The sequence below is a fragment of the Cryptomeria japonica genome, chromosome 3, assembly GCF_030272615.1.
Source record: "Cryptomeria japonica chromosome 3, Sugi_1.0, whole genome shotgun sequence".
Classification (NCBI taxonomy): domain Eukaryota; kingdom Viridiplantae; phylum Streptophyta; class Pinopsida; order Cupressales; family Cupressaceae; genus Cryptomeria; species Cryptomeria japonica.
Genome location: NC_081407.1, coordinates 174,074,247 through 174,146,335, shown reverse-complemented (window position 1 = coordinate 174,146,335; position 72,089 = coordinate 174,074,247). Strand labels below are relative to the sequence as shown.

Genomic DNA, 72,089 nt, shown 5'->3' with positions numbered 1-72,089 from the left:
TCATGTGTCTCAGGATCCATCAATCTATATGCCTTAACACCCTCAAGATATCCAACAAATATGCAAGGCTGATTCTAAGGTTCCAATGCCTTGCGTTTCTGTGGAGATATGCGAGCCCATGCTGGACACCCAAAGACTCTGAAATGTCTCACAATCGGTTTCCTACCAACCCAAGCTTCAAAAGGAGTAATACCTTGCAAAGCTTTGTGAGGAACCTGATTCTGGATGTGTGTGGCACAACTGATAGCCTATGCCCAAAAGGCGGGATCAAGAGAACATGCATGTATCATACAGCTAGCCATTTCTTTGAGAGTTCTATTCTTGCATTCTGCAACCCCGTTCTGCTGTGGAGTGTATGCGACAGAATGTTGAAGATCAATCCCCTCAAATGTACAAAAATCCTCAAGTCTTTTGTTCACATATTCCCTTCCATTATCTGTACGAAGAATCTTGACCACTTTCCCTAATTGCTTCTCCACATGAGTCTTGAAGTCCTGAAATCTGTCAAATACTTCACTCTTATGAATAAGAAAGTAGACCCAAGTGAAGCGGGAGTAGTCATCAATGAATGTGAGGACATAGCGAGCCTTACTAAATGAAGGTGCTGGAAATGGACCTACTACATCGCTGTGAACAAGTTGAAGAACTTCCAAAGCTCTCCAAGCTTTCCCCTTATCAAACTTCTCTTCGGGATGCTTGCCCATGGAACAACCTGAACATACACCCTCTGAAAAACTGATTCGAGGTAGACCTGTGACCATGTCTTTAGTGGTGAGCTGTTGAAGATAGCGGTAGTTGAGGTGACCAAACCGCTCATGCCATAGCTTACTTTCTGAATTTGAATGAGTAAGAAAGGCCCTAGAAGGTGAACTTGGCACAAAGTGGGAGAATGAATAAAGCCTTGAGTTGTCATTTACTTGTCCCACTGCTACCAAGGCATCATCATCAAGTTCCTTTACCACAACTGAATCTGGTGTAAACTCAACCTTTTTCCCATTCCCATAGTGAGTGATTTGGTAGATGGAGAGAAGGTTAGTAGACAAGTTAGGAACATAGAGAACATTCTCAAATGTTCCATCATCCATGTCAACTGAACCTTTCCCTTCAACCTCTACTTGTGTATCATCACCTATGTAAATGTGAGGTACCTTAGATGGCTCCAATGAAGAAAACTGCTCCTTTGTAGAACCCATGTGATATGAGGCACCCGAGTCAAGTATCCATTGTTGTGAAGAACCTGTTGTAGCCACAAATGCTTGCCCTTTTCCTTTAGACTGTGAGGAAGAGGAAGGAGATGAATCCTTCTTTATGTAGGCAAATGGCAAGTTGTTGTTGTTTTTCTTAAGAAGATTAGTTAACTCATCAACTTGCTTTGCGTGGCATTGATGCTCATCATGACCATACTTCTTGCAATATGCAAAAGTTGGTTTATCCTTCTTAGGTGGTGTCCCCTTCTTGGAAGAGGATGAAAAACCGTCGTGTGATGGAGAGAATGATTGTCCTTTTTCCTAGTGTGGCTTAGACTTAGAGTGCTTCTTCTTCTTGTTGGAATCTTTGCTTTGACTTCCTTGATTCCCTTAATTTGCCACCAGACTTTGAAGACTTGAGAAGTCCCATGTTCAACAACTTAGATTGTTCCAATATTAACATTTCTGTGAAAGCATCAAATGAAGGCATAACATAGGAACTCCCCACTGTCAAACGATGAGTTTGGAAGCTAGACACAAATGCTGCATATTCTGGTGCAAACTTGACCATACAATTTCTGAAACATATCCCAAGCCTCTTTGATTGTTGTACACTTTTCAATATGAAAGATGAGGTCAACTGAGACATACTTGCGCAAAGTTCCAAGAGCCATGCAATTCTTTGTGAGCCATTCTAATTGAGCATTTGGATCAGCCTTAGGATCAGGTGGTGTTGTTATTGTTCCATCTATGTAATGTGTGAGACCCTTTTCTATTAATTTACTCCATACTTTAATTTTCCATAATGCATAATGGAAATTTATGAGGACTCATTGCAACAAAAATGGAAAGAGCACAAAGAGAGGCACAATCACACAAGACACCCCCCCAAATTCACTCAATCAAAGAACCCCCCCAAAAGTGATGATTTGGCACTTTATAATTAGTGCGTATACAATGGGCCACTTGCAAAAAATGGCAAAGTGGACTTCTGATTACAATTTTACAATTGCCTCAATAAGGCCAAAAGAGACTCAGACTGGCAATGCAAGAGATCTAAACTAAGATCCAAGCATTTTACAAGTACCTAATAGGCCAAATAAGACCAATATCTGAAAGTACAATTTTCACTCAAAATATTTGAAATATTATCATAGATTATGAAATTAGATGAAAAAACATGCACTTTCAAAAAAAACGGCACCTGAAAAGGAGGTCATATGAGCTCAAACGAGGCCTTTGAAGTTGCAGAATTGAAGATTGGACAGGTACAGTTAAGAGAATCCAAAAATTCTGAAAAACCTGTGCACCAAAATCATAAAATAACCACACCACTGCGAAGATCATGAAATTTTAGCCCATTTCAAAAAAAATTGCACCAAAAAAGGAGCAAAAATGAGCAAGATATGGCCTTTCAAAGTTGGACTGCAAAACTGAAAAGCTCAATGGAGAGGGGGTCAAAAATTTCAAAACTCTGCTGATGTGGTGCTGATGTCAACAATTTACTGGCTTAAATTTGACAGTCGTATGACCGTCGCAAAAACTTCACCTCCCTGCTGACTGGGTGTTCGTACCGTACGGACTGCTGACTGGGCGCAGTGACTGTGCAGCTGACTGGGTGTCGTACTATATGGACTGATGATGTGGCACAGTGACAGAGCATATGGTTGTTGACCGCGGGCTAGTGGCCACCTGCCACGTGGCGAGCACGGGTCCGCCTGTTTAGAGGACGCCGGAGAGGAGGGAAGCGCTACTGGAGGTTATCGACGGCCGGAGCCAACGGTAGGCCGGGAGCCGAGGTGGCCGGCGGGAGAGCGAGGCAGCGAGCGGGTGGTCTGGGCGGCGACAGGAGACTCTGGGGGAGTACGGGCCGGCAGGCGCTGCAGTGTACAGCCGGGCGACGGACCTGCAGCGATCGACAGAGTATGGGGGGGTCTGCAGACCCCCAAAACAACAAAAAATAATATTTATTTTTTTTATCGCTATTTTTTTTTCGATTTTTTTTTTTTTTGTTGAAAATAATAAAAAAAAATTTCAAAATCCGTACGATAATAGCCAAAATGGGGAAAAAAAAATTCTCACCAAAATAGGTCGACTTTATAGTCGAAATTCATGGAAACGGCCTCCCGGATTCAACGGTAATGTCCAAATCGTTGTATGACGCCCCCAAAAAATGAAGATCCCCAAATCCGAAAATTGAAGCCTCCAAAATGTCTCCAAAAAACTAATCAATGAAGCCCTTTCGGCTCTGATACCATGTAGGATTTTGCCAAGATCAAGGGCACAATGAAAAGCATAAAAGAGAGGCAATAGAATGACAAGAACAAACTGTATTCTCATCAATATGCAAATGATCAACTGGATTAACCAATACAATGAATATAGGCCTGCTTATATAGGCAAGGCCATATGGATGTATGAGCACACAATTATGACATGTGGCTCAATGAGAAACAAGGGTAGGTAAGAAATACTAGGGGTGGGTAGGAGAAATAATATAATATTCCACAAGAGGTGGATGACCCACCGAATGTGGAGTGTAATAGCAAAATAAGACCACAAAAGGTGGAATTTCTCCTACAAGCTCTATCCCTATGTGCACACTTCCCTAAGTGTCTCAAATCCAAACTATGAAGAGATGCATTATCCTAAGTTAACTTAAGTAAAGTGTAATAATATCCAAAATGAATATTTATTTACACCAACATTTATCACTGCATGTTGGTTTTGCTTTTGGTTGCAATTTTTAAAAGCACTGGACTGGGTGCGATGGGGAAGGAGGTGATCATTTCTTCTAGTTTTCCCCTAATCTCCTTGGAAAGGGTTGGGGACTACAAGCTTTTTTTGGGTGCTGAAGGCAGGGCTATGTCTGGTTTTAGGAAGGTGTGGCTATGTTGGTGGGTGCTCTTGGCTTTGGGAGTGAGAAAAATGCTTTGCAACTTTGGAGATGGAAGACCTAGTCTTTTGGGGTTGGGATTTTTTGTTTATGTGTCTTTTCTACTACGGGTTTTTCTCTGCTCAGGTTTTGTGGGGCTTCCACTCTTGTGGGTGGTTTGGTTGTTTTGGATGGCCTACTGCTTTTGTTCATTGGTTTTTTCTGTGTGAACCCTTTGTTCTCTCCTAGTTTATTCCTTGGTGAGGGTTTTTTATGCTCTTCTTGTCCATTCTCATGGATCTTTGTATGAGTCATTTTCCTCTCCTATGGAGGTGGAGTGGCGACATGGGTTCTAGGTTGAGTTTAGGCTATCAGGATAGTCGGGTTGCTCTCTTTCCTCTCCTATTGAGGTGGCCCTTTGTCCTTTTGATGTGGAGAATAGGTGTGGGAGAGTTTCTCAGTTGCAACTCTTTGCATTGCTAGTTGAGGGAGCTAGTCAAAACCCTCATGGTTTTGTTTGCAGAAGATTATGAGTTTGCAGTTTTACCCCTATTTTCCAAAAAGGTTTGTTGGTTGTGGGAGCTTGTAAAACTCTCTTGGCCAAATTACGCTTTCAGAACAAGATGTCATTTTTTGGGCCTCGGGAGGTTATGGGATTCTTGTCCACATTTTCTTGTCAACCTGTGTTCCTTCTTGTCCTATTGAGGTGGCCCTTTCTCCTATTAAGGCAAAGAGTAGGTGTTGAGGAGGATGTTGACTGTCACAGTTCATGCTGCTGGTTGAGGGAGCTGGTCATAACCCTCATAGTGTTCTTCATAGATGGTTATGGATTCACAATCTTATCAGTATGTCCCAGAATGGTTTGCTGGTTGTGGGAGCCTTTAAAAACCCTATTGGCTAGATTGTGCATATAAGTAGAGTTGTTGTTTTCTAGGTCTTAGAAAGTTATGGGAGCCTTGTAAAACCCACTTTCAAGGTTGAGGGAGCTTGGAAAAACCCTATGTTTTTATTTTCTTTCTGGGACTAGCTGGTTGCTAGCAGTTTTCAAGAGCCCTGTTTGGCCATTGTTTATTTTTTGTTAGGTTTTGGATATGTGGCCTTTTGTGGCCAGGAGCTTCTACTACAAGTTATGGGAGCCTGGGAAAACCCTTCTTGTTGGCTGAGGGTGTCTGTTAAAACCCTTGTTCCTTGAATTTTGTGGTCTAGTGTATGTTGATTTAGATTATATGTTCATGCTAGCCTGTGTTGTAATGTCTTATGTGTAAGGTTTGGCTGGTGTTCGGCTACATGTGGATGTACTACTGATTTTGGTTTGTGCAGTCTCTAGGTTTGGACTTTGGATGCCCGTAAGTCTAGAAGGTTTCAGGTCCTTTTAAAATCTATTGTTCACTACTGAGTAGTCTAGCTCATTTCTTGTTGGCAACTTTCTAATTGTTTGGGTTTCGAGGTCCCATCAAAACTTGTTTTATCCCAATCAAAAAACAAATATTTTTTATTAAAAAAAAACTTTGTAGTTTTTATAATTATATATTTTTAAAAATGATTCTATTTTTTATTAGTACTTTTTTAAATTCTTAATTTTCTTTTTAATCATTTTAATATATACAATATAATTTTATCATTTAATCATAAATTTAAGTATTTTTTATTTAGTCATTAAAAAATATTAGTTTTCACTTTATTGTTTACATTATATTATTTTTTAACTATTATTAGTTATTTTATTAAGATCAATTATAATTAACATTACATAAATATAGTTAAAATAATATAGAATCTTAAACTAATAATTAATAATTAAGTCTAAGATTAATTTTATTATTATAATTTCTTTTTTATATAGGTAAAAGGTTTTTGAATTAATTAAATCTGGGTTTTGAAACTGGCTTAAACCAGTTGGGGCTACAACTAGATAATTGCCTCCACAAACTAAAAACCACCATAATGTAATGACCTCTCAACAGTTTGCCTAGAACAAAGTTTCATGTGGAGAATGCCCTCCTTCAAAGCTCTCTTCTCCCCCTTTCCTCTTACTTCTTGTTAGCCTTCTTCCTGAATAGAATCCCTTTGTGGCTCCAAAGATGAAACTCCCGGTAGTGCCTTACTCTCCCCCACTCCATTATGTGGATCCACATGCTGATCGATTATGTCTACCATAGAACTAAAACCTGAGTGATGATAATCCTTACTACTTGACACTGACGTGACCATGGTTTTTGAGGTTGAAGGATCTATACTCTGCATCCAGACTCGGATTTTCGTTGACATTTTTTACATATTTCTTTCCCATGCTCTCCTTCTAAATGTCAACCATTTCCTTCTCAATCAAATAACGATGAGGGGATACCTCTCTCCACCAAGTGACCTTTCTATTTGAATTTTGACTATTACATTTAGCTGTCAAATTCTTAGTTTGATGACATCTTCTACACCTAAATACCCTTCTCAAAATTCAAAGATAAATCTATAGGTTAAGCCTTAGTCAAATCCATTTCCACTAATACGTGTGCATAGGTGGTATGCATATACTCCAGGGACCCTTCATCCACCCCCAAATATTTCCCCAAATTATTACCTACAACTTTAAAATGGGATTCAAACCAAAACTATAACGACAAATTTGGAAGTCTTACCTAAATTGGTATCCTATTAGATGATTCAATAGGTGGGTTAAAAGTTGGATACCATGGTTTGATCAAGATAGTGTGCTTCTCCTTCCAGCTCTAGAGAGACTTGCAACAGATTCTATTCCTATCCTCTAGATTGTCAAAAATCACCACAAAAAAGACACGAGCACCTAGATAAATCTGCACATCCCCCATCAAAATAGGGCTCTAGACCTCCGTGATCCACATGTAAAGATCTCTAAGACCCAACCAAAATCATTGAAGTCTCCCTATCAATCCCATCTTAGCAAAATATTGCTCACTCTAATAAACTTCCTTAGTTGTCTCAAAATCTAGACTCATTGTTGGTTTATATGTCATTGGCTCACCCTAAGAAGAGGACATTGAAGCACATTTGGAGCCCCCATTTCAACAGTCCTAAACCCTCAACTTAATCCACTGACTTCCTTGCTCCAGATTCATTTGTGAACCATAACAATTCATCCTCCAATCAGAGAAGTCGTTATTATAATGAGGGCCATAGTGGATCTTGCCCCTCTACAAAAACCCACCATTGTTTTCAAACCTTGTTGCAGTAGGCACACCCAAGCATTTCCTAAAACCTCAAGGATCTTGAGTCGTATATAAGGACACCAAAGAATATCATTATCACTATTGTCGTACAAATCCATAGTAACTCAAACCTAAAAAAATCATAGAATCCAAAGATCTCCTCAATGATGACATTTTTTCTTAAGGTTCCTACTCTTTAAAAATAATTTTATTATTATAATTATAATTATATAGATTTAATAATGAAATTAAGATTTATTCTTAAGAAAAATGTATATTTTCACTATAATGTTTATATTATAATTATGAAAATTATTTTGTTGAAGTGAGAGTTATATTTAATATTACAAAATATAATTAAAATAATATAATTTTAAAATAACAATAATTTAGAATTAGAACAAATATTTTTATTACAATACTATGAATGCAAGTACTCGCTACTATGTGACACTTGTTTCTAATATATTATTATGCTATAATTTTATTGTATTATATATTTAAAACAATGTAGAAATATTTTATTTTTATTTTTATATGTATTTATGAAGAATATTGACTTGCTAATCTCGTAATAAAAATAGTATAAATTAAAAAATAATAAAAAATATGTTTTTTATTTTTCATAATTGTATTAAATTAAATGCTTCTACTTTTTATTGACGAAAGTTTTTGCATCTATATGAAAGTATAACACACCTTCCATATAACATAGTATATTAATCCATTCAAACTGATTAAACTGATAAATGAAGGTAGGCAATTTACTGGACTTCGACTTTTGCTTAGTCTGCTGACGAAAACTTAGAACAGCTGAAGTTAATTACATTAAACACAGAGAAACCAAAGACTTGGAAGACAAAGTGTAGAAAAATGTTTAAAATCTTGGTGAATGTTCGCACAGGCTTTTGGGCATGTTCCGACTCAGCCAAAGAAATTTAAAAGCATTGGATTCTCAGTCTACCACGCGTTGGAAGGCATCAATTTGTGAGGATGTGGAGCAATTTCTAACCAAATAGTAATATGACTCGCATCAGTTATGTCCTATTTGCTCCAACTCATACAAGTCTCTCATGTTTTGAAAAAATGTTCTCGAGTTTTGAACGAGGGGTTAAGTGTGTGGTCTTTATATCGTAAAAGGTAAGGAATCATGTTTTAGTTAAATGTAGAATTAGGGAACGGTTTAAATCACACACATTAAGTTTACATTTCTAAGCTTAAAAGTGTTAAACACTCAAAGCTGATTGGCATTTTATAGACTTAATATGTTTTTTAATGTATGTGGTCACACTAAGATTACATTTCTAGATCTAAAAAGTGTTAAACACTCAAAATTGACTAACGTTCTCTAGACTTAATATATTGCTTAGTGTGTGTGGTTTAAGGCTGGCCCAGAATTAGTATATTTATATTTAGAGAAATGTGTGGAGAAGATGTCAAGAGATCATTTTAGAGCTATTTATTTGTTTAAAAAATTTGATAAATTTTAAGAGATGATATTATAATTTCAAAGGAGAATTTGAGTTTTTCAATTCAATAACTTATTAAAGGTAAATACAATCAAATATTACTCATCAACATATAGTAGAGATTGCAAAGAATCACATTGTGTAAACCTAGCCACCAACCTAATTATTTTATTTTATTTAAATCCCGTCACCAATTTCTAGAAAATGCAAGTTGCACACCCCTCCCCATAATCCTAGTTACCCCTTAATTTGCACATTCCTAAATCATGGGATTAAGAAGGAGTCACTTCTCAACCATTAAGGCTCTTACAAAGCCTTCAATGCCTTCTCCCTTTTACAAGCAAACCCACATGAATTTTGACCATCCTAAACCCCACTTTAACCCTTGCACATTCCCCCAACCCTTGGTTAAAGACTTACCCATTAACCCAACCATCCATTGATAACCCTCAAGTCCCCTCAAGCCTTTAAGGCTTTGTCCATTTCCTTTTCAATTCTTCCCTTGTTGACACTTGCCAACATGTGATTGCTTGGGGAAAAGCACTTGGATTGAGGATCATGAAATCCTCAAGAAATCCTAGCCCCTCTTAATCCAATCAATCTCAACCCTCCATGGCCTCATTTTCTCTATAAATAGAACCCTTTCTTTCATTGTTGAGTGGATTAGAATTATTCATATGCATTGTTATATTGTATAGAATTTGAATTCTTTTGTAGGAAGGATTGGTATCATGTCTTAGCTCTTTCACTAGGTGGAATCGCTATCTGACATCCAATACCTAATTCACATCTTCATTCAAGACTTCACTATCATTAACCATCTCCCAATATTCATTTGCCATCCTTGTGTTGGTGCTCAAGCTGAGAGAAAAATTCATAGCAGCGAGATCCTAGAGAGGAGGAGGACAAGGAAGAGAGAATATCATGGGAGCATCATGGGGAAGTATTATGTTCATTTAGTTGCTTATTTTCTTAATTAGCTTCTTTGTTAATCTTCTTTGATATGTTATTGAAATGGTTTCAGTTCATTTTGTTTATGGTTGGACTTGTTATTTAAATGAATTCATGATATGATTTTCCCCATCTCCATTTCCTTAGCATCACATATTAGTCTATAGACCATGTTATTACTGTTAAACGATGCATTCTTCTATTCATAGCCATTTGGCTCGAGAACAAGACTGGGGAGATAAGGCAGTAGATCTTACTCAAAGTAATGATTCTTTATCCCTTGTTTCCAAGATAAATAATTCTCTGAAGTTAGCTTGACAACAGAAAGATGGAAATAATTATCAAGAGACATAATTAACCCCCCATAAATGGAACTTTTATCACAATCCATGATTACAAAGATAACATTGAGAGATACTTCAGAAAGCAACACGACAGTGGGTGATCGTTTGGGTGGAAAATAAGGAAATTCTCGTGAGAAAAATGACGACGTTTTGAATGTGTCATGAGATAGTTACCTTGCATTGTTTGATCCCCAAAGTGCACTTGTTTGGTTGCCAAATGTGAGAAAGAAAACTTCTCATGTTGCAGTGTTGGGAGGCGACATTGTGTCTAAGATTATTATTTGGCAAAGCTTCGAACATCCCAGAGATGGCTGCTTGCCGAGGATGAAGTTGCATAGAGGCCAAAAGTTAAGTTGGTGCCATGGAAGATAATGTTTGATCATAATATGTGAAGAAGAAACTCACTTAATTCATTGGAAACCAGACATAAAAGGTCAAATTCCAAATACATATGAAGTGTGGGTGTAAATATAAATACATTACTGTTAGGTTTCAATAGATCATTTAAAAGGATATATATAATTAAATAGAAGTCATTATTATCATAGTAAATTGGAGCATGACTAACATACACATACATGAAAAAACAATAAAAAGGTCAATAAACAAATAAAGAGTGAAATAATTCCATAGCAAGAGACAAAGAGAATGCCCCTTATACATATACTTGTAGTCTGAACAAAACAATAAATAGATTTACATTTCTTAGATCAGTCATTACTAAAGGACTATAATGAAAAAAGGGGAAAGCCTAAAACGACATGAAAAATTCAAATTTATTTAGATAGTTAAGGTAAATTCTTCTTTCGGTGCTTAAATGAGTAATTATATTCAATCTAATTTCATGTAGAATGTGAGGCCTTTTTGAACATCTTTTTGAACATGTAACTCCCAAGCCTTTCATTGTTTATTATCACTTTCTCATTTGTAGTCACTCTATATTTCAAGTGATAATGTGTCACCCAAACTAGAAGCAATATGATAAGAAAAAACCATTTCAAAAAAAAAAAAATCATGGAAAATTTTACATTCTCATCCAAAATCTAAAGAAACTAGAGGAATGACTACTTGTTAGATGCGAGGTCATTCTTATTATTAGCATTATTATGAGGTAATGTGCATCAATTAGTTATGTATTGACATTCAAATTATCATCAAGTATAACATAACACTCTTTAAATGGTAATAAATACTTCTAAAATTTCTAATTAAATTATGATATAAATACTATATTAGATGCACCATACTACATCTAAGAAGCATTCAATGCCTTAAAACAATAGAAACAAAGTCAAACAAAGAAAAAATAATTATAACAAATCTTACTCAAGAGAAAACATAAAAAGGAAGCCATTGAGGAGGAGGAAAACAAGCATAAAAGAAATCGACACTTGATCTAAGGCATTAAGATAACTTGACCATACAAGATTATGATATGAGCTTGATAAGCATTTTATATTTGATTTTTAGTAAGCATACTTCATCAACAATAACTAAAATATAAGGGGCACAAGAAATGCACATTCTGGGTGTGAGATTTTTTAGTCCTTTTTATCATTTTTTATTTTGATAGCTTCATTGTAATTGTGTTGTTTTATAGCATTTGACTATTGTTTATCCCATCTTTTTGGTAGCTTTGTAAATGGGTTGGGGTCACTTCTGAAACCTCTTTTATCTAAGAAAAAATATCAACAACAAATAAGATAGAACAATGTGCATATAGAAGATTTTGAATTATAACTTAAAATTTACTTAATATCAAATATTGTAGATTTTTAAAATGCATAAAAAAATTGAACCATGATGAAAAACAAACTAAGTTTAGAATTATATTTTAGATGGAACTTCTTGACCAATTGATCAACTATAACAAACCTTGTATTTAGACAATCCATTGAATCTAGATATTTAAAACAAAAAATAAATGAACTTTCCAAAAAGACCCTTTGGTTTATATATTTCTTTAAAAATTAAATAAATTAACACATTTTTCTTCCATATATTCAATATTTTATCTTGAAAAAATTATATATAAATCTCAGCACAGGAAATGAAAGAATTGAAGTCTGCTTTTTTTTGGGCCCGATGAAGAAATTGTGCAGGCGGTGAGTTGGATAGGCATTTCTTCCTATCGCTGAGACAAACAGAAACCTTGGGGAGAGGGACCCACGGTAATGGCGCGTATTAAATATTTATAGTTTTGAACTATTATTAAAGTTAAATCATATTTTGTAGTCAATGTATGCCATTAATATTTAGATCTAAATTATTTATTAAATAATTTATGTCTTTTCAAGGTAGATGGTAAAGAGATATACATTGAAATCTAATTGCCAATATTAAATTAATATAAAAGCTAATGAAGTGAAATTTATTATATTTTTTCAATTAAATAAAAGTGAGGCTTACCATTAAATATTTTAATAAATAAATTATTATTAAAGATTAGTTTTTTGTCATTAGAAAATGATATATAAGGATCGCAATTTGAAGTCAAGAGATGCATTTAATATGTAGATTTAAAATATTTATTATATAGTAAATGCTTTATCAAGATAGGTGGCAAAGTGATTACATATAGATCTAATTGCCAATATTTTAAACTAACATAAAATAAATTATGTCAATTATGTCTATATACAATATTTGAATATAATGTCTATATATATATAAGAGTTATATATTTAAAATTCCAAATACATGCCAAAATAAAAAAAGACTTACATATTAATTGTTTCAAATACAAAACATGTAGTCATGAGGAGTTGCATTATTGTTGGCTTTAGAATACTCTTAGGAAATGCAATTTAAAACTTTTGCTTGATTAGCCGTTCTAAAAGAAAGAAAATGAATCCATAAATATAGAAATTTGATGTTAATTCAATTGCAATTTAGGACTTTTTTTCATATTAATTGAATTACAATTTATAACTTGTTTTCAATGGGCAACTTTGAAAAAAAGAAAATAAGTTTACAAGTATATTATATAAATTTGATGTTTAATGAATTAGATTCTTAAACTTAGTAAAATCTAATATTGTAGAATTAGTATATAATGTATTTGTAAAATTTGGTCTAGTGGAATTTAATGATTATATATTCTCAAACAAACATACATTTGTAATGTCTTTGTGAACTACAATAGTAAGACGAGAAATCTTCCTCTATCAAAGTCATAGCTCTATTTAGATGTCCTACCAATAGTTGACAATCTTTTTTCTTTTCTAGTATACACTATGATTGTAGAGAATTCCAAAATCTGGCCCCTTAAATTCATATAAGGATTGTCATTTTATATTTTAGGTTATAGAGTAAACTTATTTAAGATTAATTATCAATAAATTAAGTTTTCATATATACTAAATTAGGTTAGGTGCATATATTATAGAGGAAGAATAAAACAATTTTTCAAAAATAAGTGAAAAATATAGAATAATATTGAAATAATTTTAGGTATAAGATCATGCTAGAATAAGATCATGTTGGAATAAAAATGTGTTATATAATGAACATAAATTGTGTTAGAAGTGTTAAATTAGTAGATCTTCGTAGTTAAATATAAAGATACAATATAAAAATAGTAAGTGTTAATAAAAAAACATTAGGATAACTTTATTATTCAATAAGTTATGCTTAGAAGAGAAATATGGATATATTTTAATAACAAATGATATTTTAGTGTTCAAGTAGTGGGGATTTTTAGATTAAGTTTTGGTCAAATCTTTAAAAAATTTATTTTATGGCACTTCATAAAGGATGTGTTACTTTGACAAGTTACACAATGAGTTACACCTCGGGCCCATTGTACGTTTATAAAAAAACAAAGGTCTCATGATATTTCATGTAACATCTACAAGTTGACAAGGTTAGCCTGCACGAGTATTGGTCCTTCTCCCCTAGAGTCACGATGGATGAGTCATGCCAGAAAGTCCAAGGTTTCTTGTGACATTGATAGCTACATGCCACTCCTTTTCTCCCTACCACCTTTTGATCTAAAATTAATTTGACCTAAAATTGATGAAAAACACCTTCAAGGCATCTACCAAATGGACAGTTGGATTACTGCTAAGTCTAACGAAGCAATATAAATACCTTGTGCATGCCTCACCCATAGAATTAATTTGCAAATATACCAAAAGGGAGAATTTCATTAGACACCACACAAGACGATGGAAATTTCACTTTCAACAATTTTGATATTCAAAACTTGCAAAATATTGTTTCTACTCCTTCCTGCTCGTGGACTCTAATACCACATTAAAATTTTAATTAAATCTGCAAATCAAAATATGGATCTAGCTAAAAACAAAAGTACAGAACTTCCAAATGAAAGAAAAAAATTTAGAGTAAGAATAAGAATGATGAAATGTTTCATTAATTTACAAATGAATGAAATTACAAGATATAAAGCCTTGTCAAAGCAAAAAAGGAAAAAAAGAATAAAAGAAAAAATAAGAATTAAATTGAAAAAAAAGAAATATTCTTTAATTAGCTTAAAAATCAATGAAACAACAGTTTTTTCAAGTCACAAGAATTAAACAAAAAACCGCAACAATTATCCATAAAACATGGATGAAACAAATCCATAACGCGTGGCACAAAAACAGGTAACACAAACAAATCAGACCATACTTTCAAAGAACAGTACATTTGGATTGGGATTCTTTAGCCCATATGAAAATAATACCAACATGATAGAGTGGGTGATTGTTTGGGTGGCAAATAGGGAAATTCCCGTGAGAAAAACTGACGATGTTTTGAATGTGTCAAGAGATGGTTACCTTGCATTGTTTGACACCCAAAGTTCACTTGTTTGGTCGCCAAATGTGAGCAAGAAAGCGTCTCATGCTGCAATGTTGGATTCCGGTAATTTTGCAGTGTCTAAGATTATTATTTGACAGAGCTTCGACCATCTCAAAGATAGCTACTTGCCGGGGATGAAGTTGCACAGAGGCCAAAAGTTTTCATAATAAGCTTATTCGCATGCATGTCAAGTGTGGAAGTTCGCTTGATGCTCGTAAAGTGTTTAACCGTCCTGTGGAATATGATTATTGGGGATTACAGAAAAAATGGGTATCCCAATGAAGTAGTCACATTGTTTCACCAAATGCAACGAATAGCTCTCCAACTCAGTCAATTCACATTTCCTAGCACATTCCCATCCTGTGCCAAAATGGGAGATTCGGAACAGGGTATGGACATCCATCAAAGCATAGAAGATAGAGGAAAAAAGTCAAATGTTGTAGTTGCAACTGCCCTGGTATGCAAAATGTGACTGTATAGACAGGGCACGCGAACTGTTTGACAAAATGCCTCAAAGAAATTTGATCTCACGGACTGCGATGATCGCAGGATATGCGCAAACTGGATTTGTTAGAAAGGCTTTAGAAACTTTCAAGCGAATGCAATTGGAAAGTGTACAGCCAAATTCCACAACCTTTCCCATCATCCTCCCTGCCTCTGCCAAAATGGAAGCTTTGAAACAGGGTATGGAGATTCATCAAAGCATAAGATTTTCTTCTCCTTATGAAGTGAACGAGTGGAGTTTTATTTCACATCATAATATGTTTGGCGGTATTGGTCCAACTAGTGGTTAATGAATATATCAAATATGTTTGGTGGTACATGAGTTTTCTCACTAGACACTTGATCCATTTCCAATGATATCCATTCCTCTCTTAAATGTCGAAAGAAAAGTTATTAAATGCTAAAATACATTATAATCATAGGTGAGAAGATAGATAAATCGTAATGGTAAAAAAATCCACTACTATGCAAGGAAAATTAAAACAAATCAATTTATTTATTGAACAAAGTAATTAAATGTATGCAATCAAAAAATTATGTCCTCACAAATTAAAACGTTAATTACTACAATAGACTTGAGTATGATATGTTTTAAATATTTTTTGTTTACTTCACTTGACCAAGGATATCTCATATGTAACCCCTACCATACCTCAAGACAAAAAAATAATGCAATAGCAGGATTTCCTTCATATCAAAGTCCAAGGTCAAGTCACCCTCACACCATGCAATGAGCTCTCATTAATACCTATACCAATACAAACTATATCATGAGAAAACTGTAGACAAATACTACTATTGATCGCATGGAATGCTAGTAAATTCTATCATATTATTCATGTAAAGGAATGCGGATATTTAGATTCTTCAAAAGAATCTGATTGTTTCAATTAGAATGAGGAAATTTTACAAAATTTAAAAGATTGTTGAATAACATCTATATCTAATTATATGTTGCAATGATTATTTGTACAAATCAAAATTTAATGGCATCATTGACAACTAGCACAAATTTTGTAGTTGAGGTAAGTCACTTGCCATGATTTTGGTGAGTTTAATTTTGAAATTGTACTCAGTCAGATCATTTATTTGTTGTGTTTTATTCTCTTCCCAACATCTAGCTTGTCACAAACACAAGTAGGAAATATCATTAAATATTTTGGGTAATGTCATATTGTGTAGCTTCTACTCTTGTAAAGTCTTTTTTCTATCATGTTTTGTTGATTGAAGTCATCTTTCTTGCAATCAAGGTAGCTTCAAATCATTTTAATATATACTAAGAAAAGAGAAAACAAATAACAAGTATGTTTTGCTAATGCATAATGTCAAGCTTTCATCTATAACTATTATTAACAAGTAATATAAATAATTTATTACCAAAACATGTAAAAATTTGAATTATTATATGATTAATTATGTAACATTAAAATATATTTAAATTTTACTTTTAATTTCCTTATCGACATATCCCATGAACCTCTTATAGGTGCATGTGCTAGTTTAAGCTCTTTATACAATGTGGAGTGGACAGAATAGAGCATAAAAGAACAACACGGTGAAATCAGTATGCAGTCATCAGACAGCGCATTTGACTATTAATTCATAAAAAAACAACAGTTTTTTTATTGTTAATTAACAGATTCGGTCAAATGCCCAACATCCAGTCAAACACGTGCAGACAAATCATATTAAAAGTTTGAAAAAAAAGAGTGCGCTGAACTCCTCACACGACTATCTAGATTTCCCCCCTTCAACTAAGTCTTCTCGCTGGAATCTATAGCACTTAACATTTCTTCTCCTTAGTCTAATCGACTGAAGCTCTATGGAGCGAAGGAATATGGGAAGGGAAAGGAATGCTCTTACAGCATATACGCTCCTAGCTCTTATTATTGTTATTCTAAATGGTGTTGAGGGTGGAGATACTCTTCACCACGGAGATTCACTTACTGGAAATCAGACCATACTTTCAAAGAATGGCACGTTTGAATTGGGATTCTTCATCCCAGATGGAAATGAAGAAAATGGCGACTGTTATATTGGCATCTGGTATGCCAACATGACAGAGAGGGCAATCGTTTGGGTGGCAAACAGGGAAACTCATGTAAGCTGTGACATCATATCGGCAGACGTTGACAGCGTTTTGAATGTTTCGAGAGATGGTTACCTTGCGCTGTTTTACGGCCAGGGTGCGCCTGTTTGGTCGCCGAATGTGAACAAGAAGGCGTCCCGTGCTGTAATCTTGGATTCTGGTAATTTTGTATTGTTCGGAGACGACAACCTGTCTGAGATTATTTGGCAGAGCTTCGACCATCCCGGAGATAGCTGGTTGCCGGGGATGAAGTTGCGCAGAGGCCAGAAGTTGGTGCCATGGAAGAATCTTCTGGATCCAGCTCCCGGGCCTTTCTCCTTTCAAATGGATTCTTCTGGGGCCCAAAAATTCGTTCTACGCTGGAAAAATTCTGTGCAGTACTGGGAGAGTCGATTTTCTGATGTTGAGAATTTCGGCCTCCGCCTACAAGATTCTAGCTCTGAGTCATATGTCACTTATACGTCTTCAACACATCCGTTAACGCGGTTAGTCCTCAACATGAACGGAATGTTAAGAACTGACTACTACTATGCCAATTTCAGTTATGACTATCTTGGGCCGGGCGATCAATGTGAGGTGTACAACTTGTGCGGCCTCTATGGAGCGTGCAACATATATGCTAATCAATGGAGAGCTTGCAGCTGTCTGGAGGGCTTCAGTCCAAGAGACAGTCAGATCTGGGATTTGCGAGAATGGTGGTCGAGCGGGTGTGTTCGCTTAAACCCCTTAAACTGCGATTCCCAAAATGGTAGCACTGATGGATTTATTGAATCCAATGTGTTGTTGCCTGATAACCCCGCTTATTCATACCCTGCGCAGACGAGGGAAATTTGTGAGACAGAGTGTCTTCGCAATTGCTCGTGCACCGCGTTTCGCTACACGGAGCCTGCAGGGCCCTGTCAAATATGGCCTGGTGATTTACACAACCTGCGAAGCACATCGAAAGGTCCAGCTCTCTTTGTTCGCGTAGCTAATGTTTCAATATTTGAACCTGATCCATTGTTCTCCTCTCAACGCAAAACACCTCCTATTGTAGTCTCACTCTCAGTCTCAGTCTCACTGCTTGGAGTTTTTTTCATTGCTTTGCTTATTAGTTACGTACTGCGACGGAGGGGGCGTCGATCAACTTCTACTGAAGGCTGTGACGATTCCTCCACCACCTCACTTAGAATGTTCAGTTGCGCGGAGTTGAAGATAGCAACGAGGAATTTCAAGTATAAGCTTGGGAGGGGAGGATTCGGGTCAGTTTTCAAAGGCAATCTAACAGACACCACAATTGTGGCCGTCAAGAAGCTCGAGGGTTCAAGAATTGCCGAAAAACAATTCCGGGCAGAAATCAGCTCCGTGGGAAATATTCATCATGTGAATTTGATCAGGCTTAGAGGATTTTGTGCACAAGGATCGCACAGGTTACTGGTTTATGATTGCATGCCCAACGGTTCTCTCAATTCCTTCCTCTTCAACTGTAATTCCGAAATCCAAGGGAAGACACTGGACTGGAAAACCCGGTTTGGTATCGCCTTAGGCATCGCAAGAGCCTTACATTATCTCCATGAGGAATGCAGAGATCGTATTATTCACGGTGATGTTAAGCCCGAGAACATTCTTCTAGATGCCGATTATTCTCCCAAACTGGGGGATTTCGGATTGGCAAAGCTTTTGGGTAGAGATTTCAGTCATGTGCTGACGACAACAAGAGGAACGAGAGGGTATTTGGCTCCGGAGTGGATCTCTGGTCTTCCAATCACTCCCAAGGTTGATGTCTACAGTTTTGGAATGACTCTTCTGGAAATAATATCAGGACGAAGAAATCTGGACTTGAGCGTGCAAGAGTCAAGCAAGTATTACTTTCCCGCCTGGGCTGCAATGGAGATTCAGCAAGGGAGCATGATGAATATTGTGGACAAAAGGATTGTAAATAATGCATGTGTTGAGGAGGTGAGAAGGGCTACTCTGGTGAGCTTGTTATGTATTCAAAATGATGAGAATGCGAGGCCAAGCATGGGTCAAGTCGTGCACATGCTGGAAGGGATCACCGAGGCCCACGAAGTCGCACTGCAAATGCCAAGCCACATGGAGGATCACGAAATTGACGCAGGGAGCACTGATAGCGATTGAAGTCTTTATGGTGCCTGGTCAACCTTAAATAGGTAAAGCCAAGCAAGTCTTATCTTTGAGTAGTTTCACCTTATCATGGAAATATGTAATGTTAGGTAGCTGGAAAACCAATTTTAAATGTTATAGCTTTGATTTTATTGCCATGTGTATTTAAATCATGATAATAAATTGTTTAAGATATAATATCAAGTGATAATAGAAAGCACTGTTTTTGACAATTAAAGTATAATCTGATTTGAATGGTGGTATGAGCAGTGAAGATTAAGAAATCAGACAACATGAGATTTAAGTAACATGGTGATTTGAATGGTGGTATGAGCAGTGAAGATTAACTTGAGACAAAATAAAATTTGTGTATTGTCTTCAAAAATGTGTTTAACCGAGTGTCTTAAATTATTGTCTTAAAGATTTGTCTTTATAAAGACAATAAAAAATTCTAGTATTATTGTCTCTTGAGAGACAATTGTATTTTTGTCTTTATAGAAACTATAACTATAATAAAAAACATATTGTCTCTATAGAGACACATATTTCTTTAATCTCACTTATTGTCTTTCTTAAGACAATAAAAATATTCTTATTAGAAAGAATACCACTGTCGTCTCTCTAGAGATGATATAAAACAATGAATTTTAAAAAATAGCTCACTATTCAGATAAATCACTATTGTTAAATGTAAACTACAATCATTGATTAATTCATGTTAGGGCACGCCATCCTCCCACTTGTAAAGCAGGTACTCTTCCATTGAGCTAGCACCCTTTAAGAATAATTGTACCCTTTAGAATCTTGGGTCTCAAAACACCCTTTGGTTTAGTAGTAAGTTTTAAGTCTGAATAATAGTTGAGAACATGTGACCATTGCCAGCCATTTTGCATTTTTGTATTGAACATCTTTTTGTTGCCTTGAAAATAAAACAATTGCATGTTTATTAGACAAAACCTTACAATATCTATCTGGCTCTAGCAACACAAAGAGAATGTACATATATTTTGAATGATACATTTATGTTTGTGAATTGGCACCTACATGGTTTGATTCTTATCCTCAGTGTGACCCTGTTCAATGCAAAACAAGAATCATCAGTCCACAAATTCAAACTACCCTCTTGCTAACTAAATTTCATCAAACACCTAAAATGGATTCTAAAACCAACTCTTTACAATCTTGGAAGTAATTTATAGAATATTATTCAATAAAAAAAGCCTGAAAAACAATTCCAAATAAATCAAAATCATACAAGCCAATGTTTCAATTCACAACGGCTCCTAGTAGTCATTTCATCCATCATTTCAGCATCATCAATATACTCGTTGATGCCTTCAAATATATCTGGAACATAAAAAGAAAGAAATCAGCAATGTAATTGTCATTGACTAATATTACCTATTTTTCACCTATCCAAGTTATTAGTTTTAGCACTTTCAGATTAGATGATACTCAGAAAATCAGAATTTGTTTCCAACTAGGTTAATTAGATTTTCAGATTTAAGCATGATAAGAAATGAATGCAAAAGAGACAAGACAAAGTTACCCTAGGAAAACCTCCTAGGAGGAAAAACCCAACCAGAAAAGATCCTCAGATCTGATTATGGTTTTAGATTCAATTGTCAATTACACACTTATCTGGAGTATAGAAGTTGCAGTCACAAGGAAGATGGTATGGAAGACTACACAGCTAGTTTGTTGACAATGATCATGTTTTACAGTCCTTCTAACTTGTCTTGTTGTGTATGCACCTTTCAACTAGTTGCAGTCGTTTGCTTGAGCCTTCAATGGAGATTCGTAATCACCAATTAGATCTATTGTTCATTTAGTTCGCTGTGATCACTAATTGGATCTGCACATATATGGAATTCGCTGTAAGCACCACTTAGATCTGCACATATATGTAGTTTGATGTGACCTACTGCTTGTAAGGGAGTTCGTTGTACAAGCATAGACTAGATCCACCTTACATTGCCCGCAGAGGGTGGAGAGGATCTTTTCTACCATCTTACATTGCCCGCAGAGGATGGTTAACAATTACACTTCTCCCTGAGAAGATTACAATACCATCTTACATTGCCCGCAGAGGATGGTTACCAATTACACTTCTCCCTGAGAAGATTACAATACCATGCCCGCAGAGGATGGTTTAGCATTTACAATACCATCTTACATTGACCGCAGAGGATGGTTACTAATTACACTTCTCCCTGAGAAGTTTACAATACCACCTTACATTGCCCGCAGAGGGTGGTTGATACAACACAATGTATCACAGAGGTTGAGACTCCCTCTCAACCAAGGCGGTGTTCTCCATAGCTCCAAATCTATCTCAATCTTCAAGAGACTTGGTGAGAACATCTGCAACACAGGATTGTCCTGCCATAAAACACTGAATTGTCAGATATCACTATACAATTCTGATAATAAATCAAAACAGCATAACAAGAATTTTGAGAAACCATACTGCTTCTCTTGATGCAACACTTGCAACAATGTATTTAGCTACAGTAATACTTAATGCAACTGAAGACTGTCCCTGTAGGTCCAAGAGATAGCAGCGGGTGAATGCTTGAAGTGTTTTCCCTGTCTGTAACACTTCTTGACCAATCTGAACCTAAGCAGCTTCAGCCCATAATCAATTGTGTCTTGCAAACATCAAAATATGCTTGCTTGCAACAATATGCTTAGCTGAAGCACTTGCCAATCAACCTGCCTCTATTCAGATGAATCTGCAAGATCATAGTTGGTTGCAGACATACTCAACATAAGTTTATAATCCATAATTCTAACACAACAATAGAAAACTTGACTTAGAATAATTTCATTAGATCCTTGCCACACTTCTAACCTAGAAGTAATGCATTTTGGGTTTAGATCTTCTATCTCAATTCTGAGCTAATTCTTTCTTATATTAAATCATGAGACTATCTTTATGTCAAAGTTTGATCATCAGAATTAACATTTCAAATACTTTAAGGAACAAGTTAGAATCTTTACAAAAACCCTAAGCTTATCAAATACTCTTTCATACCAAGAGTTTTATTGAAAGTCATAGGGCTCCCTCTTAATCCTCAATATCAGACTGATAGCCAAGCATCATAGATCATAATTATTCATAAACAAGGATGAGAAATGCCAACTTCACCTTTTATGAATTGGACCCATGGTGCAATTATGATTAGGACATATCCTCGAACGTCTTCTGATTGAGTGAGAAGATCCTTATGCCTTACTTCAAAGCTTCCTCTGAAGTCACATCAATCCAAGCTTATGGATTTCTGATGTCAGTAAGGCCTTGCTCCTCGACATACATCACCTACTATATGAGGTTATATAAAAATGACCTTAGGTGAGGATCACAACATTCATGATAAGTTAGATGCGTTCTTTTAACAGTATAACCAATGATCCATAGAATGCTGAGACAATACTTATATGACACAAATTAAAAGAGCCAACCTGTAACCTTGAAAACTTGTACATCACCATACTTCACACTTCATGATAGTAAATACTCAACTGAAAAGTCAGTTTTATGTAACTATTATAGAATCATTCAATTGATAGTCAAAAACTCAATCAGATCATAGGTGAGGAAGTACTGATAGAATGTTTACAAGAAGTATACTTACCAATGAAGATACTAAAGAAGCAATGATAATGAGAGCCTATACTTCCATGAGACAATAGCAATTAGTAAGCTACAGTATATAATAAAATAATTCTGATAAAGGATTTCAGATCAACCTCTAGATATCCAACAGCAAATACAAGCATTTGAACAATAAATTCCTAATTCACTTATTTATGGCATTAATGAATACTTCATTTACTCAATTAGCAGCGATACTTATGTAACTGGCTTATTTTCCCTTACGCACATAGATAAAGGCACACACAAATTAAACGAAGTTCAAAACAAAGAGGAAATATTCAAGTTCGCAATGTCTTTACAAATATATGAAGTTCAACTTTTCTTCTTTGTTTTGATCTCACTCATTGGAACAATTAAGCACTAGATATTTAATGTGGGCATACTTCCATATTTAATTTTAGTATTTAATTGATCAGGTCACAGACAGGCACGTACACAAAATTTCCCCTACTAGGTTTAGGTCTGTTTTAACCATAATTTAATCTATTTCAAAATACTTATGACTTCAATTAATTTATCAATTATTGACAAGTAAATTGTTCATTTACCATACTAGAGAACTAATTATATCATACTAAGTAATTAATTTTATCATCCATAATTCTTAATGCAAGTGTCAACCTACGTTACTACTTCAGTTCTAAGGAAGAAGGGGATGGCTATGTTACCAAAGCGCTCAGAGACCAAGATTCAATAGGCTCCCTCAAGGTTTACAGTTCCAAGCCCTTACCCTATCTTGGGATCATGCCATTGATTGGATTTAGACTGCCCCTCTTTGGAAACAACTCCATTCTCAACTTTCTTAAATACTGACAATAGTAACAAGTATTAGGCTATAAGTATACTAACTTGTCATGTATTATAAATATATATGAAATTAAGTATAACTGTCATACATATTGCAGTCCATATTAATATTATTATTAAATTCTGCATAAGATCATTATTAGGTATCATATATTAAGCATGCACTAAGCACATACCCATGCATACCACCTAGAACAAAGATGTTACTACCTGTAACTTAAAAATAGTTATGATCCGATCCGATCCGAGGTGATATCACTGGATGCTTTGATTTCTTTCCTTTATGTCTCTCAATATGAGGGAGAGGTCACACCTCCTCATCATGCATGTTCTTTGGCAAGACACACACCCTTTCACAATCAGATCTGCAACTCTTATTTAAATCAGATCTTAACCACTACATAAAGTTGCAACAAAAAATAATAAGCCCTTAACAACAATCTTAATTAACCAAGCATCCTCTTATAATATTCGGTTTAACAAGGACTAAAATAGAAGACTCGTTCATTTAGCATTTAATGTTTTCATTGTTATCAAAGTCATCTTTGAAAGATCCTTATATTTACAAACATGTCACCAAAGAAGGAAAGGACAAGAGACTGAAATTACATGATTAAATCTGATCGCTGGTTAGTACGAACCTATCTCTGATATTTCCATCAAGCCTATCTTCAACTTCTAGCCTCATTAACCTGACCTGTGAATGAGACAACAATCTGGAAATAAAAGAGTACTAATTCTGAAAATTGAAAGTTGATCTAGCCTACAGCTCTGATACCATGTTAGTTTTAGCACTTTCAGATTAGATGATACTCAGAAAATCAGAATTTGTTTCCAACTAGGTTAATTAGATTTTCAGATTTAAGCATGATAAGAAATGAATGCAAAAGAGACAAGACAAAGTTACCCTAGGAAAACCTCCTAGGAGGAAAAACCCAACCAAAAAAGATCCTCAGATCTGATTATGGTTTTAGATTCAATTGACAATTACACACTTATCTGGAGTATAGAAGTTGCAGTCACAAGGAAGATGGTATGGAAGACTACACAACTAGTTTGTTGACAGTGATCATGTTTTACAGTCCTTCTAACTTGTCTTGTTGTGTATGCACCTTTCAACTAGTTGCAGTCGTTTGCTTGAGCCTTCAATGGAGATTCGTAATCACCAATTAGATCTGTTGTTCATTTAGTTCGCTGTGATCACTAATTGGATCTGTTGTTCATTCATGAAGTTCGTTGTGATCACTAATTGGATCTGCACATATATGGAATTCGCTGTGAGCACCACTTAGATCTGCACATATATGTAGTTTGCTGTGACCTACTGCTTGTAAGGGAGTTCGCTGTACAAGAAGAATACATTCGCTGTGACCTACTGCTTGTAAAGGAGTTCGCTGCACAAGGAGGATATATTTCGCATTTGCTTGCAGACTGCATGATGATATTGTGAGAGGTATATGACTTATTTATAGGAGAGCAACCACTCCTAATCAAGTCGGCTTATGATGGATTAATAACCTTTTAATTTATTTGTATCACTTTAACCGAAACCCTTTATTAGATAGGGTTGGCCCTATTAATGTAAGCATGTTATCTTGCACATAGCGTGGTATTAAGGAATGCGAGATGTATAGGGTCCAGCCCTAAGAGTGGCGTGTGGGATGAGAAGGGCCCAGCCCTAAGAGTGGCGTGTGAGAGAAGGGCCCAACCCTTGGCAGATTCCAATGTTGCCTTAAGGCAATTGGAATCTGCATTCTACCTAGTTACAATCAACATTTTTCACCTATCCAAGTTAAAAAAAATCTTATGTTAGGTCTTAGGCCTAAAATAGAGTTATCAAGGGGTCTTTAGTTTTTTTTAAAAAGAGAGGAGTCGTCATTTCAAAGAGTTTGAATGAGTTATATTTGTAAAAATGAATAAATCATTGCCAATGTTTTATTTCTATAAAAGAAAATTAAGGAAAAGAAATCAAACCCCTCCCACGTTGAGTCAGGGTTGAGTTCACCATGCAAATAAGAGGGAAATAAAAGTTGAAAAAAGCTTCCCTACACTGCTTTAGGGCTTGTTGAGTTCACAAAGAGTTTTACTTCACATCCCACCTTTCCATGTTGAGTTTTGAGGATAAGAGTTGCATGTATGGTTTTCAAAATTTTGTTTCATCACCTAGGATTCATTTGAAAGTAATGATCTGCATCATGCAAGGGTGGAAACAACAAGTTCAAAATAGAAGCAATAGAAAACAATGAGTTTTCAAAGAAGAGGGGGTAGGGCTTCAGACTTCAATGCCTTCATGCATCTATTTCATCTTTCTTTCATTTGTTTGAATCATTCTTTATGAAAGATTCATTGATCCTAAATATAAACATTATGATCTTTTCACCATTCATGATAGATGGATCAATGTTTTTTTATCTTTGCTTTCAAAGCCTTTGTCCAAGCAAGCTTGATGCACACAAAAACCCAAAAAATCATCAAAACAAGCCCTAAGATAACCCTGTGACAGTAGAAACAAACAAAGGATTGTCAAAGGAAACAAGGATTGCAATGATCATAGATGCAGTTTAGATCTGATTAGAAGGGCAGAAGATTATCACATGAATAATAGCATCAAAACAGTCCCCAAGAAACAGTGAGAATACAATCACTATCAAAGTTTGGTGACTGTCAAGAGCAGAGACAGTCCAGGGAGAGCAACAAATGAAGATCAAAAGTAGTTCATTACCCCTTCCCAAACCAACATAAGCTATATACAAGATATGAGGGTGTGAAACAAAAGATAGGCCTCCGTCAAAGTATAGTCCAAAGCCAATAATATCCTTCTATTATGAACTGTTGCAGGTCAAAGAGGTAGACAGTGATATCATTTGCAGAGATAGTAGAAAGAGGAACAGGTTATACAAGATGTTGTGTACTTCTTATGACAGAGATGAAGGTTTAAAGACAATAAATAGAACACAATACAAATTTAATCATAATGGACAACAAGGAAGAATGAAATCATAGGATAGTAAGCCCTACACCTAATAACAGCTTTACTAGTGATCCAAGAGCAAAGAGAAGTATTAGAAATGTTTATTCTTTGTCATTTGCAAAGCACAAAGGACAAAGACAGAGCAGCTACAAGCAATGAATACACAAGTCAATAGAAGGAAAATATTTGTTCGCAATAATGAAATGATACGGTCCCGAAGATCACAAAATGACTGTCACAAGTCCTAAGAAAGGTGGCAATGACCAAAACAAAGAGAAGGTTTAGTAGCATAAGAAGCCACAAATGATAGAGCAATGCCCAACATCATATAACAATCACAAGTGTGGCAATATTCATCAAAAGCATCCCTATCAAAGGGTATTGATGGTATGTAAGATGTCAAGGCAAGATTAAAGGACAAGGAACAATGAAGATCACTATCTATACATAGCAAAGATAGTACCAATCACTCCATGAAAAGACCTAGTGGTCGTCCTCACCAAACTTAGATAATACACTCAAAGAGTACACAGACAATAGTGGGGTTGTATGCATGGGATGATAGGATAAGAGAATAGTGATAATCACTGTAAAAATCAAGGACGATGCAATGACAGTTGTTTCAAGGACCAATCTCAATGTGTCAAACCTAAAAGACAGCGGTGTAGTAGTCAAAAGTGAGGACAGCTCAGTTGTGATAGAGCACTTAAGAATGTAGCAATCAATGCTCTCACAAACCAGTGCTGGAGCTTCAAGAATATTTAAAACAAAATCCTTATGAATCAGAGGTAAATGATATCCATAAAGATAAGGGATTGGAAGTACAGTCCATTATCTTTGTAGTCATAATACATTGAGAGCAACTTAAGGACAATTTGTTTTGAAAATCAATATCACAGAGATGTGCATAAAGAAAATATTTAGGAGGACTATCAAGGTGAAAAGACAGTGACAAAATAAGAACAGAGATGGAAGTTCTACAAGATGCAATGATAACAATCCAAAGCAAGATGAGAGTCCAATCATGAACACAATGTAGCACAATAGAAGGTGACAGTAGCAGATGCAATGTAAACAGTAAGGATAGCCTATAAGGAAACAATATCAAAAGATACTGATAGTATAGAAGCAGTCTCAAACCTGTCAAAGGTAGTATAGAAGGTATCAAGGGAGCAGTCCTTCAAAGAATAAATATTACTGAGAAATCGCAGTCAAAAGTTAAAATTCATAATGGAAGAATAGAGGCTACTGCAGATCAGACAACAATCCTTGGCTTTTCGACGGAGATATCAATGGAAAAGGACATCACAGGGCATAGGTTTTAGCAGCTTTCACCCAGAAATAAAGAGAAAAATTAACAGGTTTGAATAACATTATAGCAGACCAAAGAGCTGGCATACAAAGAGCTTGACATCGGTGACAATGAGAATATCAAACTTAGAGAATACAAGAAAAACCTTCATCAAGGCAACAAAAACAATTTGCGACATCAAGTAATCAGTGAAACAAGGTTAATATAGTCATAACCAATAAATGACAACCTCTGCAACAGTGAGACAATGAGAAGAAAAACAATGTTGAATGTCAGTCACATGGCAAAAGCTATCAAAGGCTAGAACAGTCTCCCAGAGTTTCAAACCTGCCCCAGTGATAGCAGCATAAAGAAGCACAAATATATCGACATCAAATCCAAAGATCAGGGACAAGCCTCTACACTTGAGGACAAAACAAATGAAAAGGATCAAGAAAGCTGAAGATCATAAGAGTAAATGCCAAAGATGTCTAGAACGGAGAAAGAGCTTCAGAACAATCATAAGGATAGGCTTAAGTTGTGAAAGAGAAAAACAAAGACAATCACGCCTTTAGAAAATAATAAAAGTATAGGGGGAATGCACAAGGGGTGCTGCCCCTTGACCCCAACTTGGGGGCGCTGCCCTCAAACCCCCGTTGAAAAATATAGGGGGAAACCGCGCCGATAGAAGTAGGGAAAATCTAACCTCTGAGTCTGATTAGGCTCACTATAACAACACAACTCAGAAATATTGGCATTTAGATTTAGTATTTCAAATTTCCTAGTCTCATTTGAAATGTAATTCTTATACTGTAATATTGTCATACATCTTTTCAAAACTAGTTTTTCAAGTACTATATGTATATGTATAACTATATCAGCACCACCACCTGTTGATGTGTATTTTGTACACGACCAAACATAGAATAAAATACCTAAAGGTACCTTATCCTCTCTTGAATAAAGTCTCCAAATGCTGAAGATGTCGCGAAAAGGATCAATCGGGATGACTTCAAGGTTCGGAGACTTTATTCAAGAGAGGATAAGGTACCTTTAGGTATTTTATTCTGTGTTTGGTCGTGTACAAAATACACATCAACAGAATTGGCGCTAGAAGGAGGGCTGAGCATTTGAACGTCCGATCCTGTCAAGTCACATCGCATTTGAAGAAATTATCCAAAGCTTTTTACCCCCCTCCACGCTCGACAGAATTGAAGAAGAAGAAAAGACAGCAAACGCGAACTCTTGAATCCAAGGAAGATCAGTGGAAAGCCTTTTTCAAACACTCAGTAGAGCCGGTACAGAAAAGGAAAGTGATCGCTGGATTGTCAGTTGGACTTGCGAAAGAAGGAAGCAAGCTGGAACCGATTGTGCTCTCAAGTTGAATCTGAGATATTCAAGATCTCTCTTATTCCAGAAAAATCCAAAAAAAGTGAAAAATAGAAAAAATCCAAAAAAAGCGAAAAATAGAAAATCCAAAAAAAGTGAAAAAGTGAAAATCCAAATAATACAACCAAAAAAAAAAAAAAAATCAAAAAATCAAAAAAGAAAAGATTTCTCAATGGACCGGCAACAGTTTCACGAGGAGCAACAAGTTGATTTTCCTGAACTTTGGTGGAGATTAGATACACAACTTTATCCACGCAGATTGTCCGAGTTTGCAAGGCCAAGACAGTGTCGAGTTCACGAGACAAATGAACATGATGAAATGCATTGCTTGAAGTACTTATCAAGGATGGAATCGGCAGCGCAGCGAAAGATCTTCTTTTGGGATGTCCCCAGGCCAGAAACAGAAGAAGGCAGCTTCAGTGTCCCAGAAAGCAAGGATCCTCTTCTAAGCTTCTTGTGGATGATCGAGAGTCAGCTCATTTTGAATGGTGAAATGCGTTTGGAGAACATATTGCTACCATTGTGGTGTAGAATTCACAACTCACCTCACTCTGAATTTACTTGCTCAGTATGTGAAATGGCTATCAATCAAGTCAGAAACCAGTTTGTGCCAACTTTGTCCGAGGAAGAGTGTATTATGAACAAATCTTGGGGTGCACATCTTGCAGTTGAATTCAGAAGAACCTATGAAAAGGACATTGCTCCAGCATATGATTGTGAGAAGGATCAGTTGTATGTTGACAATACAAATACACCTGATGATCAATGTATAGATAGCTTGCCAAGCCTTGCCCCTGAAAAGGAATACCATGAAACAAAAGGTGAAGAGTCTGTTGAGAATACTCAAGCAGTGATAAAGGAAGATCCAAGAGTTGAACAAGCAATTAAAGGAGAAGAGGACTCATTCCTTGAGGAATTCTCATTTATACTACAGAAGGAAATCCTTGAGAATGAAATACAAGAGGTTTCAAATGGCATTTTTAAAGAGGGCAATCAAGTTGACATATTGAATGAAATGAAGAACAATTCAAAGGGGCGCTTGAAGATTTCATCACCATTATGCTATTTGAGGAAGCATTGAAGGATCTTATAGAAGAAGTACAAATGGAATCACTGCCAAAAAAATTTCAAGATAAGCAAGTTACTGTAAGTGATATGATCCATCATCAGCTCCAACCTCCTGAGACTAAGCTTGAAGAAGAAAGGCCACCAAAGATTACATTTGATCAAGTAGAGGAGATGTTTGAAGCTCAATCCCTCAAGGGGACTCTCATTTTTGAGGATATGCTAACAAAATTTCATGAAGATGCCTGGTTTATGCAAGACGCCTCAATGAAAACAAAGAATGTTGAGCTATTCGAAGGGGCATTGACCTTGTTACAAGAGGAATTTCCTAATCAAGATCAACACACTGTGAATGCTTGTGGAATAGTTCATCATCAATGGCGACCTCCTGAAGCAACTAGTGACCTTGCTCCCGACAATACAGTTCCGTTTGAGCCAGAAATGTGTCAGGTTGTCTCTTTCCTTAATCCTAGCCTTGAAAGTTATTATGATTTTGATTATGGGGATTTTGGGAAAACAACTTGCATCTGGATTGATCATGGTCCTAACGAATTACCCCAGTTGATCATTTTGAGTGAAATTTTGCCTGAGTATGAGGGATGCATGGTGAGACTTTGCCTTTCTGTGTTTAAGGACGAATTTGCCCGACTGAGAACCATCACGTTTGCCATGCTCCTGTTGCACAACCTGAGAAATCATGTGAAGTCATCTCGATTGATCCTTTTCGCGACATCTTCAGCATTCAGAGACTTTATTCAAGAGAGGATAAGGTACCTTTAGGTATTTTATTCTGTGTTTGGTCGTGTACAAAATACACATCAACAGAATTGGCCCTAGAAGGAGGGCTTGAGCCTCCATCTTGTGAGAAAGGCGTTTGTGTTGTTGCTCACACACTGGCTACATCCTGGATCTTATGTTAGACTCATTTCTTAGATATCTATTCATGAAGTGCTCGGAATCCGAGGTTGTTCCTCTCCAGCTTTATCATCTGATCAGAACCTGTATTCGACTTGGAAGGGAATCATTTTCTGTATCTTGATGCCGACATTTGTTGATTACTATATCTTCACATATTAATAGACTCCGAGTCATTATGGTTTTCAGGCAAAGCTGTGATTGGTGAAAAATCTAAAGTCTGACTTCAGTGCCACCGCAATCCTCAAACCCTAGTAAGCTTCACTGCTTATGAGCCAAAGGAATTGACGGAGTGAAAAAGCAATATCAAAAGGAAAAAATGAGAAAATGAAAGAGAAAAATGAAGAAAAAAAATGAAATGAAATGAAATATCAAAATTGGCTAAGGGGAATATGCGAGTAACTCCATCGGGGCTATAGACGCCTGGCTGGCAATGGAGCAATGTTCGTGAGCTTGTGGTGATAACCTCGTCGAGACTATGGACGTCTGACTGGCAGCGAGGCTCTATCTAGGATGCTTTTGAGGTTCAAATAAACTACGTAGCTGATCACAAGGGAACTTGAAGGTCATAATTGTCTTGTCGAGAGGAATGAATACACTTGCACACACCTGGGTAATCAAAGACTAAGTGTCTAGATCTGGTTAAAGATTTTCCTTCCACTTTGAGTACATTTTCTAATCTCTTGATGAGCTAGGTTGAATTTTCCGGAGGTTCTAAGTGTCAATTGAGTCTTTATCTCTGAAATGTTCAGGAACATTTATTCAAGGTGGCGCTAGATGTTGTGACCATTTCACACATCGCCCCATTGCAAATGGGGACCCCTGCTTTTTGCTTTTTAGGGTTTGTTTTCTAGGTCTTTTAGGGTTTTGTCCGTTAGCCTTTGCATTTTGAGTGTCGCCAAGGGGATCACCTGGATAGCAGGTTCTGCTTGAGTTAGGTCAAGTTGGTGAGTGATGAAGTCTAGAATGTCCTGATCCTGAAATTTGGCTAAGTCTGGAATGTCCTGATCCTGAAATTTGACTAAGTCTGGAAAACTGAAGAATCCTCCAAAAACTAGATTTTGCAATATAGCTCCTGGAGGTCTGAAACCACTCTCAAACATCCTGAAAGTATATATGGAATATAACTTAAAGTATAAGAAAGAAGAATTCTTCTTTCTTATACTTAAATGTTATATTCCATAAAATTATCCTGACGGAGAGTTCAAAAAGTCAAATTTCGCTCCTGACCCTTCCAGAGGGTCCAAAGCGAATTTCGCTCCTGACCCTTCCAGAGGGTCTAGGGCGAAAATCAATCTAGGACTCATTTCTTGCCTTATTTGACCAAATTTTGACTTGCAAGGCATTTTGAAGGGAAAGTTGGAAATGTTTGAAAACCTTGAAAAAATGATGGATTTTGGCCAAGATTAGGAAATTTCGCTCCTGACCCTTGTTGAGGGTCCAGAGCGAAATTCATTATAAACTTCATTTGCCACCTTGTTTGAGCTTGAAACCTTGTTCCTGGCCTTGAAAATGATCTAACCTTGCCTTGTGAAATGATTTGAAACTAAAAAATTGAATAGTTTAGCCTGGAATGAAGATTTCGCTCCTGACCCTTACTGAGGGTCCAGGGCGAAAATTTTATATGAGCTTATTTTTCACTAATTTTGGCTAACTTGTTTTGTGCAGGGTCTCCCAGAAGAAAGATTGGACGTCACTTGATGCAATTGAGGGTTTGAAAGCATGAAAAATGGTGAATTTTGGGCAACTAAGGTAAATTCGCTCCTGACCCTTGCTGAAGGCCTAGGGCGAAATTTTGAATTTTCCCTTATTTTGTAGTGAAAAAAGTCAAGTCTTGGGCATGAATGAAACAAGGACAACTCCCTTTAGCCTCCAGAGAAGTTTTAACTTAAAAGAATAAAGGATTTTGCCTAAAACCAAAAAATCGCTCCTACCCTTGCTGAGGGTCCAGGGCAAAAATCTTAGTAGAAGACATTTCTTGCCTTGTTTGGTCAAATTGAGGTGATTTTGAGTTTGAAAAAGGAAGAACCAAGCCTAGAAAAGGAAATTCGCTCCTGACCCTTGCTGAAGGTCGAGGGCGAAAATCCTAAAACCTATCTTTTCCTCCAAAATTTGAGCAAGGCCAAGCTTAGACATGGGTGTGAAATGACATTTGAATTGCCTTAAAGTTGGGTTGGATGGCTAAAGATGCAAATTTTGATGCCCAAAGGGAAATTCGCTCCTAACCCTTGCTGACGGTCCAGGGCGAAATATTCAAATCCTCCTATTTTCCTTGCATTTCAAGATTGGATTTTGGTTTTTATGATTTGGATGGGAGAAAGACATGTGTGTTATGCCTTAGAAATAATTTGGAGCTAAAAGAATGAAAGAATTTGCTCAAAAAACTCAAATTCGCCCCTGACCCTTGTTGAGGGTCCAGGGCGAAAAACTTGGAAGGAGGCTTTTCTGGCTTGGTTTGATTGAAATGAAGTATCAAAGGCATATTGAAAAGAGAAATGAACATGGTCTTGCGTAGTGAAGGAGTTTCAAGTTTGAAAAATGAAGATTTTTAGTCAAAATTGCAAAAATCGCTCTTGACCCTTGCTGAGGGCCCAGGGCGAAAATTGCAAAATCAACCTATTTCCTTTTGAGTTTTGGCTAAGGCAAGGATGCACTAGGGTAAAAATGGCCTTCAAAAACATGATGAATAAGGATTTGCTCCCAAAACTTGATGATTCTAAGCCAGGGAAGAAAAATCGCTCCTGACCCTTGCTGAGGGTCCAGGGCAAAAATTTGAAAAACTCTTATTTCACCTTGCAAGAACGAACCAAGCTTGGATGGAGTGAAAGAAGAAGACCTTTGCCTAGCCTTGAAGGGTGGATTCAATAAAAGTTGATGAAGGAGTAAGCACAAATTTGAAAAATCGCTCCTGACCCTTGCTGAGGGTCCAGGGCGAAAAAATCCTAAATGCACTTTTCTTCCAAAATTCAAGTGAAATCAAACCCAAATTCCAGTAAAAGATGCCATTTGGAGTGCCTTGGTGATATTTTGGATTTGCAAAAATAGGATATTTAAGGCCTAATTTGGAAAATCGCTCCTGACCCTTGCTAAGGGTCCAGGGCGAAATTATTGTCAATCTTCATTGAGGCCTTGATCAATCATTGATGTTCCTCAAATCCCCCAAAATTGCTAACTTTGAAGCCTTTGGAAAGATTAAATCAAATTCGCATTAAATTAAAGGCATTTTAATTTAATAAATTAATTTTTGACCTTGAAATAATCAAAAGGAACATCTTGGAGGCATCTAAAATCAATTTTTTGAATTAAAATTTGTTAGTGAGCGCTCAAAGGCATTATTTTGCCTTTATAGGCAAGTCAGCCACCTTTTTAAAGAGTTTTTATTTATTTTTTTATCCCTTTTGCCAAGTCGGCCTTGGAGGAAAGAAGGTGAGCGCTCTATATAGTAGGGGGGCATTGTTTCAAGTTCAAATCATTCATTCATCCCTTCTAAAGTGTGAAATTGAGAAGCAATTTGAGGAGTGAAATCCAGAGGATTGAAGGCGAAATTTTGCTAAGTGTGGAGACTAAGGAGGGTGAAATTCATTTTGAAGGCTGGAGGCATAATTCATCCAAGGGAGGACTATAATCTAAGCCTTGTCCATCAAAATCCGGTCTTCTTTCATCATTTTTCAAGGTTTTGTAGTTAAGCATTCAAGGAGGAGGTATGAAGAATCATTTTGAAGTTCTTATTCAAGACTTATTGTGATTTCATAGCAATTTTGTAAGGTCTAAGTCTTGAAAATCCAATTTCCATTCATAATTAATTTGAAAATGTGTAATTCTTGATTTATCATGTCTTTTTCAAATTAATATCTTAAGTTATACCCTTGAAAGGTCTTGAATTCTATTCTTTAAGGTTTGATGCTCAAAGACTAATTTTAATCTTTTGTGTAGGCATCAAATGGCGGCCCCGAAGTCGGAAGATCAATTACTTGGCGGACCCTCATCCAAGAAGATCAAGCAAGGATAAGGCCGACCTCCTCCAGTCTAGCATCGACAAGGGCGGCCTTCTTCGGTCAAGCATCATCAGGAATAGCCTCTTCCAATCCAGCGTTCTAGGGCGAGGTACATCGTCATCCTACACATCAAAGACAAAAGAAGTTAGAGCAAGGGTTCGTTGAAGAAGCAGATAGTTTCAGAAGAGTTAATTGAAGCTAGCTTCTCAGCATCATCGAATTGGATATCTACCAAGTTGCAAGTGTTAGATGAGGTGGCATCCTAGTCATCGCTCCTCCAGTCGGATTGGTCCACCTCAGCGTGTCCAAATTCAATGTACCTAACTCATGGGAGGTGGCACAAACTTCGATGTACCTACCCCGGCTATCTATTGGTTGAATATTCCAGAGAAGACATGTGTCCAATTAATACAATTATTTCATTGGTCAACATTAAGTTTGTTGTAACAAACCCTAATTAGGGTTTTCGTTGTTGAATCTTGGCCATTGATCTCAAATTGATCTTAGCCATTGAATTGTATTAAGGGCGCTATATAAGCCCTAACTCCTCATTTTGTAATGGAAAATAGAGAGAAGGTGAATAGTTAGCTAATAGTGGATAGTCAGTTGATAGAATAGCAATTAGAGTAGTATAGAAAGAGAAGGCAAAGATTGTTGTCAAGATGTTGTTGTAAAAGACTTGTAAAACTTCATTGAAGAAATGGTGAAATTTATGGGTCGATTCAACAATTTGCATGGTCTCTATACTTCTCAGTTTTGATTTCATGTTATTAGATGAGTGGAAGAAATGTGTTTGATTGATGGTGAAATTCGTATATCCATACTACTAGCAGTTTGTTGATTGCAGACTTGCCTTGTGTAGTCAACTGGAATCATTCAGCTTAAGCTTAGCTTCAATTGTCGCTTCTTCATTGATATGCATCAGCCTAATGGTGTCTATCCCTGTAGTGATGATCTGAACATCATAAAGCTTTCCTTCGAAGATCGCACTAACCTTGTGGAGATGGTCCTGGGATGTCAAAACAAGACTTAGTTAGAATTTCATCAAAGATCATTCATTGCTCCTACATTCTTAGTGTTAGGATTAGATCATTTCCTCGCCCTTGTCTTTTTTCCCTTTTTTCAAATCTAAGCTAGTAAAATCTTGTGTTCCAGCAATATTCAAAGCAAATCAGACGTTTAGGTCAACAAGTGTAAGTCCCCTTGTGAATCCAGCAAATCACATCATACCACAAAGAGCTTATCCACACATAGAGATCCTACAGCAAAGAACCTTGAAATCATCCCGATTGATCCTTTTCGCGACATCTTCAGCATTCAGAGACTTTATTCAAGAGAGGATAAGGTACCTTTAGGTATTTTATTCTGTGTTTGGTCGTGTACAAAATACACATCAACACCACCCCACCACCCCCCGCTGCCATCCCCCCGCCATCCCCAAACTTAGGCCCTTGGTCCCCCCCGTCCCCAACGCCCGTGGAACACTGAAGAAAAGTAAACACTTCTAATAGAGGGATAAGACCTGAGAAAATAGAGATCACTGTCAAGGTAGTTTTGATTCTTCATCTACGCGTTAAACCTGCAAAGTTGTGATAATTATTTTGCAACTAAAACTAAGCATAAAACTGGTTGAAAGCAACTATAACAATCTGGTATTTTATCGGTAGTTCATTAACCTTCAATTTGGAGTGTGAATAAAAAAATTGAAGTGGTGTAAGGGATATTTCAATCACTCGGTGAGTTTGGGGTGATCAGACCTATTATGTCTAATTACAGTTATACGTTGGGGGTGCTTTGCACACTATCTTGAAAGAAGGAATGAGTATTCATATCGATTGGGAATCCAAAGTCTCAAAACACAATTCTAGTTTATGGTCTCCTGAACTTTCAAGAATTGTGAAACTGACTAGTACAGGGGAAGAGTTTCAAATTGAAAAGGATTCGGTGACCCTCTATCTTTCATTAGGGAAAGAATATTGAAAATCTCAACCCAAACTAGGACTTGACCAGAAAGAGAGCACTTGACCTAAGAAAGAATAGCCCCTAATAAATCTTCAAGTAATCTATCACAAAAATAAAAATTAAAAGTAAGCCATTCTGCTTTCTATAGGGAATTTCCTCACTCCAATCTATTCAAGTTAAGTGAACAGCAATCAACATTAGCACCAATTGTTGTAACTATTACAATGGTAATGGATTCAATTAAATTAAATCAATACAAGTAGAAAATGAAGGAAAGGGAATGTATTCAAACTTTAAACATCTTCTGAGAGGGATATAAATCCTTAGAATAAATTAATAAAAGACACTATAGAATGGCCTCCACTGTAAAACTAGAAAATGAACAACCTTGTAATGCTACATAGAAGAAAAAGTTATAGATTAAGAATGGCTAGCCTTAAAATCCCCTATTTTGACCAACATGCATACAGATACAACATAAACTTTGTCACTCACTTCAACATTCAAAAGAAAAAATGAATAAAGAAAACTAAATAGATGGAGTTTAGATGCTGGAGAAAGGCTTCAAGAAGAATTAAATTGTTTTATTTGTTGAACCGACCACCTAAATATACAATGTACATAGTTGATATGTAGTCCCAGAAATTCGTGAACAACAATGATTTTAAAGACTTTTAGCTTCTTCAAACCATAATATAAAGAGAACAATCTTTTGGAAAAATTTGTGATACAGATTTCTTTCCAAAATTCAACAATTAAATAAAAACTTGCCAAATGATACCCAATGAAGATGTACCTATATAAACATTTCCACACTACCATACAATTTTAACATTGAACTCAACACCATCAGAGAGAATAGTACACAAATTGACATTTTTATCTACCTCCTTTTTTATCTACCTCACTTATTATCAGCATTCTTTTATAATTAGTATGTGTCCTTCTGTTCAATGTTTTTCTGGATTTGATTGTGTTAGAGCTTTTTGCACCAAATCCAGAAAAACATTGACCAATAATATGGAAAGTGGAAACTTGATATCGTGAATGAAATGTCATCCTTCCAAAGTCCATGAAAATTAGTTAGAAAGCTTCTGGAATTAACTGTGTAAGTTCTTGTTTTGCATGCAAAGCATATTTCCTTTAGAACTGACTCTCATATAATGGAAAAAGGTTCAATAACATGCATACTTGCAGACAACCCACTATATGAAAACTTAAACCAAGGGAATCAAACAAAAGCTTGGAGAATGTATTCTAAAACTAAACACCCGTGAAAACAATTGTCTTTACAAGTAAATATATATGTGATACGGACCAATTAGGCCTAAGGGATGTTAAAAGACATCTCTTCAATCCTTTTTATTTGTCGTGTGGGTGTATATTGAAAATAGCCGCCCTATATTAAAGTATCCTTTGACAACAATTGTTCTTGGTAAGGAAAAGTTCTCGTGTAGAAGATATTTACATATTAAAATGATTTTCTTAATCTACAAATGACTGATTTATATATAAAACATCTTGACATTATTTCTTCCAAAGTCTCATGAAAAGAAACTTACATAGTGATCAAGTCTAACAACTATTTGATATTTTAAAGAGGAGCAGAGCTTACCATCAGACTTATGTTTCAACTCCAAATTTACAATAGGATTTCTATATGAGAAAGGTTTTCAGACTCTAGGTTTTATATTTACTAAGGACTAATGCCTTATTTACTCAGAAATAAGAGCTACATTTTTTCATGACGAATAGGTAAATGTATAGGAGATCGCTGATGCGTACAGGGATAAACTGAGTCAAGAGGGGGTTATTTTTTCACCAGATTTAATAGGTGACTGGTGACAGCGAATGAGTTGTCTAGTACAGAATTAATAGGAGGACGATCCAAAAATAATGTGTTGGAGTAACTATATCCAAATTAGGGAAAATCTGTGTTTGAAGAAGAGCAAAAAAATACCCACACAATCGCACCATTGGAAACTAACAAATCAAACAAAGATGAGATTCACATGACTGAAATTTCATATCCTGGAATGACATGAATACATATCCTCAAGTAAATGAAATGAGACTACCAAGAATAATTCATCAGACTGAAGGAACCCAGAAAATGTCACGAACAACATGAACAAGAGGTGAACTAATTTGATGTAGGCAGAAATTGGATGGCTAGATAATTTGAGGGATGAAAGTGATTTTGAGGCTAGAAAGAGATCTGAAGCAAAATCTCAAAGAAATTAATAAATCACCAAAACCAAACAATAGGATCTAAGGAGGAGCCCATAATCTAGTATTATGATAGAAACAAGGTAGAAAGTTGAACAAGAGGAAAATCAGGCCAATTTTAAAGGAATTAGTAACCAAATAGTTTGTCCCCTAAACAAATAGCTAATATAATGACCGGACCTCTCAAAAAAGTTCTCTTTTGGTTTTTGTCGTGGGTTAATTGAAAAAAAAAAGATGCAAATTACTTACCCAAATTCTTCCACCCTTGTCCAACCAGAAAGAGAAGAGATTTGATGAAGACAATTCGTCCATTCCTTGATTGTATTCTCATCCTGCTGATCTAAATCGCAAAAATGTTTTTTGAATGCCTCTGCAAATGGACCTCCCTCTCTTTGAGGGTAGTGAACATCACAGGGTTCCATATCATAAAACTGGGGAATGATGAAGCCACTAGATCTACACATCTGGGACACCTCCTTCAGACAACAAGTTGATTCTGCATAGTGCTATGAAAATATAACTTGTTTCAATGGCTGTTTGCAGGCAGGAATCTATGTCTTTGCCCTTCCCCAGTTAATCCCTGTCGAGGAAAACCCTAATCCCTACTCCAGAGAGAGATTCGTATAGGTAGTCGACAAAAGTTTTTCTCACATCTTTTTTGCAAAAACTGAAAAACACATTGAATTTGCTGTTGACACCGTAGAGAATTTTAGTGGCGGGAGGGTGATACTGACGAAACTTCTCATTGAGATCGCAGAGGATTTTGGTGGTGCTCTTTTCCAGTGCCGCATACACAAGCAAAGGAGCAAGATATTTAGATCTATCAATTCCAATGTTATTCACAACCTGCATAGGCATTGATAGATTTAAAAATCGAAGCCCTAAGATAAAGTTATAGGCTACATAAGAAGCAGTTGCTCCGTACCTCAACTATAGGCGGGTGACCATATGGATTATCAGAATCCCAAGACGTGTACCACTGTGAAATTTTTAGGGCTTCCTGAGGATTTTGTTCTAAATCGTTAACTCGATTCTCCAACCGTTCATATTCTTCCTGATTTCAATAAATAAATGCATAATTACCTCATTATAGAAACAACAATGAATCAACTCATATTACAAGGCTATAAAAGAAGGTATGAAACACTACCTTCAACTCATTCCTCTGTTCAGAAAGGGAAGAAGTCGTGTGAGAAGAAAAGAATTTAGCCGGGGAACAAGGTTCAAGAGAATGTGATTTGCACAAAGGAATCCACTTGTGAGAAAATGCGAAAACCTCCAACATCATATAGAAATAATTCTATTTGCAGTGATTAACGGAGGCTCCGTCTATAGTTATGAAAGTGGATTTATCGCCTTCAAACCCTCTTCAATCCCGTTAACAGCAAATTTGGCGGTCACGAAAACACGCCGTGAGACTCTTTTCAGTTGTAGACTGTTTACCTACTATTGGCTAATAATTTAAGTGTTTACGATGAAATATTAATTTCTCTTTAAAAAATGTCTTAAATTGCCCTCTTATATAGTAGTGTCGCAATGATCATTACAGTTTGCAATGGAATTCTGGTGTTTGAGGCAGTACGGAAGGAATTCAGGGTGAGTATTTACATGATTCTTCATTGGTTAGTCATCGTTTTTGGATCTACTGTCATATATTGGAGATGGATCACAGCAGTAGTATTTTTCCCGAGAAGTGTTGCAAAGCAATGGGCGAGCATTATAAAGTATTTTCAGATTGAAGATTTCTGGAAACGGTATTTGCTTGAGTTGAAAGATGGGCGTAAAAGCCACAGACAAATGGGCGACAGCTATCTTAAAAAATTGATGCTAAAGATGGGCCGTAGAGTGAGAGTTCATAAGCTGATTCCTCTGGTTCTATGGCTGCAGATACTATTGGTTATTTTAAGTAAAGTATGCTGGTTAGTATCTCAGCTATTGCTCTCTAACATGTATTTGCGTAAGCTTGTAATGGGTTCATCAGTAGAAGAATTTCCCGATTTGTATGAGGAAAAGGGCGGCGTGAAATTGAATTGGGAAAATTCTCATACTATGACAGATATTCAAAAGCATTCGTCACCATGACTGGTGAAAATACAGCTTGTCTATGGGTATCCAACAGAAAATGTATTGAAGGCATAAAGTCGCAGGTGAAAAGGGGCCTAGAAGAGGGCAATTCATGTGAGGAATTGGTAACTTTGCTCAAGAACAAATCTTCTAGCAGTTACAAAAGTCCGCATCCGCAAAAGAGTGTCCCTATCAGATTGGAAGTGGAAAACGAGTTTGACATCTGCCAATGCTCTTTTAAGATGAAAGCAATCTCAATAATTACTGTCATTGTTGAGCTTTGCCCATTTACTCAGGATGTGAAAAAGGCCATTGGAGCTGTTGAAGCTTGTTCTCAAGCATGGAGCATCATGGATCTGGTTGAAAACTCTGACACTGAAGCTTTCCTTGTAAGTAAAGCAGCTGACAAACTATTTCAAGGTTTGCAGAAAAGAGGTAAATTGTTACATAACCATCTTGGAATGTCCACTTCTGTTGACAATTCCTCGGAAGAGGCCAGAGTAGCTGTAGGTAATCTTGTTGAAAAGGCTAAAAAAAATAGCCGAATAGTACCGCTAAAGAACATGGAATGAGCTATTACCAGCACTGAGGTGCAAAAATACATCAATTGTTGGATGACAGAGGCAATAATCCTTGCATTTGAAGGTGACAAAGTTCAATCTGAAGCAGTTCGAGGGTTTCAGGTTGTTTGACAATAGTAGCATTCATTATTCAGTCATGCACAGATCCAGTCTATATCCATGGCAGCCCATGGCAAAGGAAAGTGCGGCTTGTAGGAGGGTCTAGATGCCAAAAAGATAAAATTCTCAAGTCTAAAATATGTCTGAGACAATCAACAATGTCAAAGACCATATTTTAATTAAGGGTATGTTCGATTTTTCTATTGGATGTATGCAAAACCGTTCTGTGTGAAAGAACTCACTAAGATCAGTAAAAAAAGGTAATAATATTGTTCATCTAGTATTAAATTTTGTTTGTTCAAGTGTTGTATTTATTACTGAGAGTCAAATTGTTAAAAGAAAAAAACAAAACAAATTGCAAAAGCTCCATTAAGCATAGAAAAATAATATTTCAAGTAAGGGGAGCATAGTCAAATTGTTCTTTGAAATGTAATAATTTATTCTGTTGCAAAGACAAACTTGAATGACAGTGCAGGTTAAAGGTAAAAGGCCATCTTAAGGACTGGATACTCAATTCTTAACAAACTTGAATGACAGTGTGGGTTCTCTGAAAGGTAAAAGGTCATCTTAAGGACTGGATACTCAATTCCGTCTTTAAGAATTTAATGAATGAATGAAAATTTTTAATAACATCCACGAAAAATGAAGTAATCTATAAGATTTAAGAATAGAACACTTTTAAAAATGCAGCAACAAAGCATAAACATTAACTTACAGTTAATCCAAATTTGCCAACTTCCTTAGCTCTGGTGGTAGTGTTCCAAAACAACAATTCGTAATAAAATTCCTGTACCACACACAAAACAACAATTATTTCCTGGAAATCAACATAAATATGCAGCTGAATTCATTCTTATGTGCACAGAGATGGATGAAAATATTACAGAGATATCAATTTAGCTAAATTTCCCATTTCCTTTGGAATTTCACCACTTAAACGATTTTTTCCAAAAGAGATGTCATAACATACAGATTACAACTTAAACCATTAACACCAAACATCTTGAACAAAATAATGCAGAATTTATATGGAAAAAAGCTCTCAGTGGCTTACAGATACTCAAAGTCTCAAAGATGCGATAATGAGCCTAACATAGCCGGAATTGATCTGCTAAAAAAATTGTATCCTAGGTCACTATTGAAAACATTATACAATTCATTTAATTAAGCTTATTTTCATCACTCCAATCAATTTGAATTGGCAGGAAGAATAGAAGCTTGAAACTATATAAGTTGTACTCACAGGCTTTGCAAGTGTGTAATATTAGCCAATTCAGGGTGCACAATCCCTTGCTGTTCTAGATATATCATTATTCTGCAATATAAAAAGGTAAATATATATCTCATTCCATAAATGATTAAGAAATGTGATTTTGAAGGTAAGAGTTACTCACAGCTTAACATGGCAAGTGGTATGTTTTGCTAAAAAGCACAGCTGCATATGACCCCACGTGACCCAGCTATGTCGTCAAGATGATGTCTGTTTGTATCATCATTATTGCAGGGATCCAAATTGAAATTCCAACTCAAACCTTCTGTTTGTTGGCAATTACTTTGAGCGCCTCAACTATAAACACCACAAATAGGCAAGCTAAAATGCATTATTTATTCTAAAATAGGGCATTTGAATTTCTTCCCAAAGATCCTTATTATAAACCTCCAAACGCAAATGAGATAATAATCTTTCGAGCCTTGGTCACAACCACCTGCTACCGCTATAGAACCCCTACGGGTCCTCATCCCACCAAACCCAATATGAAGGGAATGGGTGGGAGGTAAAGTAGTCGCTCCTTAAGGAAACTATAGGACCAACAAGCAGAAAAGCAAGATGAAAGCAGTGGAAACAGGATTAATCAATCTAGTAACAGAAATCCTGCAACTGACACCTGATAATAACTCATGATCATTGGTAAAGTATAGGTGGACTCGGCTGATATCCATAGATGGGAGCCCGCCCCCACCTGCCTTTTATCTTTGCTGCTAGTCCTAGTTCAGTCCGGGTGCTCCCACATTGGTCAGAAAACGTCCTGCACCATTTCGTTAGTCAGGGATACACCCATCGTTCCTTCTTTCTAGTCTCTAGTAGTTATGGGTCCCTACCATGGAACACAAAATATTATCCAGCTGATTCCACAGTCGATCTAGCATTGCAGTAGCGCCAATAGAAGCTTGAGTACCCGTTTACCCAATGCCCAATAAAGAAAAATAGGCAGAGTTTGTGGGAAAACTTTACAGAACCCTACCAGAACAGTTTTTTTTTTAAATGAAACGAACCAAAACTACTCTCTGAAAAGTGGATCTGTAAATATTGGATCTGAAAAATATTAGGTTTTTAGGGCTACCACAAATTTTGTCCTTCTACCAACAAGACCGATGAAAAAAAATGGGCAGAGTTTGCAGGAAATATTTAGAAACCCTAAATACCACAGCAGGGGATGAACCAAAACCAATCCCCATACAACTGTTGCTTCAATCGATTTACAGTAAATGAAAAGTGAATCTAAAATTAAACAAATAAAATATTTTTAACATAAGTTTAGTGATAAAAAAAAATGCACTGGACGCCCAGAATCTATCAGCTCCGGAGAATTTTTAACTTTATAAAGAGGAGTTTAAAAACCTCGACTGGCAGAAATTTTAAAAAACAGACTCAGCATAGTCACTTCCTGATATGCATGAGGCACTTTTGATGGGCGTAGCCCACCTAAAATAATTATATCGACTAATCACATACCTAGTGTTATAAATTTGCAGATTAAAGGAATGCAGGAACAAGAGACTTGGTTCGAATCAATGGCATCTGTGATGACTAAAAGGGCAACCTCTCCTCTCCAGAATGAACAATCAACAATCTCTCCCCCTATTCCCTCTCCTCTCAGGTTACTACTTATGCTCTTTCGATATGGTAGGCATTAAACCTCCCATAGGAACATGTAGTGCCCTTGCCTTTCACAGACGTGTGCCAATGGTTATGGCGTTGATTCCTTCACAAACCGGCCTCTCCCATTAATTCTCCATCAACTCTTGCAGATATCTGAAGGAGCCTTCCTGCTATTGAAAGTTGCATGCCAATCAATATGATGTCGCTTGGGAAAGTGGAAAAAAAAGTGGGGAAAATGAGTTGAGCGAGAGGGAAAAGAAAAGTTTTAATTTCGGAAAATTGTTTTTCCTTATCCTCTTAATTTGAGACAATAAAATACTTAAAAAAATATAAAATAAACATAAAACATGTGTTTAAGACGAAAGTAATGTTTTGTCTTAAACTAATGTCTTAAATGCCTCTATTATGTAGTAGTGATATATGCTAATCAATGGAGAGCTTGCAGCTGTCTGGAGGGCTTCAGTCCAAGAGACAGTCAGATCTGGGATTTGCAAGAATGGTGGTCGAGCGGGTGTGTTCACTTAAACCCCTTAAACTGCGATTCCCAAAATGGTAGCACTGATGGATTTATTGAATCCAATGTGTTGTTGCCTGATAACCCCGCTTATTCATACCCTGCGCAGACGAGGGAAATTTGTGAGACAGAGTGTCTTCGCAATTGCTCGTGCACCGCGTTTCGCTACACGGAGCCTGCAGGGCCCTGTCAAATATGGCCTGGTGATTTACACAACCTGCGAAGCACATCGAAAGGTCCAGCTCTCTTTGTTCGCGTAGCTAATGTTTCAATATTTGAACCTGATCCATTGTTCTCCTCTCAACGCAAAACACCTCCTATTGTAGTCTCACTCTCAGTCTCAGTCTCACTGCTTGGAGTTTTTTTCATTGCTTTGCTTATTAGTTACGTACTGCGACGGAGGGGGCATCGATCAACTTCTACTGAAGGCTGTGACGATTCCTCCACCACCTCACTTAGAATGTTCAGTTGCGCGGAGTTGAAGATAGCAACGAGGAATTTCAAGTATAAGCTTGGGAGGGGAGGATTCGGGTCAGTTTTCAAAGGCACTCTAACAGACACCACAATTGTGGCTGTCAAGAAGCTCGAGGATTCAAGAATTGCCGAAAAACAATTCCGGGCAGAAATCAGCTCCGTGGGAAATATTCATCATGTGAATTTGATCAGGCTTAGAGGATTTTGTGCACAAGGATCGCACAGGTTACTGGTTTATGATTGCATGCCCAACGGTTCTCTCAATTCCTTCCTCTTCAAATGTAATTCCGAAATCCAAGGGAAGACACTGGACTGGAAAACCCGGTTTGGTATCGCCTTAGGCATCGCAAGAGCCTTACATTATCTCCATGAGGAATGCAGAGATCGTATTATTCACGGTGATGTTAAGCCCGAGAACATTCTTCTAGATGCCGATTATTCTCCCAAACTGGGGGATTTCGGATTGGCAAAGCTTTTGGGTAGAGATTTCAGTCATGTGCTGACGACAACAAGAGGAATGAGAGGGTATTTGGCTCCCGAGTGGATCTCTGGTCTTCCAATCACTCCCAAGGTTGATGTCTACAGTTTTGGAATGACTCTTCTGGAAATAATATCAGGATGAAGAAATCTGGACTTGAGCGTGCAAGAGTCAAGCAAGTATTACTTTCCCGCCTGGGCTGCAACGGAGATTCAGCAAGGGAGCATGATGAATATTGTGGACAAAAGGATTGTAAATAATGCATGTGTTGAGGAGGTGAGAAGGGCTACTCTGGTGAGCTTGTTATGTATTCAAAATGATGAGAATGCGAGGCCAAGCATGGGTCAAGTCGTGCACATGCTGGAAGGGATCACCGAGGCCCACGAAGTCGCACTGCAAATGCCAAGCCACATGGAGGATCACGAAATTGACGCAGGGAGCACTGATAGCGATTGAAGTCTTTATGGTGCCTGGTCAACCTTAAATAGGTAAAGCCAAGCAAGTCTTATCTTTGAGTAGTTTCACCTTATCATGGAAATATGTAATGTTAGGTAGCTGGAAAACCAATTTTAAATGTTATAGCTTTGATTTTATTGCCATGTGTATTTAAATCATGATAATAGATTGTTTAAGATATAATATCAAGTGATAATAGAAAGCACTGTTTTTGACAATTAAAGTATAATCTGATTTGAATGGTGGTATGAGCAGTGAAGATTAAGAAATCAGACAACATGAGATTTAAGTACCATGCAGACAAGCCCTTTCATCATTATTGGTGCATCATTAACAAACCTATGATTTATGCTATGTGGAAGGCTTAAAAAAAAGAAATGATTCTACTAATAAGTAATAATATACTAAAAATAAATTGCAGTGAGTGGACAATTGCAGAACTATTCTAATAAACAATAGTTTTTTAATATTTCTTGAAATAAAACATAGACACAATGTAGCTGATCAAACCAATATAGCTTACTAGACATGTGGACCGGTATATAACAATTTCAATTATGTCTTTTACAACATTCATCAAGAATTTCTAAGAATTCAATATTTTGTTAGCTAAAAGATGATAGTCAACACTTAACAAGTAAGAACTGTGAAACTATGGGTTGTTCTGATGCTCTGTAGCCTCTCTGTTATATTTCCATGTACAACAATGAGTGCAGATTGAAAGAGTGAACCTACAAGATGATAGGAGAAATTAATATTGTGAATTATCAAGAAACAAGAGCTATAAGATGAATGAAATTTATTGTGAACAGTTTGCACAATAATGTTGAATAACCTACAAAGAGGGAGAAGAGAGTGTACAATTCTACCTGGGAAATTAGAAGTATATGGAATATATTTGTTTGATTTTGCAATGAGCTCAAAGAGAATATCATAAACTGGGCTGCAATGTGACATAAAAATAGTAAGTAGAGATGTGATGGTCGATAGAAAGCTATTTAGAAATGCATATTGTGTATAGACCAGATCTTTTTTACGTTCTGAATGTGAGGATGCAATGGTAAAGTTTGCAGCTGGTAAAACTTGATCTGGTTGTGTATTGTACACTTCCATGTAATTGTTGATATGCCCACAATGATGTCAACAATATCAATAGAAGGTAAATGATGGTAAAGAAGTGGGACGTAAGAAAAGAAAAATTTTGAAAATTTTATAAAAAAGAGTTAAATTTAGTTATAATGGATGAGTAATAGACCTGTCAAAAGCAACAGTGGGTAGAAGCGAACAATGAATCATTTTATCTATTAAAGAACAAATTTCAATGTGTTGAGAGAAAATTGATCATTAGCTGCAATAAAACATATTTGATGACCAAATATCAAAGTTATGGTAATCAAAATCTAAGTTAATAATAACTTCATGCAAATTGAAACAACTTACATGTCAAATTTGTTAGATGTACATTCTTGGCTATTTAAAAAGTCTAATACAGAGAGAGAAAGTGATCATAAAAATTATGTGGAAATAACTTACTTTATGTCAAGATAAAAATAGCATTCAAGTGCTTTCAAATCAAATGATGAGTTTTTTATTTGTTTGATTTTGCAATGAGCTCAAAGAGAATATCATATAACTGGGTTGCAATGTGACATAAAAATAGTAAGTAAAGATGTGATGGTACATACAGATGTATTTAGAAAAGAATATTGTGCATAAAACATACCTTTTTTATGTTGTGGATGTGAGGATGCAATGGTAAAATGTGCAGCTGGTAAAACTTGATTTGGCTGTGTATTGTACACTGTCATGTAATTGTTGTGATATCCACAACGATGTCAACAATATCAATAGAAATTAAGTGATGGTAAAGAAGTGCAATGTAAGAAGAGGAAAATTTGAAAAAAATTATAACGAAGATTTTAATTTAGTGATAATGGATGAGTAATAGACCTGTCAAAAGTAACAGTAGGCAGAAGCGAATAGTGGAACATTTTATCTATTAAAAAACAAATTTCAATTTTCTGAGAGCAAATTGATCATTACCTCCAATGAAACATATTTCATGAGTAAATGTCAAAGATATGCTAAATCAAATCTAAGTTAATAATAACTTCATGCAAATGGAGACAACTTTCACGTCAAATTTGTTAGATGTACATTAAAAAAGCATATTGTGCATAAAACATACCATTCTTATGTTGTGAATGTGAGGATGCAATGGTCAAATGTGCAGCTGGTAAAACTTGATTTGGTTGTGTATTGTACACTGCCATGTAATTGCTGTGATATCCACGATGATGTCAACAATATCAATAGAAAGTAAATGATGGTAAAGAAGTGTGATGTAAGAAGAGGAAAATTTTAAAAAAATTACAATGAAGATTTTTAATTTAGTGATAATGGATGGTAATAGGCCTGTCAAAAGTAACGGTAGGTAGAAGCGAATAGCGAAACATTTTATCTATTAAAAAACAAATTTCAATTTGTTGAGAGCAAATTGATCATTACCCGCAATGAAACATATTTCATGAGTAAATGTCAAAGTTATGCTAAATCAAATCTAAGTTAAAAATAACTTCATACAAATGGAAACAACTTTCATGTCAAATTTGTTAGATGTACATTCTTGCCTATTTAAAAAGTCTAATACACAAATAGAGTGATCATAGAAATTATGTGGAAATAAGTTACTGTATGTCAAGATAAAAATAGTGTTCAAGTGGTTTCAAATCAAACAAATAGACATTTATTTGTTTGATTTTGCAAAGACTAAAAGAGAATATCATATAACTGGGCTGCAATTTGACATAAAAATAGTAAGTAAAGATGTGATGGTACATACAAAGGTATTTAGAAATGCATATCGTGCATAGAACAGACCTTTTTTATGTTCTGGATGTGAGGATGGAGTGGTAAAATGTGCAGCTGGTAAAAATTGATTTTGTTGTGTATTGTACAGTGCTATGTAATTGTTGTGAAATTCACAATGATGTCAACAATATCAAAAGAAGATAAATGATGGTAAAGAAGTGGGAATGCAAGAAGAGGAACATTTAGAAAGTTTAATAAGAAAGAGTTTAATTTAGTGATAATGGATGAGTAATAGACACGTGAAAAGTAACGGTGGGTAGAAGCGAACAGTGAATCATTTTATCTATTAAAAAAATTCAATGTGCTGGGAGCAAATTGATCATTACCTGCAATAAAACATATTTCATGAGTTATGCTGAACAAAATCTAAGTTAATAATAACTTCATGCAAATGGAAATAATTTTCATGTCAAATTTGTTAGATGTACATTCTTGGCTATTTAAAAATCCTAATACACAGAGAGAAAATGATTATAGAAATTACTACGAAATTCATCTAGCATGAAAACTAACACATGTAAACTAAAATATAGAAGAGAAGCAACAGATATATCTAACATGAGTGAAATAATAGCTTTGAGCAAACAATAAAGACATGAATCAATTTTTTGGGCTACCTTTGTAGAGGTGCAAGATGAGGACTTCGAACAATCAAAATGTGTGGATGTAACTTGTGCACTTGTTTGCAGGTAGCTTTGTTTGCATGTCCTTTTTGAAAGCCATGTTTCACAGGGGGCGTAAAATAGTTGATAGTTCTTCAGATTGTAGGATCAAGTGTATAAACATGTAGAAAGTCAGTGAACATATAGCAACAAATGTTGTAGTAGAGCATGACATAATGCAATGTAACAACTTTCCTAAGGAAACAATTATGATAATAACGTAATCCATTTTGTTATAATGTACAGGGAGTAAGAATAACTTATTGTATGTCAAGATAAAAACAGCATTCAAGTGCTTTCTAATCAAATAATTAGATGTGATGGCCTAAAGAGATCAAGTTGGTTCAACTTTAGTCACTCTATGATTAGTCTGCTATCTGCAACGGTAATTCACAATCATCGATTATTTTCCCTAGAAAAATAGGAACTTCCTTGTAGAGAAAAAATAAGGAATGAAATAAAAATCTGGAATGCACCAAAACGAATTTGAAAAGGATATGAAGGACGACAATATTGGAACCTTTGTCGTAAGTGATGACTTGGCCTTCTAAATCTTGGCCTAGCATTGTTTTAATGGACAATCACCATCTGATCACGAATTCACCATTCCCATGCTCACGATATTTTTCTCGCACATGCTAGGGTTAAACAAAGTAAATTTGTTTGTTATTTTTTTTTGGTATAGATTGGGTTTTAAACCCAAAAGGAAAAAACTTAAGCTCCTAATTTTGCATCTTTGTAATGGCTACCCAAATTTGGCTCTGAATATGCCAAATTTTTGCAAAGTATGCTAAAGGGTAGCTTGTGTGGCAACTGTTTGCCAAAATTTCGTATGGAGGTTCTGCAAAAGAAGCTAAACAAAATTAAATATTTGAAAAGATAACTCTGAAGAAACACTTGAGCTATATATGCGGCATTAGCGCTTGGGCATATGGGTTGGACAGCCTAGAGAAGGAACGACTGAGCAGCTAACAGACAAGGAAAAACCCCAAATACAGAGTTGAGTTGGGTTCCTTCATATATATTTAAAATATATAACCTAATGCACTTTTTCAAAGGCATTACATAGTTAAACGGTTGCCTGAACCAAAAAATCTAAGCTCCACCAAAGATTTTTCTCCTATGATAACTGTAAATGAAAATTGTAGTCCCCTCAACTATAACTCTTCAAACTTGCAAAGGAACCAAAGAAAAACGAGGGGAAAAAATAGCTACGAAAATCAGATTCAAATAAAAAATTATTCTACCTGTCGTAGCTAAAGATTTTTCTGTCACCAATGCAAATACAGTTTCCGAAAGTTAAAAACGAATTGAAGTCCAAATTCAATGATATATGCAATATTTCATTTAATAATTTGTCCTGCGGTGCATTTGCCAGCCATCTTATAACAAGGACGCAAAGCGTCAAGTTCCTGTCATTAGTATAATTAGTTTAGAGTAAATAAAAATAGAAATAGAGGGAGAGAGGGAGAATGAGAGGGAGAGGGAGAGGGAGAGAAATACATAGAGAGATAGAGAAAGGTGGAGGAAAGATAAAAATAAAAAGAGAGAGAGATAGATAAGGAGATAGATAGATAGAGAGGAAGAGGTAGAGGAAGAGGTAGAGGGAGAGATAAAGGTAGAGAGAGAGAGAGATGAGTACATAAGGAGTGGAAGAGATAGATAGGTATAGAGGGAGAGGGAGAGGGGGAAATAGAGGTATATGTGGCAATATGATAAAAGGATAGAGAGAAAGGGATAGAAGCACATAGAGAGAGGGGGAGAGCTAAAGAGAGATAGGTATAGAGGGAGAAGAAAGGAGAGGAGAAGTTAGTGTTATCACATTTTAATTTAATATATTAAAAAAAAAATTTAATATTAGAAAATTCTCTTGTAGTTGAAAAGATTTAATTTTAATTGTTTAAAATGAGTGTTACTAGATTATATAAATATTGTTGTTAATGAATATTAGTTTAAGATTAGCAATTACAATAAATTTATTACAATTAATTTTGAATGTCTTAAATTTTTATCCATAATTCAACTAAAATTAATTCATTACAAAATTTATATAATACACAATTCAATGAAAATAAAAATGTTATTACATTCAATGAAACTTTAAAATTTATTACAAAATTTATATAATAATAATATACAGTTCAATGAAAATTGAAAAATTATTACAAAATATATATATTATGTGGATTGAGTCATGATGTCACTATATATATTAGATTATTCGTTAAGGAATATAAAAGTTAGAAGGTGGAAAACCTAAAACCATGAGATTTTTCTATTAACATTTTTATTAACGGTGATGTGTTTTAAATGAACAATCACTTTACAAACAAAATTATCACCATTACAATAAATCACCATTACTAATTTAAGAGAGGAGGTGAAATCAAATAAGTCAATGAATTACAAACTAGCTTTTTACTTTTGAATAGATTTCATTTTTTCATTTTTTTATTTTTTATTTTATTTTATTTGTATCTTTCAATATAATAGTTAAAATTACAAATTATAAATTATAATTTCATCAATAAGAAAAACACTTAAAATAAAATAAAATCATTTTAAATTTTAAAAAAATATTAAATGTATAAGCGTACAAACTCAATGACATAACCCACTTGCCACAATAAAGAGGGGAATACGTTTTTAAACTTATGATTTAATTTATTATTTCAATTAAAAATAATTACAATAAAAAATGTAATTCTAATTTATTTCATTTTATTTTCTATTAATAATTAATTAATTAATTCTAATTATATAAAAAATAAAATATAAAATAAAAATGTAAAAATTAAACCTTAATTATAATGAGTCTATTCCTAAGTTTTCTTCAGCAAGTATTCAATAGTAAATAAAAAGCAAAATTAAGTTAATTAAAAAGACTCCCATTTCCCGTACATGGTTTAAGGAATATTTTTTAAAACCCTTTATTAAAAGCTTTAAATGATGCAAGCAAAGTAAAAAATAAAGTAAATTAGTAACTTTAGAAAACTTTGAGACGCATCATTTTGTTTTGTAACAGCTGTTATTCATACAATGAGCCAGCAGGACATGTGAATGGGCATTCATTTCTCCCATAGAATCCATTTATGGTAAAGGAAAAAGAGCTGGCTGTATACAGAGAATACATGTATGGAGAATACATTTAACCATTAAAGAAAGGATCCAGGTGCTCAAATTTGCAATTTTCTCTGGCTTCACCGGACTCAAGGTTACTTCCATGAGCTAAATTTAACAAGTATATGCTTGGTTGAATATGAAGAAACACCAGGTAGATAAGATCAAAGAAAATTAGTAGAGCAGATATGTGTTTAAGCTAAAGAGAGCCGAAGTCTGGAGAGCAAGTTCTTTTCTGTTGTGATGCTAGCGCAGTCCCAGCTTCTTGCACTATTCAGCTGGAAATGGAGCTTATTGGAATAATAAGGTCCTTCTAGTGGGTTGAAGCCTTAGTGTTTACTTATGAAAATCCTCTAAAAATTGACCTTCATTTAAAGAGTTTTGGCATAAGGATAAAAAAAATTCTTGAATTTTCAGGGTGACTTCTTCATGTTAAAACTAGAAATCAATTAGAGCATATGGAGACCGAAAGGTGGAGAAAGACAATAATAGTATGGGGAATTTATATGGACCCGAGGTATTGGTGCCTGAATTGATAATGCTTTTCTTTACAACTGGAGATATTGTTGAGAAGTTGACTGCAAAGAATTCCGTCAATTAGTTTGTTCAGCTTTTGCAGATATGTTCTTTTAAGGTCCACAGGAGAGGAATTTTTTATATAGTAGCGGATATCCTACTGTGATAGGTATTTGGACAAATCCCTGGGTATCAGTGACAATACACACTACCGATGGCAATCTATGGTGGTTGCTGGCAGAGCCTATCTAGGGGAAGGATTCTAACTAGATGATTAACGAATGGCTGCTAGTAGTTGAACTCGAAGTTGTCATCGGCTCCAAAAACAAAATCAAAATGTAGATCTTACTAGAAGGTTTTCCCTATTCGATTTTGGGTAGATTCAAAGACTTGCCCCTCAAGTAAAGGTACCCGTAAAGGTAAAGACAAGTTTTTAGTTTACGAGGAAGCAGGAAATTAATTGGCTTTTGAGAGTCCCTTGTAGAATCCTACAAATGTATTATTACTTTGCATACTTTTTGTTAAATTTTGTACCTCTAGTTTTTGACCTCTTGTTCTAGTTCAATAGCAAAATCAAAATCTAGAGTACAGTGGTTCCATGGAGTGGCCTGGATGATTTTCTCAGCAACTTCTTCCTAGATTTTTTGATAGCAATTTACAGATAGCCATCCTGCGAAGCATGAAATTTGCAGCTCTAGCTTCTACATTACAATTTTTTCTGAGATTTGCACCTATGTCTACCAGTTCAAAAATAAAAAATAAAATTGCTACTTGAAATTGCAAAAGTGGCATAAATCCTTCTGCGATTATGTGTGATTTCCAGGTCAGCAAGATTGATCGGCTCCTGCTAAATAGTACATCCATGACAGAGAAGAATTTATAAATACCCAAGCTTTGGACTTGGTGTTCTAGTTGGTGTGTATGAGTATTTGATGGCTGAGCCTCACTAGCTAGAAAACTAAAAGGAGTTTCTAAATTTTTTATCTCAGACAATTTAGTTGTTTTTGTTCTGTTGAGATGTGGGGTGATATACCATAGATGGTAGTTGGAAATTGTTTTTGTATTTGGAAAGTTGTATTTCATTTATGTATGTTGTTCAGGTGTTATTCTAATAACTACAGTTCCAGTCTGGTGATGGGATGCTGACATCTATTTCTTTATCCTATTATCAATCTATATCAGTTTCAAGGGTTGGGTTTTGAGAAAACGGTGCAACAAGAAGTTCAGAATTCTTCTGAGCTGGTTGATTTTGATATATCTCTTGTTTAGGCTGCATCAAAATCCACTGCAAATGTGTTTGAGCCATTAGAAGCCTTTTTTCCTTGAGAATGAGGGAATGTTTTGCAAACCTGAGATCTCTAGAGATGCTTTAGACAATGAAGAGCATGGTAATTCTAAAAATTTGCAGAATAAACATATTTTACAGAGGGGGTTGGAATATCTGATTAATAATAGATTTCATTCTCAATATTTATGTTTGAGGAGATACATTGGAACTGAACATGTAAACCATGAAATTACAAACAGCTATGAATAAAATCAAGAAGGAAACTGACCGAAGCCAAAAATGGCGCTGGTAAAAATGCCACTAGCTGTCTCAAATTACAACTGTCTATTATGGGTTGCGCTGCAACACAAGTGATAAGAAAAATCAATTCAAACGCTAATTTAAATTTATTTTATTTTATAACCTAATAAAAATTATCAAAGCCAATGCCAAATTCAAGTTACAATGTTTACAGCCAAAGATTTAAAGTTTTTTTTACATCTAGATAACCAAGATCTTATCGAGAGGGAAATCTCAGCAAACTTTAAGAGAATTTGTTGCGATGATCTACAGTGCCTGCAAAATAGGAATCTGGAAAACTTAAGCAAACAAATTAAATTGACATATCAGAACCAAAATCTACAAGTTAGCTTCGAAAATAAAGCAGAATTTTTAAAACAAAGCTTGAAAGACAAACAAAGGTATATTGAATAAAGCAGAATTTTTAAAACAAAATTTGAATAACAAATGAAGAAGTCAATACCTGATCAATCCTGTTACCAAGCTCAAACTACTGTGACCTAACTAATGCTATGCTCATTGTTCAGTGGGAAAATATTAACCACATAAATTGCATTTCTCAATGCCTGAAACATATTAATTTCTCAATGCTTGAAACATATCAATTCCGCATAAAGCATTCAATAAGCATTGAATGCAAAAGATTTTTGCAGAGGTTCGGAGATTGTATCTGTACATCTGCCAGTTTGCTTGCATTCATTGCATATTTTCTGGTGATGCGATAGCCAAACATGTCATACGATTGCCAACTATCAATAATAAATGCTTATGAAAAATTGAAATAATACAAAGTTCTAAAATTTTATTAAATTTTTCAAATAAATTTAATAAAAAATATAATTTCTACAGCTACTGTTACTCCGATTAGCCAATAAGAAACAAGTTAAATGTTTTTTTTTTAATTATTTAAATATATATATTAACATTCAAACTATACAACTTCATATGAATTCTTAATAATTTTGAAAGCTGATTGGTTAACTGAAAAAAATAAATGCACCAGACGGATGCGTAAGTATCCTGCCTAGCGGCAGGAACTAATAAATGTTGTACAAAAAATTAAATTGATGCCTTATATAATGTTTGCCAATTGATTAAATTTTTAATAAAAATATAATTTTACCAATGACTCTTATTCTTATTAACCAATGAGATAACAAATAAATTATATTATTTAAATTATTTAAATATTTATAATTATTGAAACTTTATAATTGTAATCAAATTCTTAAAATTCTACAATCTGATTGGTCAATTGAAAACTACAAATGCATCCAATGGATGCATAAGTATCTTGTCGAAACTAATAAAATTGTCGTAATTTCCCACAACACTTAGTTTGGTTGGAGCACTAGTTAACAAATCTATTCAAGTTATTATATTTTTTTCAAACTTGGTAATATATGATTGAAAATATTGTAGTTGTGCGGAGTTGTATTATTGTTGGCTTTAAAATGCAATTTACAACTTGTACTCAATCAGTGGCTCTAAAACAAAGAAAATAAATCTAAAAATATATATTAGAAATTTGATATTTTTTGAATTGGATTCTTAAATTTAGTAAAACTTATGATTATAGAACTAGTATATAATGTATTTGTAACGTGGCTTACAAGATTTAGTCTAGTGAAATTTAATGATTATATATTCCCAAAACAAACATAGAAAGGAGGCTTTGTAATGCTTTTATGAGCTACTATAGGAAGACGAGAGATCTTCCTCCATCATAGTAGCTCTGTCTAGATTTCCCGCCAATAGTCCACAATCTTTTTTTCTTCTTGATCCGAAATATGGATTTAGATGACAATACCTGAGTGAGAACCTGTTGTATTGTAAATTATGTTCACAAGAACAAGAAAAACATAGAATTGAAGCAAGCCAAAAAGTAATCTATTCCATTCGAAAATTCAACATATAGAAGTTCATGAGATTCCAAGGGTCACAAAAACCCCTTGAGAATCGAAGTCCAACAATCACATTTGTTCATTACATAATAAAATCTAAAAACTATGAAATTTTCAAAAAACTATGTGAAATTTTATCCTAACTTCAACTAGGCATAACTTTCAACTCGGGACTCAAAATCATGAACCGTTTACCTCGTTGGAAAGGTCTCCAAGAGCTGTAGATGATATTTTGAAAGAGCCCGTGGGCCCACTTCCCCACTCCCTCTCCTCTTATTTCCTTCTATGGCCACATAAAGCAAATCAACGTTTATTTTTATTTTTAAATTAAAAATTAAAATTTCATTCAACGTAATTTTTATTTTTTTTATCAGTAAAAGGCCAAAGCCAAAGAAATTTTATTAATTAAAAAACAAGATAATTACACCTCCATTCAGTGTGAGCATTGGTAGGAAAGAATGGAGGGAAGAAAACCTCCGGTCTAGCCCAGATCCATTAATGGATGAAAAAACTAATGCTACAGAAAGCTAATAATAAAGAACATGATACATGAATCCCTGGATAATTCACATCCAGGTTAATCTATATGAAAGAATACTTAAAGATCATCTAAGATTTCCTATGTGCTGTGATTCGACCCTTCCCTGATAATGATGTCCTCGATCATGATCCAAACATAGCTCTAACCTGAGTTCTTGTCTTGCCAGATTTGGAACAGACCAGTCCATTATTCTGCATAAGAACCTTATCATGCCTTTCAACCAAGATCGTCGTTAGAATGTTTAAAATTATTATGTTTTAAAATTTTAACAACAACTTGAAATGTAACTACCCATATGATTATTAATGACAACTTCCCTCTAGGGTATTGAGCCCTTAATCTTGTCGTGACAATGCCTGCAAGAAACCTTTAGCCCTGCCATACAATAGATTACTACAAAAAATGTTAGCCAATAAATAAACCCCCATCCATGATGCCACGCTTATACCAGAATAGCCGCTAAAGGTCATTAGCTTATAGAATTGGAAAGAACTAACTTCAAATCCAAAGTACTACCTACATCTTTATCACAATTTGTTGCCAGGAGGATCTAAAAATCACCTAACTCCTTATAGAGATGCTGGTGGATATGAAAATCAAAGAGATCCTTAGAAGAAGACTTGATCAGACAATAGCTTCTAAACAGTCCACCAGTCTTAAAACACATAAAAGATTCCACATATTAACTAAGCATCCATAAGTCTTTAATATAAGTCTAAAATAAGATGAAAGTTAGACAAAAAACCTAAGACAAACACCTAGCTACCAATCCATCTTTCAAAAAAACAAGGAACCATAAACATCAAATGGGCCCTCCTGCGATTGAAGCCTCATCGTTTCCTTCCCCACCCATGAGGGTCCATGGTTCCCGAGCTGTCTGGCTTTACTGAAGAGGGGGAGGCAGGAGAGGGAGGAATTGGCACCTCGTCCGAGATCACTGTAATGTTCTCAACTTCAAGATATTTAATAAACCATTTGTCGCGCAGAGGCTTTTTAACCTGCAAGAGCCATAAAAGAAAGGAGAAATTCCTGCTCCTAATTGGGCTATAGGCTTCAAAAGCCCAAGGATCCTCTATAGCCAGAATAGGGAATCATGGCACCGGATTATTCATCCTGATAAGGATATCGTAATCCCAAGGCTTTGGAACTGTGAGCTCTTCATCAATGTTGCCCACCACCCTCTCTAACTTGCCCAATATTTCCTTCTTGAAGACCTTTTTACAGAGTTTCAACACTACATTTCTGTCTTTCTCAAGATGCATGGCTATTGCTAAGAACATCGTTGCAATGTCTGCATTAGCTCTAGTCTGGTCCCCATTTAAAATATAATCCCTCCCCAAGGTTTTCATAACAGCTCCAATAACCAGGGGATTCGAATGAACCAGAATGCCCCTCAATCTCTCTGCTTTGATTTCCCCTACAAAGGCCACCTGTCGTTTGAGCCCTAGAAGTCTGAGTGGGGTATCCATCTGTGCTACAAGAAAGATGAGCTAGGACTTCGATCATATGAACTAAATAGACCAGGAGCATTAATGCTTCATGAGATACAACTCATCTTGTCGTAGAGGAATGCAAAATAAAAGTAGATGATCGGTATCGGAGGGTCAGGATGCTAAAGGAGCGATCTTGATGATCTATGTAATAATTACCGCCACCTTAATGCAAACAAGCAAAAAGTAATTTTGCCTTCAATCGCATAAGGAGTGTCACATCATCATTACTAGAGTGCCCTACGCATGCGCAACCCAAGGAAACCATACTGGTGAAGATGGGGGATAAAGGCCAAGCAATTCGGGCAGATCTGACGGTCGGGCAGAAGATCCAATGGTGGCCACTGATCCGTAATGGGAAACTGCTCGTCAGTTACCCATCGCGACTCACCGACAAGGTGGGCAAGGTCCTATGGTGGGACCAGCCAAAGGTGAGTTGGCAAGTGAAGTGGCAGATAAGGTGGCAAGACAGATGGTGGCCAGTTGGATGTGCGGACACATCAGGAAGTGACACTTTGCAGTGGACAACAGGCAAGTTAATAGCTGAGCAAGTTGGAAATGATCCAATGGTTGTTGTTGGTCCACAATGGGAAAGTGCACGATGTTTATTCATCGCGGCCCAACGACAAACCACTAGCAGGCAGTTAAGGTGGAAAGTTAAGGCAGACGGATAGTGAAGACGGTGAAGAGGCGGCGTTTAAGAAACCAAGGATCCTAAAGATCGAGTGGTTGACAAGAAGATCGATGGTGGTCACTGATCCGCAATGGGAATTAGCTCGACAGTTACCCATCGCGACCTAGCGACAAAGAAGAGCCAAGGATCGGTAGTGGGTCCGATGGTGTTGAGGTGACAAACAGGTCGCAGGTTAGTTGGCGCCCAGGTGGATTCCAGGTGAACCAGAGGTTGACACGAGGCAGGGCACAAAGACAAAGGGCAAGTTAATGATCGTGCACATTGAAGATGATCCAACGGTTGTCGTTCAACCAGAATGGGAAATTGCACAACATTTATTCCTCGCGACCCAGCAACTGAATGGTGGGCCCAGCGGAAGAGCGGCTCGGGTGAGTTAAAGAGCTGGCAAGTCAGAGAAAGATCAACGACCATTGTTGTACTGTAATGAAAATAAGCTCGAGCATTAATCCTCGCGGATCAGCAACAAAGCACATGCAGTAAAGAATGAGATAAAGTTCAGGCAGATATAAAAGATCCAGCGGTGGTTGCTAATCTGCAATGGGAAACCACTCATCAATTACCCATTGCAACTCAGTGGCAAGGCGGGCAAGGTTCAATGGTGGGTCCAGCCTAAGGTATGTTGGCAAGTGAAGTGGCGGATAAGGTGGAAAGTCAGATGGTGGCTAGCTAGATGTGCAGGCAAATCAGGAAGTCATATGTGGTAGTGGTCTACAAGTGAGTTAATAACCGAGCAAGTTGGAAATGATTTGACAATTGTCGCTAGTCCGCAATAGGAAAGTGCACGATGTTTATTCATCACGACCAACCGCTAGCAGACGGTTAAGGTAGAAAGTTTAGGCAGATAGATAGTGCAGACGGTGAAGTGGCGGCGGTTAAGAAACCAAGGACCCTAAAGATCAAGCGGTTGACTTGAAAATCGATGGTGGTCGTTGATCTGCAATGAGAATAAGCACGACGGTTACCCATCGCAACCCAACAACAAAGAAGAGCCAAGGACCGGTAGTGGGTCCAGCGGTGTTGAGGTGGCAAACAGGTGGCAGGTTAGGTGGCACCTCGGTGGATTTTGGGCAAACCAAAGGTTGACACGAGGTAGGGCACAGAGACAAAAGGGTGAGTTAACGTGCGTGCAAATTGAAGATGATCCAACGGTTGTCACTGAACCACAATGGGAAATTGCACAACATTTATTCTTCGCGACCCAGCGACTGAATGGTGTGCCCAACAGAAGAGCGGTCTGGGTGAGTTAAAGAGCTGGCAAATCAGAGAAAGATCGACGACCATCACTATACCGCAATGAAAAGATGATCAAGCATTAATCTTCACGGATTAGCGACAAAGCACATGCAGTAAAGAATGAGATAAAGTTCAGGCAGATATAAAAGATCCAACAGCTATCGCTAAACCGTGAAGAAAAATTGCTGACAAAGGATTTTCAAAAAAGGAAAGCAACTCCCTCTAAAATTAGGCTAAACTTAAGATAAAATGGACTGTAATGTGACTAAAAAGGCTTGAAAAGAAGATTCACAAGAACTTCAGTTGATCACCACTCCATGGTCCTTTTGCTAGTGGGGTCTTGATCTCATGGATAAGATTCACCCTCCTTCCAATGGCCATAAATTCATCATCACAACCACAGAGTATTTCATGAAGTGGATTGAGGTTGTTCCTCTCACCCAAGTCACCAGAAAGTAGATCACAACCTTTATCCTCAACTATATCATTTGCCAATGTAGTGTTCCCCTCTCCATTGTCACAAACAATGGGTTTCCTTTCTAGAATTAGTATTTTCATGAGATTTGTGATCAATTCCATATCCATCATCACTTTTCTACTCCATATTACCCTCAAGGTAACGGTCAAGCTAAGGCATCCAATAAAACTATCCTCAGAATCCTCAAGAAGATAATTGATGATGCTAGTCATAACTGGCATATCCAACTTAATCCTACACTTTGGGCCTATTGTAAAAGTGTTCACACACCCATTGGAGCCACTCCTTACTCACTTATCTATGGCATAAAATCCATCTTGCCTACCGAGGTCGAGCTACCATCCTTACGGGTCTCTTTGCGCAATATTATCAATGATGAAGACTATAGTGTGTCCTGTTTACAAGATTTGGAATTATTGGATGAGCGTAGACAAACTTCTTTTAATCATCTCAAGGCATATCAACAACATATGAGTTGTGGTTATAATCACAAGGTAAAGCCTCACACATTTGAGGTTGTTGACTTAGTACTCAGAGAAATTCCTAAGAATCAACAAGATAGAGAGAAAAAGGATAAGTTTGAACCAAATTGGCTTGGCCCTTATGTCATCACAACAATATATGGACCAGGTGCATATTAACCCTCAACACCAAACATAGAACCTTTAGAAGATCCTATCAATAGCATGCACCTTCACAGGTTTTACACATACTTTTTCAGAGTATCCTAATAAACAAAAAATAAAAAAATAAAAATGGTGTCTTGGTGAAAACCTGGCAAACAAGCGCCTTGTAACAAAAAAAAATTAAAAAATCGAAAAAAGTAAAGAGAAATAAATTTATCCAATGGTGAAAACCAATTTGGTGGCACCCCGGGCAAGTACCATGGTGAAAACCGGGTTAATGGCACCATGTGTAGAGACTTTTTCTCCTCCCTCCTTCAGGATTCAATCTCACCCTTTTTACTTTGCACACACTCATAACCTATCATTCCATAATAAATTTACTCATTCCCATCATGGCTTGTTATTGATCTACTTAAGATTAGTTCGCCATCCATAATAAACCTTTTTCACCCCTTTCTTTCTATATTAAATAAGGTCCAATCTATAACTAAGGGAAAAAATCCTAAATCTAGTGATGGAAGTGGAACCCTGAGCATCACATGTTTTGAGGAGCATCGTATTTTCATTCCTCTTTCTTTTCACGCAAATCCACAATAAAAGATCACTTGCATCGTCGATCCGCAATAAAGTTCCATCCTTCTTCACAATAAAGTATAAATTCTATGGATTTAGTTGGTTTCAGATGAGACACAAGGAACAATGTGCTTCCAATAAATTAGATCTTTTGTTAGACTTTGGCAACAACAAGAATTTTCAACATTATTTGTCCTTTATCAAGATAACAACATTGTGACCAAATCAAACATGTTAACATATTGTGTAGGGGAAAAAGCGAGACTAGGTTAACATGCCCTAATCCTACCTTTTGACACACATTACGGAATACGAAAGAGCCTAGAGATATCGCACAATTGGCTACTTCTTTTTGTGAAAGAGAGAGCCACGGGATATCTATTAGGATTTCTATTCCCTTGTTGAAATTGAAAGATAAAATGATGCAAGTTCAGTCCCTAACCTCAAAATGCAAGTAGGAACTAATGACAAGATTGCAGAATTGAACTTAAATGATGGAAAGTTGTAAACACAAGGATGAAATAAGAATGCAAGTGCGTACCCGGAGTTAAAATCTGACTGAAAATGTTCGGGACGGGGGCGCGGGCGCCACTGTCCTGATTCTGCCCCTGAAACTGCTCCGGAAACTGCTGTTTTTGCACTTTGGAAAAAGCTGTCAAAAATGCTGAAAATGTTGTCGAACCAGGGCGCCCAGCGCCCCTATCCCAGGGACCAGGGCGCCCAGAAGGGACCAGGGCGCCCAGCGCCCCTGTCCTGGCAGGACCAGGGCGCCCCACGCCCCTGTCCTGGTCTTTTGTTCTGAAATTTGGTGGGAAGGCCCGTCTCAGTCTGCTTCTTCCGGATCTGCAACCTACGGCGTCGTCCGAGTCCCGAAACCTGCAATAATATCTGAAAAGGGGAAGGGGCGGCTATATAGGGTTTTGCCTTAGTCAAACCCCCGCTTCGGTGATTTCCACCTCCGCGAATAGCCAAGTTGTTTTGTAAAATGTATTGTGTGTGCAGACCTAGTGTGTGTGCAAGGTCCAAAATGCAAGAAAGCAAACTAGAGCAACCTAGAAAGTAAACCCTAATTGCTTGTAAATGATAATGCCAATGCTCTAAATCAAGATGCAATGTGATCTAAAGCATGAATAAATGATATATCAAAGCTTATGTAAGGACATGAAAACAATATGAAATCATACCCAACTCTCAAGGGAGGAGTACAAGCCAATCTTCAGTCGGTAATCTCCTATTGTTCTTCAATGTCTTCCAAGCCCTAATTGGATGAATGAATGAATTTGATAGATGCTTGATAGAATGATGTTGAGTGTTGTTGAAGTCTTCAAAAGATCTGCTCTTTCGCTGCATATGAAGTTCCTCAAAACCAAAAATCGGATCCATTCAAATGAGGAAAGAGAGCTTTTATGTATGAAACCCTAGGTCGTAAATTCGTATTTTGGCCGACCTAGAGATTGAATATCCTGCCAATTTCTTGGGGTTAAGCTTTATTTTATGATTGGATTGTGCTCCTAAAATTTCGGGAAAAATGTCCGGGACCATGTTGCACGGGCGCCATGGTCCTGACAACTTTTCACCAAATTTTCAGGGCCATCAGATATGATGATTTTAGAGAGAATCCCGAAGTTACAGCTGATTTCGAGATGTTTTGACCCCCGAAATCAAGCCCCCAAGTTCAAAATAGGACCTAATTAGGGTTTTTGATTAAATGATGTATTGGAAGAATAAAATGAAAGGGGCACACTTTAATGAAAGGGCCCAACTTTATGATATGGGAGATGATAAAATAGGACCTTAGACCTAATTAATTTAATTAATTAAGTGCTAAAGGGGAAATGCAATGCAAAATGCAAAATGCGCCAAGGCGAGTGCTAAACTAGGTGTGAAATTGTACCACCCTAGCAAGTGCGTACAATTTACGACGCTACACATATGTGGCAAGAAACACTTACAATTGAGGATTTTAGTTTATGTTGGTGTTAAATCTTGGATTTTCTTTTGATTTTATCTTTTAAGGTGACATGCCTTTTAGCTTTTCCAGGATGTCTCTAACTAGAGATTTTATCTCTAGGATGTCTTTGACTAGAAAGGTGAGGATGAGGTGTGTTCACCTATTTTTCTGTTTGTGGATTGCCTCTTAGTAATATTGTGGATTGTCCAAGGATATGAGGACACTATGAGTCTAGTGTGAACTAGGACATTCCTTGTCCGTGACTCTCTAATCTTCATGCAAAGGGTACAATCACTTTCTAGGTTGAACCTATACCTGGATGGTCATAACCCATTTTCCATAATAAAGCTCAATGATGATAATAGCACAAGGAGCACCTTCACTCCCATATCTTCTATCTTTCATCTTCCTTTTCTCATTTGTCCTCCATTGTCCTATCCTAACTCCCATGCAGTTCGGTATCACATGACTAAGTATAATGACATGCCAAAAATATCTGCATCTCATGTAGTGTTCATCTACATAACCATGAGTTAGGACATCGCATTACATGCATATAGAAATCATAATAGAATCACATCCTGCACACACCACTCATTAACACATCACATAAGCATCGTTTTCATACATCCATTTGCATTGGTACATTTACATTCGCATCATGCAAAAAAATAAACATAAAAAAAAATACAATGCATCACATCATCCACATGGATTGTATCTCATAATCATCATATAGGCATTACATAGAAAGTACTTGCATCATCATAATATAACATGCATCCATAACACGAAAATATCATAAAGCATATAGAAGCATCACTTCATCATAGAAAATGCATCACATAAAAACACATGCATATAATTGCCGCAAGGAATAGGTCATCTCATATATATATCAAAAATATAATGTGTCATGATAAAATGATGTCAAAATCCTATGACCACAAAATCACCTGAAGTTGTCTATATCATCATTAAAAAAAACATTCAAAAATGGATCCAAGAGAGCTATGAAGAACTCCCTCCCTTAGAGCTGCCAGACCTTGAAGGAATTTGAGCACTTGAGGGTCCAACCCTTGGATCATCTTGTTGCTCCCCTCTTGCAGACCTTGTTGGTGGTGTTGGTGGTCCCATCACACCTCCACTAGATGACCTCTACCTCTCTTGACCTGACATTGTAGAGTGGGATGCTTGCCTATAGCTACTTACTCTCAAATGAGGAGGCATAGTTGAGTCATAGAGACTATGCCAATAGGTAATCTCCTCCCCAGCTCTAATGTAATATGCATAGCCTGACCTTGTATCTCCTTGCAATGTGGCCCTGACTATCCTGAGAGCATCCTATGTAGCTGTGTACCATGGAAGGTTATGTCTCTCTCATCCATCACCTCTCAGATCTCTCTCTCTCTCTCTCTCTCTCTCTCTCGATCATCACCTCATCAGCCTGTCCCTAAATGAGATCTCGTAGTATGAGTAGCTCATCCTCCTCATCTCCCCCTGCTCCTCCCTCCTCCTGTTTGACCTACTTCGAGACATCTTGTCTAGGCTTGTCCTCTCCCTGTCTCTCCTATCCCTATCCACCTTGTATAACATGTACTTGTACCTATGGAGAAACCTTTAGTGGCTATCCCTCTCTCCCTCTAATTGGCTTCGATGGTCTCCCCTCTCCATATCCACCTTGTGCTCTATCTCCCCATCATCTGTCACTTTGTCCTCCACCTCTACCCCTAACAACCATCCAGGCTCCTCCTCTCTTCCGTCTCCTCTATCATCTGCCTCTGTCTTAGTCATCATTGTCATTATCTAATCCCAGAGCTTTCTCTCCTATACTTGTCAATTGAGGGAATTGATGTGCCATAAAATACACTACATACTCATTTGACATGTTTGCATATGCAATATCACTAAGCATATCCCAAGGCAAGGCTACCATCTCTTGAAAATGAGTCAGGGTTGCATCATAAGACAAAATCAACCCCCAATGTGCCTGCTCTAACACTATGGGAGCAAAATCCCTTGATCCACAAGGCATCTGTTGAACTCTACCAAATTTTCTCAAAACTCTGTCACCTAGATGTTTATCCAAAATGTAAGGAGTTTGTCCAATGAGATACCTGATACGAAAACAAAATGGTAGCTCCCTGTCATCCTCCTCCCAGGCCTCATAGTCCAAGTACAACGTCCATGTCACACTATATATATCATCAATCAACCATCACTAGTACTCTAGCTTCCCAATCCATGGCTGGGAAGTGATCATGCCGTAGATGTGTACATAGGCTTGCTCGTGACCTCTAAATCTAAAGTGAATAGGCCTCGTCATTGATATATGCTCATAGGTCTAAACTTGTAGTAAGGTAAACCTGCATCCTAATCCACAAGGTCACTGAGGTTAAAAACTGATGGAGCTCATGGTATAGGTGTGCCAACACACATGATCCCCAAGAAAATTTTCTCGTCCCCGTGACTAGAATATGCAGAGCTCTAACCCACCCTAAAACTAGTTCGCATGTAGCCCTGTTAGGACATAAGAACCCACTAATCACCCCTCCCACCATTGCAACCAATGTTTTTGTGCTGGTGTACATAACCTCCTAGCTTAAGTGTCCTCCCCTCAGCTCTAGCTCCAGGTCCCCGAAGACTCATCAAAGTGCATCCACATCCTACTCCCTGTCATAAACAACTAGCTCTCCATGGATGGGTATTCGCAATATCCTATATACATCCTCTAAAGTGACTAACATCTCACCAATCAGCAAATGAAACATGCATGTCTCAGAGTACGATCTCTTCACAAGAGCAATCAATAGTCTCGTGTTTGCCAAAATCTCAGGCATATATATGATGTATCTCAAACCCATAGCCTCGATTGTTGCATGATCATTGGCAGTGAGGTCTGTCTGTAGCCTTTGAGTCATTGGAATCTCTCTCTTGACTTGATTTGAGGTAGATACTCCTACCTTCAATCAAACCAAATCATGTTGACCCTAGTAGTGCTCATGTCTATCACACAGTGTTGCTTATCTTATCCTATCCTAGCCTAGTAATACCTATGTCTATCACATGATGCTGCTCATAAGGCTCTATCCTAGTGCTAATGTTTATCACATGACACTACATCCTATTAAATATGCTTATCACATTGCACTTGATCCTTATCTTGCTAGAGCACTCGCTGAATTTTATCAATTCGATGGCTTATCCATTTTCAGCTTAGCAAACCTATCTGCTTAAGGGCACTTGTTGAGTAAATCTTCTCAATAGTTTATCCAATTGGTGATGCATGTTTATCACATGGTTGTTGATTCTAGTTTCAGTTTGTCTTTCTTAGGGCACTTATTGAGTGAATCCTCTCAGTAGCTTATCCAATTGAAAACATATGTTCATCACATAACTATCAATTTTGGCCTTTTTAGACATAAACACGGTTTTGTTTATCATAGATGCATTCAAATAACCTAGATGTGATTTTACTGCACAAACACGATTTTATTCTACCCAAACGTGTTTGCACATGCAAATGTAGTGTTGTTCTACCTAAATGCGCCCTTATCACCTAGATACAGTTCTATAACATAGACATGACCCTAGAATGCACATGTGCACATTCACATCACATATATGATTATATTCACAGACGCGTGCATATTTGGCACATATGTGCTTGCACATCGCAAACTACCCTTAACCTACATAGATGTGTTCCTAAGCTCAGACACTGCTTCTGTGTTTCTATTAATCTACCTACAAAGTGCAATAAATGTATCATAAATGCAAAACTAAGGAGCAATTTTGAGCTACATACCAACCCATGTCCTCTGGCCACTCAAATTGTCAGACTTGCTTGAATTGATGTAATTTGGTTGCCATCTCTCTCCTCGACTGTTGATTGCTCTCTATGCTCTTTGAGTGCTCTACTCTGCTCTTATTTATATAAAGGTTGTGGATGCAAATGAGGATGTTTTCCCTCATGACCTGTATATATAGGTTGTGTAGCCCTAGTTCATTGTGTCAGTCTCTCGTTGCTTGTGGATCCCTTTTGAATCAGTTTTTCAACTGCACGACCTTGTCACTCTCTCCTTAGCCTTTCTAGCCTTTCTTTCTTATTGAGAGATTGTCTGCGATGTTTTTCAAAAAAAATCATTCAATCTCTCAAGGGGGCATATCATTCCTGTCCTGGGGAAAATTTGTATCATCTCATCTTATCTTCTTTGAGCCAACACGACAAGTTGCATTGTCTCAAAGAAGGTTAAAATGTACTTGTAGACACCAAAATTTGTCCTAGCCTAATCAAATAAATATTCTTATTTATTTAATTATTTTATCCTAATCCCTCTATTAATTAAATAGATTTTTATTTATTTAATTAATTCACTAAACCTTTTCTAGCCTTTCCTTATTTAAATATAAAAATATTTAAATTATCCTTTCCCTAAATTAAATAAATATTTTATTTATTTAATTGGTTTCACTTCCTCTATTAATTAAATAGATCTTCAATTATGTAATTCCTTCATTAGATTTTTCCCTCTATGACACTTGTGATTTATCTCTTAATTTTCCTCTAACTACTTCCTTCATATTTTATTATTTTCTCTACCCACCCTTTAATCCTAGTCGACCATTTATCTTTTCACCTCTTAATCCTATCCCTCCATTTTCTAAGGCATTCTCTATAGAAGAGGATACTCTCATCCTTTCACAACCCTAATGACGTGCAATCTAGCCTTCTTGTGATCAAGCGATTTTACAACCACAATTCGTTCTTTGTTGAGCTTTTGTGCACATACAAAATCTAAGAGAAAACATATCAAACAAGATCAATGGAGATAGGAAACAATGGAGATAAAACCTTACTTGGCATGTGAATGGTATTATTATCTTATTCATTGATTTGCATGTTCTTAGGTTTCTTCATTGGTGTATGGGGAATGCTTTATTGTAGAACTAGGGTTTTCTTGTGGTTGGATCTTTTATGGTCTTGCAATAGTTTATATATATATATTGATTTTTTTGATATCTTAGAGATGTCCTCGTGATTCACATGACCTTGTTATTGGGTCAGTCCAAGCAAGGCAAGACTAGTTCTTTGGGTCACACGTTGAACCACAAACCCACTTGGGCGCAGTTGGGTAAACCGACTCTTTCGGTCGGGACGAGGCTTGAATATATATATATATATATATATATATATTGATTTTTTTGATATCTTAGAGATGTCCTCGTGATTCACATGACCTTGTTATTGGGTCAGTCCAAGCAAGGCAAGACTAGTTCTTTGGGTCACACGTTGAACCACAAACCCACTTGGGTGCAGTTGGGTAAACCGACTCTTTCGGTCGGGACGAGGCTTGAATCTATGTTGGTTGTCTGTGTCTTTCAATGGATCAACCAACTAGTCTACACCCCAAGGGTTAAAAGATATATTTTTTCATTATACACATATTTTCCTAATTAATAATATTAAGATGTTTTTTTTATATTTTTTATGATAAGATATTTTTTTTAAATTATTTAAATGCAAGCATATGGTTGAGATTAATTCTATCGTCTTGCATCATTCTCAATTTTGAACTATTGATTTTAAAAAAGTAGGTTGTCTATTTCATATAGGGAATGCCTTCAACATAATTATATGTATCCATGCACATGTCTTAATATGATAATTATTCACCTAGATCTAATCATTTATATATCAAGGGTCATTTTCACATTCAAACTTGAGTCATAGATTTGACCCCAACGATTTCACGATTTAAATTCACATTCTAGCTTACTATTAGCCATAATTTTCTTTCTCTAAGGAAAATTAATTACATGTTTGCATATGTAGGGATATTTATTTGTATTTAAAATCATTCAATTGCACTCATTTCACATCTCCTCATCCTTTAGGCATTATCTACATTTAATGGAGAAACCACTTCATCTTGCCACTCTAAAACAAATATAGATCTACATATTCATTATAGGAGCATTTACACAATTAAGATTTGTTTCTTCAATCTCTTACACAAATTTATGCAATTTAGCATTGGAGAATATGTCTTGTAGTGACATGATGACAACCTTTTCATGGCATTTCAAAATACCACCGATCTTGAAATATAAAAAAGTTTTAAGTAGAAGCAACCCACATTAAAAAAATAAAGCAAAATTGTGCAAATTTTTATATCATTTCCAAGTGTACATTTTTTTTGTGTACAAAATCAATCTTGATTTGAGTACTTAACCTTTCACAACATAGATAGAATATTCCAATTGTAAAGTAAGTTATGTCTACTATCATGATTTCTTCCTAGTAACGTGCACATTCTATAATATGTATATGAATCACATAGCTAAGCACATTTTTTATTGACACATGTTTCTATTATTTAAGAATTTAGTTATACAATGTATTAGTCCACAACTAATCATTAATTAATATAGGCTGGTCTATGTTGAGTTGTATGCATGTGATTAGATAGCCTAGCCTAAACTGAGTGAACTTTATTCTCCTTTACGTTTTCGTGAACTCATAT

The 72,089-nt window shown here is 36.3% G+C and overlaps 1 protein-coding gene across 23 annotated transcripts; it reads right to left on the bottom strand.

The window, feature by feature from the left end:
* Positions 1 to 15,856: 15,856 nt before the first annotated feature.
* On the bottom strand, positions 15,857 to 52,624 carry LOC131029220 (uncharacterized). Of its 23 annotated transcripts, none has more exons than XR_009371938.1 (9): positions 49,060 to 49,121; positions 48,206 to 48,279; positions 47,972 to 48,067; positions 43,249 to 43,320; positions 22,656 to 22,829; positions 21,975 to 22,239; positions 21,259 to 21,886; positions 20,760 to 20,851; positions 20,146 to 20,577 (listed from the first exon to the last, which is right to left on the bottom strand). XR_009371938.1 is itself a non-coding variant. In XM_059218136.1 (9 exons), exons 3-9 carry the CDS (start codon positions 49,790 to 49,792, stop codon positions 40,363 to 40,365), a joined length of 759 nt encoding a protein of 252 aa, XP_059074119.1. In that variant the 5' UTR covers positions 49,793 to 49,797; positions 50,825 to 50,962; positions 52,117 to 52,624; the 3' UTR covers positions 39,527 to 40,362. The 23 variants fall into 23 exon arrangements, 4 of the variants coding, with proteins under 4 accessions (XP_059074119.1, XP_059074120.1, XP_059074121.1 ...); XM_059218136.1 differs by lacking the exons at positions 20,146 to 20,577; positions 20,760 to 20,851; positions 21,259 to 21,886; ... (1 more) ...; positions 22,656 to 22,829; positions 47,972 to 48,067 and adding exons at positions 39,527 to 40,635; positions 40,715 to 40,843; positions 49,525 to 49,616; ... (1 more) ...; positions 50,825 to 50,962; positions 52,117 to 52,624 and having other exon boundaries at positions 49,060 to 49,137; XM_059218137.1 differs by lacking the exons at positions 20,146 to 20,577; positions 20,760 to 20,851; positions 21,259 to 21,886; ... (1 more) ...; positions 22,656 to 22,829; positions 47,972 to 48,067 and adding exons at positions 39,527 to 40,635; positions 40,715 to 40,843; positions 49,525 to 49,616; ... (1 more) ...; positions 50,825 to 50,962; positions 51,390 to 52,099 and having other exon boundaries at positions 49,060 to 49,137.
* Positions 52,625 to 72,089: the final 19,465 nt, after the last annotated feature.

Bases quoted from the DNA above. Each gene is read 5' to 3' on its own strand.
- LOC131029220 (XM_059218136.1), bottom strand. From the start codon at position 49,792: ATGTTTCGCTATTCGCTTCTACCTACCGTTACTTTTGACAG. The intron at 48,280-49,059 runs GTATGTTTTATG...GTCACATTGCAG, and splicing joins ACATCCACAACATAAAAAAG to CCCAGTTTATGATATTCTCT. The intron at 40,636-40,714 runs GTACGGAGCAAC...ATGCCTATGCAG, and splicing joins GTCACCCGCCTATAGTTGAG to GTTGTGAATAACATTGGAAT.